Genomic DNA, 60,099 nt, shown 5'->3' with positions numbered 1-60,099 from the left:
CCCATTTTGTGGGGCCAGGCCGAGGGTGGGGAGGGCAGGGGCCTACTGCCCCCTGTCACGGGCATAAACTGATCTAGTTAATTCCATGACACTCATCAAACCAGATTGTCTCAGTCGAAGGATGGTATGCTATCGCTCTCCACTTGCTCGGGTTGCCCTTGCTGGACCCATCTGTATACCAGGCATCTTCAGGGATAGGATATTTCCTCTCCTGAACGGGACTCTTCTCTGGTGGAGCGACCAGTGTTTCTTTTGGTGCATCACAATGATAGGTCACTGGGCCTAGGATCTTCTGAAGCTCTTCTTTTAAGGATGATGAAGACAGACTGCTCCTTTGGCTGAGGTAAGTGACCCATCATGCCACTGTTTGTGCTTGGGCCACCCCTGTCTTAGGAAGGTGGGTCAGATCTTTCACCCACCCCTGAATCTGCAGAGTGGTCTTCACTATAACTTCAGCCGTCTGGGTTATTGGCTCTACTGCCTGTAATGCTGAATAGGCAGCCAATAACTGTTTTTCAATCATATTATATCTTTCTTTTGCTCCATGCCAGACCTGAAACCAAAAACCAATGGGGGTCCGAACAGAACTCTGACGTTGCCACAGGCCCCAACCAAAGCCATCTTGAGTAACGTGGACATCCAACTCAGCTGGGAGGGTAGGATCGAATATACCCAATGCCTGGGCTTGTTGTAAAATTAGGTCTCCCATCCCTGCTGAGAATTTGACCAGATCCGGGCCATCAAAGGCATCTTCATAAATCGCTTCCCTTACACCTAATTCACAGATGTAATTTTGAAGGTTTTCCATGGAGGACCACATCCCTGTATGTAAAGGAATATCAGATTGATTGGGCCATACCATACAGCAGGCCGCCATTAACCATTCTATTATAGAATGGTTTTCATCATTGTATTGATTACCTGCATATAATCTCTGTCTAAGAGCAGGATGGACGGTCATTGTGGCCAATTTGGCTATTTCCGGGCCATTCATCAGAACACTTTCTGCCCCAGAATCCCATAGTCCAAGCTGGCACACTTTCTCTAGCTTTCTGCTTGAATCGTTGGACTAAGTCCATCAGTTCTGTTGCTGTGTACGGTCGGGCTGTTACATGCAAGTGGGTTTGAACGGGGGGCCACTGATCAGGCGGCACCCCCGCCGATCTGTCCTGTACCTTTTTTGTTTTTTGAGTTATAACAGGACGGACTTCTAGTGCATCCGTCAAAATTGGAGATTCAAGATCAGATTTAGATTGTTTATTTTCCTGATCAACACAGTCCGTTGATTCAGGAGCCTGGTCATTGTTTATTGAAATATTACAGACTTGACCTATTGGAAGATGTAGAATTGGGTTTTTTCCTGTTAATATGCCAAGTTCCTGTTCTGACTTTTCAATATGATCTTTTAAAAGTTCATTTTCGTTCACTAAAGTATTATTCCTTATTTCAGCATTATTTAAAGCATTTAACAGTGGCCATGCCACTGTAGAAGCAGCTAATTGTCTTTCTCTTGTGACTAATGTACCATTGCCTAGTCCCTGAAAGTAATCTGCTAGGCGATATGGGGAAACATTTCCCACAACACATAGAGGACCCCATTTTTCAATGATAGTTGACAATTCATAATAAGGGGATCCCGCAAATCCTGGCATCTGCCCTGGAATTATTTTATCTAGGGGGGTAGCGTTCTCCCCCTTGAACATTTACAGAAATTCCAAAGAAAGGACATAGTGTAAGTTTTAGTATATTCGGCTTGCCAGCCTGGCTCACCAAGTGTATAATCAATGAAAATTATATAAAGGAATTTTATATAATCAAACAATATTAAGATGTTATAATAATGAAATAAGCAAGAGAGTTAGGCACACCAAGACAAAGAGAATACATAGGATGCTTACACATGTCGTGGGCTCGCTCAGGAAAGACCAGTGGAGAGAATCTTCCAAAGAGAGAGAGAGATCCTACCCACTGGTAGTCAGCTCTTAAATGGGTCTAGGAGAGGTGGAGCCATGCTCCACCCCTTCGTGCAGCAAAGGTGAATTCCTTTCACCTGTGCTCCCAGGGCTGACTCATTGCTCGCCTCAGGTGATAAATCAGAGGTTCAGGCCGTGACTCAGCAGTTCCCATACAGACTCCTTTCACAGGACTCAGTCAAAGAGGATGTCACACTTGTTCCACACACTCAAACTGACTGAACAGTGGTATCACAGTCACTTAAAACACACAGAAGCATCCAAACCCAAGCATGCACATTCCCTCTTGTGTTACTGGTGCCCACAGCTCACCTTCACACCTCTGGGGATTTCTGGCGTTTTCCACTGATGCAGCCTCACTATAGCTCCATGGGTGTCACACAAGGCCTGCAGGACCTCTTTCTCCACAAACCCCATCTGCAGGCACTGGTTCATAAGACTCACCACCCACCCTCCTGATGCAGCCTCACTATAGCTCCATGGGTGTCACACAAGGCCTGCAGGACCTCTTTCTCCACAAACCCCATCTGCAGGCACTGGTTCATAAGGCTCACCACCCACCCTCCTGAGCAAAAGCAAGCACTAAGAATGAGAGCAAATTGCACTGGATTTGACCTGGCCTGGTCCCCAAGCCTCAGTCCTGCCAGACATACCCCGGTGCGTAGACTCATCCCCAACATCTGACTGGACATTGTCATTCTGCAAACGCCCCATCCCAGCAGCAAGGGATCAAAGCATTGGGACAGCTGAAACAAAAATGTCATGAAAGTTTCCTATTAGCACTGATCAAGAACACATCTACCCCTGAGCAACAGGATGGGAAACAAACAGCAGAAGACAACCAACCTGCAGAACCCGCTCCGTTGGGGTTGGTCCAGATGTTTGTATGCTCCCTTCCATGGCCCGGGCCAAGCTTGCTGAGCTGCTCCTCCTTTGTGCAGGGGGAGAGCGGTGCAGATGCTACGTGGTGGCTATGCACAGCATGCCTTTGACTTGATTCTCCTCTCTCCATCTTCCAGTAGCAAGCAGCATTTCAAATCTCTCCTTGCAAAAAATCACCTAGGTAAAAAAGAACTGGCAATCTTGCTTTTAAAGTTTCCTTATTTATACAACTTGATGCTTTAAAGCACAAGCTCACCTAGCAATCACCTACCTTAGACAAGCCCAACCTGCAAGGAAAAGTTATTCTTCTGTGTCTGCAGACTTTGCACACATTTCCAGGTGCAGTAGTCAGCCCAGTTCTCAGCACAGCTTTACCAACCACAGAAACCCAGTTTACGCCCGCCGTGCTTTTCTCTCATCTGAAACGCTGCATTGCTGCAAGAAGCAATGAATAAAATCACAGAATCACAAAACTGGGGTTGCAAGGGAGCTCCAGAGATCACTGAGCCCAAGCCCCCTGCAAAACGGGCTCCCTAGAGTAGGCAGCACAGGAAGGGCGCCCAGGAGGGCCTGGAATATCTCCAGAGAAGGAGAATCCACAGCCTCCCTGGGCAGCCCGTTCCAGCGCTCCGTCATCCTCGCCGTGAAGAAGTTCCTTTGCATTTTGGTGCAGAACTTCCTGTGCTCCAGTTTATGGCCATTTCCCCTTCTTCTGTCACCACAGATCGCTGAAAAGATTGCAGCCGTGTCCTTTTGACTCCCACATCTAAGATATTTATAAGCGTTGTTGGAAATAGCCAAATAGTTTTCCAGGACGGTTCTCTGATCTTTGTATCTATCTTTATTCCCAATTGCAATGGCGGGCCTCCTGCAAGCAGGAGAGCGCAGAGAAAACAGTGTTACATCTTTTATCCCCTACTGCCCGACCCTTATCTCTTTCTCCCCGGCTCCTCACTGGCTGAGTACTGCAGGTTCACACTCTTTCGCAATGCTTCACTAATCGTACCAATACCAAGTAAACACAAATCCTTACCACCCAACCACAAATATCTTAATTGGTCGACTGCCTTCTAACAACTGCTTTCTTAACAAACATCTGGTCGTAACTTTTGGATGTCTGCTTTACAACATAGACATAACCTCTTAACTGCTTCATTACCCCCCAGCATTTGTGCCCTTTGCACTGGGTCATTGTTCAGGTCATCCGTCTGTCCTTGCTTAGAGATAAGCTTGGAAGGAGGACAGAGGGCAGTATCTTGGAGCCTGCCTACGGCATCCTAACGTTCCCACAGAGTGGGACAGTTCTGCTTTGTGTAAAGGCCCCGACTCCTTGAGAGTTTGTTCAGTGGACTTCACTTCTGCTGGCCTAATGAACAACCTTACAGTACGTTTCCCAGGTCAGAATACTATACCCACATTGTTTAGAACATTTAAAGTCTGTTGCAGCTTTGGGAGAAAGAATTGGTCACGTAATTCGGTAACTATGTCTCTAAAATATGTTACCTATATGCATATGGTAATCTTCCTGTCCACGTCAGCTATTTCTAAGGATATGTGACAGCTTCATTCTTTAGATCAATTGCCCTTTTTCAACGTTCAGTGCAGAAACAACACTTTCACTTTCCACAGAATACGGTATTCTTACTTTGCACATCAGCTATTTCTAAGGACGTGCTACAGCTCACTTCTTTAGATCAACTGCCCCTTTCAATATCCAATGCAGAAACACCACTTTCACTTTCCACAGCATTTACCAGAACCACAGAACGGCAGGGGGGCTGAAAAGGACCACAACGATCATCCAGCTCCCCAGAACCCCCACACCCCCTCGCAGCCGCCTACAGCCTCAGATCTCGCTAGATCCCCCCCCGTCGCCTCCCTGCAGCTTCCTGGAGCCCCGCACGGCCCCCCTCCCCGTCCCGGGACCGTTCTCCCGCACACCTCCGGCACAGCTGTCCTCAGCACTCGCTCCCGTCGCGCCGCGGCTTCCCTCTCGGTGCTGCCCGGACAGCTCCGGCTGCCGCCGCGCTGTCCTGCGCGGCGGCCCAGGCGGCAGGAGCGGCGCTCTGCGAGGAGAGCCGCGCCTCCGACAGCCGGCTCCCAACGCTCGCTCCCGCGCACGGCGGCTCGGCCAACGGCAGCCGGCGGAGCTACCGCGGACCAAGGAGACCCCGGGGGCGGGGCGGCGCCGCCGCTGCCCAATCAGAGGCAGGGGGCGGGGCAAGGGAGATGCTGCTCAAGGTGAGCTCCTCCTGCCGCAGCGTGATGACGACAGGTCTGCACGGCCAGCTCCTAGGTCGGGAGCCAGGAATGGACACGGCAGGAGGAGAGAGGCGTTAGGGAGCAGCCGAGGCTTCGAAATGCATCAAAAAGCCCTGAAAAGCATCACAAAGCCACAGCCAGGAAGCTCGGGATTATCACGAGCAGCATCCAGGATGCTAAACATCATTTGCTACCATACCAGATGGTAGCTGAGCTCTCGCTGCAGACGTCCCAAAGCCAGACAGAACGGGAACAAACCCAGAGCTCTGCTGCGCGCACCCCACAGCCATCGCGTTGCAAGCTGGAGTGCCTTGCTCTTCGTTGCATTCGTCCCGGTCTCTGTGAATGAAGACTCGGAAGGCAGTCAAGGCGTTGATTGAGCACGAGCGTGCTTTTATTATTATGTAAAAGACAGGAGGGCGTGAGAGGTCCAGGGTAAAGATGGGACTCATCCTCTCTTGTCACGGAGAGAGTGGCTCAGAGCTCTCAGGGCTGCTGCCCGGTGCCTGGGGCTGGAGGCCTGATTCTAAGTCCCCCTCCAAGAGGCTCGGCTTCTCCTCAGCGACGCTGACCTGCTCCTGCGTGGAGGTGCTGCTGTCGGGGCACTCGGACTGTGCTTGGGCTGGGCTGCACTGCAAAGGCACTGGGTCACAGTCCAGGCTGGTGACTGTGGTGTCCAGCAGGCTCAGGTCAGCATCTTCAGCACAGCCGGGAGAAATGAGGGCGTGAACTTGGATGAGCTCCTTCTCTCCATCGCTGTTGTTATGTGGAAGGCTGTCATCTGAACCACAGTGACTCGTGCTTCCTAAGAGCCCTCCATCGATGGAAGCACACAGCGCACCATCGCTACTTGCCCCGGCTCTTCTGGGTAGACAAGGGCTCGATTCACCTAGGAAGGATACACAGGGGTTAGTGTCAAACTTTCACAAGCTGAATTATGAAAGTGGCTCTTGATCAGGGGTGATCTGAAGATGCTAGGTATAGGTTGGAACGCTAGGAGGAGATACAAGTCCACTTGTATTGCATGAATTCTATGTCGCTGAAAAGCAAGGCTTTGAAAGCTGGATTCGCACCCCTACCTGCCAGCACCACGACTTCTGTCTCTGAGGGCTCCCTGGGACTGCGCTGCAGTCGGCGTTTGGCCACAGAGGATGGTTTCCGCAGGCTGAAGCAGGAACGCCAACTGCCAGCTGGTGATTCCTTCGTCTTGCTGGGTGGATGTTGTCTGGAGAGAGAAAACAGTGACTGGTGTGAGTCGTGCGTGGTGCGGGGTGAGGGAAGAGCTGCACTGAGCTCTTGCCAACAGTTGCTTGTTCCTGGCACCGCCTGGTTTCCGCTGAAGCACAGCTTAGAAACTCGCTCTCTTTCAAGCAGTTGAGGACGGTTCCACTCCTATAGCTCAGCCCTGAAGTCTTGCTGGCTAAATTCCCCTAAACTGTGTCAAGCAAGATGCAGAGCACGTGAGCAAAGGCTCCGCGGCTGTACAGGACAGCATCTAAGGGATGGCTCTTCTGGAGCCAGCAGGCGTAACTGCTTTCTGAGGAACCGTGCAGCCATAAAGGAAATTCAAAAGCACCTCTGACTCTGACATCAACACCTCGTCGGCCCCATCTCACCGCCAAGTTTAGTTTCTAGTGCCAGCAGGTCTGACCAGCAGCTCTGCTTAGAGGAGAACCGGAACTGGTTTCAGGCATGTGGCCCCAACAGCTGGAAAACCCCAACGTTTCAAGGTAGAGCCAGCTCAGGCCAGGGTAGACGTCAGCATGGCTTTATACATCTCGTGACTGCGTGCCCAGCAAGGAAGGAATGGCAGCCTCGTGTGGCTAAACCGAATATGTTAGTTGAATCGCAGAGTCCAAAGGGAGCAGAGATTCACTGCAACAATTCACTTCAGGCACCGTTACTTTAATTTAGCTTCCACATGTTTTGGCGCAAGAAATAATGGGGGAAAAAAAAAACAACAACACAACCCACCCAAACAATGATGATGGTTGCTGGAAAACAAAGTCCTCTTTACCTTTCAGATGGAAAGTTGATGATTGTGTGGAATTTCCCCTGTACAGCTGTGGGGCCTTCTTCCACTTCTATGTCCCTGCTCTGTGTCACAACGGAAGAGCTGCTGTGGCCTCGCCTCTGAGCCTGTGCCTCCTCCAGGGTGAGCAGCTTTGTGGCAGGAGAAGACACCCACGCAGACTTGGGCCCTGAGAGAGAACCGTGCCCTGTAAGGGAAAGCCACAGGTAAGAGCGAGGATCACAAAGCAGCACCACAGCCATCACAGTTCTGGGGGAGATGCTATAGTTTTCTCAGACCTGCTTATCTGAGCCACTAGAAGAAGAGGAGTTCAGAATAAGCACGTGGTCAGATGTATGTTTAAGGCAAAGGACAAAGTCATAATTAATAAGAGCAGCTCACTGTATCTAAATGGGCAAAGAAAAACCCTAGAAAGCAGGGGCAGGGAACTCAGAAAGCTTCACTGCCACACTTTCATCAAGCTTCACCTGCATGCAAAACATCGTAACGACAGTGACGTTTTTTTTCTCATTGTAAAGTTTGGACTTGGACATTCTCAGCATCCAGCAACAGGATGCCAGATTCTAATCTAAGCCCAGAAGTCTGCTGTCCCCTCGATAGAAAAAGTGTATTTCAAAGATCTTGGAGAAGGCCTGGATTTGATCAAGGTGTCTGATCAAGATAAAGCTCATGGAGGAAGACACTCACCTGCTCCATCTGCCATGTCTGATCCGGATTTGGAGCAGAAGAGGACATCTGCGTGGTTGATGATGAATTCCACCACAGCCGACTGCGTCTGCAGTTCCATGCAGGCGGCTCTTCCGCTGGCGCAGGCAGACTCGTTCTGCTGTGATCTGTAGAAAAGGCAGATTTTAGCAGTCATTTATCCAAGATCCAAGTTTCCCCAAGTCTGGATTGTTGCAGCCAAAAGCTGTCAAATTGGGCTCCGGAGGCTTCCGCGGTGATGCCGCTGAAGAAATTCTCCTGGCTGATCAAGGACACACCAGTCCCATCTAAACAAGAGGGCAGAAATTGTCATCTAGAAATTGTGCCTGTGGGGTTGGAGAACAGTCCAGGCTCTTGCTCTGCCGTCAGCCACTTACTGCACATTGTACAGGAGAAGAGCACATTCGATGGAGAAAAAGGTAGATTGCATTTTTTGCCGGAGAACAGATCCAAGCAGTGTGTTGAAATGGAGAAAGAAGTTTACCTTAAGAGGTTTGGAGCCCACACAATCGCTAAGTTCTTAGCATGCATGTTTGTCACGGAACAGTTCCCGGCTAGACGAGCCAAGTGTCTCATCAGGTACTCCAGTGTCCTGTAAAATCAGAGAGGCAAACGTTCAGCACCAATGAGCACGCCGTGCTGCAGTTCACAAAGCAAGCCTCAATGCATGTTTTTGCTACTGTCACTGAAGATGAAGTAGATCCAACTTGACTAAGTGCCACGCTGCGGCACCAAGCCCCAGCACAGCACAGCCGCAGCCACCAGCTGCACCAACTGTGCCCCCGTGCCCAGGAACCAACCCAATAAATTAACCCCGTGTAGCCTTAAACTGCTTCAACATACGCAGGCATCATGTTGCCAGCATGAGACAAGCCTGGAATCACACCACTGCCCTCTGAAGTGCAGCACAGCTGAGCTCAACAGACCGAAGGCAGCACTGACCTGTAGTGAGGAGCGGGCAGCTGCTGGATGACGTCCTGCATTCTGACCAGCTGCTCCTCATCTGTAGCGGCACCAACAGCCTCCTGGAATAGTGCAGAAAGGGACTGAGACACAAATCAGGCTAGATACCTGCCACAGGGTCGGGAACTATGGGGACAGCGTGCTGTTGGTCTGCGCCGAGACAGATTTTACGCCTTCCAGGAGGCATCTGGGGAACATAGCGGCACGCAGCTGGTGCCATCAAGGCCAAGGAGTCCAAGCAGCGGGCCGGTTTACAGCCTGATTGCGCAGCTCAGCTCCTCAAGCTTCAAGTGCACTTTGCTATCAATCCCACTCCCATTCTATAAATACTTGGGGAATAGAAAAACAAAACAAAAGAAAAAACAAAAAACATGAATTCTCGCAAGCTTTGCGAATATGGAAATAACCGCCTCCTGGGACCACCGAAAATGGCATCCATATGATGCATGATGTGGCAAAGACATACGAGTAAACCCCACGGGGCTAACAGAAAAAGGGCCTCAGAGCTGGGGCACTGCTGCAGCCATCTCTCAAGAGGCCCAGGGAAGAGGTAAAGGAAAGACGTTGCCTTGTGCTTACCGAGAACTTGTCATACAGCTGGTCGGTCAGCAGAGGGTTCGGGAGCTCCCTGAAGTACATTTTGCAGACGGACCTCACACTGTGAGTGTCGCGGATGGTTAGCTCAGGAATCTGCTCAGACTCAAATTCTTGGCTGGAGAGAAGGACACAAAAACGGGCGGGGGGGTTGAGAAAGAGGAAAACAAGTCAAAAGCCACACCAAATATAATCAAGCATTGGAAGGGCTTCCCGATTAACAGGAGAAAATGAACACTCAGTCACCAGCACCACACGAGCCATGCTGGATGAGATGTTTCCAAAAGGAGACCTTTTCGTTTTGCTAAGGCATTTCCCGTGACTCTGACAACTGGCTGCCTAGTCTACAATCCTAAGCCAGGAGCCCGGAGCAGCAAGGAGGAGTGTGGGCTGCTCCAAAGGGCTCTGCAAACAGGAGGAAACAGGAATGAGAGCTGGCAGCGGTGACACCGCAGTCCCCCACAGCCTTCCAGTGCTCCGAAGGACAGAAGGAGAACTTCCTGCTCCAGCAAGTCTGCTGAATGGCCCGTGTTCCTATCAAACAGTGACAAGCCTGGCGCACCACTGCTGAGCGCACGCTGCCTGCACAGAGCTGCCCCACGGCGCAGGCCTCTGAGCACCCACAACAGGGCACGCGCCCCTACTGACTGCTGTGTCAGTCGCAGCACTCTTACCGCAGTCTCTGGATGTTGGACGCGACGCCGGACAGCCGGTATATCCCTTGCACTACGCTGTGCTGCTCAATGAACTCGGCGCAGCTCTGGAGGACCTGGGGGACTAAAGAACACGTGCCAGTGGTTACTTGAGCTCCTCATTCAAGTCCTCATTCAGGCTGTGCTCCTAGTCAAATCTCATCCACTAAGCCCAGCCAGGCTACTGCTTAGTTCTTCCTTACAGAAGAAAGCTGTCCAAGACGAGGAAACTGGACAGACATGTATTCCTTGCCTTCAAGAAATGTCAGGACCTAGGAATCAGCCTAGAGAAAGTAATTCTGGGGAAGCCGGAGACACTGCAAGTCCCACCACAGCTCCATGGGAATGAAAGGAGGTGGGAAATCTCATGTCCAGGAGAGCTGGGAAACTGATGCAGGACACTCTCCTTGGCCAAAAGGCTTCCTTTCTTTTCAGGCTAGTGTGGGATTGGCTTACAGGCTTTGGTTTAAGCAAATACAAACGTGCTTGTCTCTTAAGAGCATTAGCCTCAGTTTATCTTTCAGCCATCAACTTCCATTACACATTTCTCCACCGGTACCAACCTGCCCCTTTGCTAGATATGACCTCCCTTTCATCTTTAGATGCCCAACAGAGGAAGATCTCAGGAACGGGCTGTCCCTTACCATCGCGACCAGAGTGGAGAAGATGCTCTCCCAGGTCACAGCCAAACACCTTTTTCTTCTCCACCTCCCGCTCTTTCGGTTTCTTTGGGCGGGCCTTCACCAAGGAACGAAGGAAGGTGACGAGCTTGCCGCGTTTCTTTGGCACTGCACGACAACAGGAAGAAACCAGTTCATTTCAGGTTTGGCTCAGTTGGACAAGGCCAAGCATAACACATTCTACAGAGCACGTCAAAACGGGAAGAACGTTACCAAGTACATAGAAAAACGGATTTTCTCCCATCCCTGCAGGAGGAGCCAAAGGCCAGGTTGGATGGGGCCCTGGGCAGTGGGGTCTAGTCTCGCATTAGATGTGGAGGTTGGTTGGCAGCCCAGCCTGAGGCAGGGGGGTTGGAACTTGATGATCCTTGAGCTCCCTTCCATCCCAAGCCATACTAGGAGGATTCTATGATTTCCCCAAGTCCACTCATAAACACGGGAGGATCGGGCCAAATCTCTGCGCGTTCCGATGGAGTTTAATGCACTCCTCTTGCTTGGCTTGCTCAACTTGGGGATTAAGGATCCTCTTGAAAAGTCACGTTCTGATCAAGCGTATCACTAGCACAACCAGGCCTCTAGCTGTCCACCAGGGACACTGGCTGTTCTCAACCTCGTACTGACTCGCAGAAGAACTGCCTTTGCCCTCCTTCATTCTCATTGCCTACAAAACACCAGCCATATGCCCCATGATATGCCTGAAGGATCATCAGCACAGACTATAACACGGGATGGATAAAGGAGGTATTAAACACAGAACACACCCAAAAAGAGACGCCATTTTGCTTCCCTGCACCATCAAATGCAACATCCGTACCTGGCTTTGGCACTGAACTGAGGAGAGACTCCGGAATTTTTCCATTGATGAGCTCCACGCACTCACTTGGGAAAAATCCAACCTGTAACAAGAAAAAAAAGAGAGGTGCAATACTGAAGGCAGCATTTCTCAGGCCTGAACTGTTCAACCAAAAGCCACCTAACATTTTCCTCAGAACGTGCTTGCCTGACGCTCCGTAAGACTATCCAACAAAAAGTGGCCTGCATAAAAGTAATAATTATTCAACATTTGCAGCCAAAAGTCCTACAAAACAAATAATTGCTTCTGTAGAAGATGTAGAAGAAGAAAGTTCTTGCTGACTGAGATGCAGCTGCAATCCCCAGCTCCGAGCTACCCAGCGTTCTGCAGCCAGCAGCAGCAACAAGCACACGGAGGGTCTGTTACCCTACCTCGGCTGACAGGCAGTAACTTCCTAAAAGAGACTAACTTCACATTCTGCATGGGTGCAAGCAAAATACTCTGAGACACTGAAACACTGTCTTAGCTGCTGTATTTCCAAAGGTGGGGTTCAGTGGCCGTGACCTGATGCATACTGTGAAGGCTCTTGCTTCTAAGTGAATCGAGGAGACAGTTTCCTACAAAGACCACCTCTGACACCGACACAGGGAAAATGTTTACGTCCATGAGCCATCCTGTGCAGGCAGCACAGCTCTTAGCCGAGATTCCCGACCTGACCAAAGTTGCGCTCTCAAGTCTGAAGCTTGTGCCTACCTGAAAGCCATGCTTGCCTCTCCACCAGGGGGTCAGCTCCTTTGGTGGCATATCAGTAACGCACACGATGTCTCCCACCTGAAAAAGACTACAACATCAATCCCAGCCTCAGCACGGCTGGGAGGAAAGCACAGCTCAAATGACTGCATTCTTCTGCACCACAAAGCATTGTCAAGCTCGAGAGCAATTGCACCAGCGCAGCACTTAAGGCGTCTTCCATTGTAAAACTGAACCTAGAGGTAGAAGAGTCACTACAATACACAACTACAGAATACAGCTGCTCAGTAGGAAATGCTTCTCAAAAGCAGCAGGCTCTCTGCCAAAGGGAGAGCTCCAATTAAACCACAGGCATAAGTTAGCGGGGCTTCCTGAACAGATCTACACGCTTCATTCACTGGTCTGCTGTTGCTCAGAGACCAGGCTACAACATTGGGCAGTCTCTGTTTGATCATAAGATCCAAAAGCCAAATAAAGCCATATTTTAGAGATGGCCGAACTCCTCCCTGCATCCAACCCAGTGCAAGTCTGATCTGGAACTGCATCTTCTGGGCTTCACCTCACCAAACATTCTGAAGGTATCTGAGAATATTCCTGATGCGTTCCCGCCTTATACTCTCCTGTACATGACAACTAGGAACGCCCTTAACTGCTTACCTCAAAGGAGAGTTCATCCGGTGCCTGGGCAACGTATCTCTTAAGAACATGGGCAGCAGCAACAGCTGGAATATTTACAGGTGACTCCTCGTGGATCGGCAGGGGCTTCCCATTGTTCTCAGTCTGAAACAGAGAGCACAGGCCATGGTGAGGAGCTGAGGACAAACGAGGACAATTTCAGAGCAAGGAGCACATCTGCAGAGAAAGATCCTTATCATGAGTGCTTAACAAGAAACTGCAAGTCTAATAACAGCTGTTTCTCTTCCCGACGTGCAGCAGTGTCGCCAGGCAATGCAAAGATGCGTCTCTCTCTACCCAGACTAAGAGGACAAACACCCCAACCGAGAGGACTCCTGGAGTTTTATAAACTTGCCACGCTTGCAGTACTGTCTTGCCAAAGAGGAGCGTAAGAGTCTGCTTGCTTCCTGTAACCTATTGCTTGGAGACCTCAGCCATGGACTGGACACAGGAGCCGGTCCACTGACCCAATCCTTGGCTCACTACAAGTGCCTGCTTCCCTTAACTTGCTGAATATGAGAACTTGGTCTTTGGGTGACAAAATCCAGGCAGGATGGGGAAAATGCTTCTGCATGTTTATAACGCTCGATCTGATTCTGTCGGTACTATAACGTCCATGGCCATCTAGATGCTCGTAGCAAGGACATGAAGCTTTTCAGGCAGCTTTAAAGTGACACCGATAGAGCTGGAAGGATTCTCCCTCTCTTGAAAAGCAGGAGAGCTCATCTGCAGCTCACTCTGCCGGCTCAAGTCAGCAGAACAAAGACCAATCAGAGCTTCATACTCTACCTCCATTTGTGCCAGGTCAGGCCCACAGCTGATCTCGCTGCACGCGATGCCCATCACAGCAGGCACGACAAGCTGGAACTGAAAAGAAACACACTTCTATTTTCTCTGTTCACACACCACGGTATGGAGAGACTTCTTCAGAACTACCCTCAGTTACCCACTGGCATAGGCAGGTGTTCTAGAAACAACAACAAGGTAGACAAGTTCCTTGAAGCCGCAGCCGTTTCTTGTCACTTTGCTCTGTTCTTCCGCGAGCAAAAGCTGCATCAAAGGAGAAGGCAGAGGGCGGGGAGAGGAGAGAGAAAGAGCTGATCAGTGAGCTTGCACAATTTAACAAAGAAGACAAGGGAAAAGCCCTGAGACAAATGCCACCTCTATGCTTTGGAATGTAGCTACTGAGTGAAAATTATGTCTGATGGTCAAAGAGTAAGCAGCATGACACTACCAGCTCCACCAGCCAGCAGCTTTCAACACCTCACTGTCCACCTGTCTATCTCACACTGTCTCAGCTTACCTACAAGATGCTGCACAAGACAGTGTGAAAACAAAGGTACTCAGTTGATGCACAAGTGCAACAAGCTAGCTACTCAGTCAGAGCTCAAGCGCTCCAATGAAGGGACGCAGCAGGCACTGCTCCTCCCCTCATTCTAGCTGCTTATGACATCACTAAGGGCCACCAGGCTGCTCCACCATGACAGACAAGGTGGGGAAGCAAGACCACGTCACAAGACCAGAAGATTCCAACACTCCAACATTCTAGAATCAGAGGGCGGTTGGAATTCTACCTCAGCCAAATCCTGGAGAAGCTGGCACGGGGTCATCATGACCAAAGCGCAGGACCCGGCGCTTGCTCTTGTTGAGCCTCGTACAACCGACCTCAGGCCATCCTTCTGCAGGGCCTTCCTACCCTCGGGCAGATGGACACTTCCTCCCAGCAGCATACCTTGCAGTGCAGGGCCTACATAACATCACACTAGAGTCCTTTGTTTCATTCAAAAGTGTGTTACAGCACCGATCTATTTCACTGTAAGGAAATCAAGGAAGAGACTGGAGAAACACAGAACTGCTACGAGACTGCTATATACATTTCTTTCCCAAGTGGATTTTTGCCTTTTTGCTTCCAGGATGACCTCATTTTGTTCTCCCCTTCTTGTGAGGAAGCTGCCTCCAGTGCCTGAGGTTCAGGAGACAGCATGAAACACGACACTAAGACAAACGCTTGTCGTGGGCGAGGGGTGGCTGTGCTTTGCCAGGCATATGGCGGGGCAGTAAGTGCCACACGGCAGCCCCAAGCCAAGCCCTGCATTCAGTCACTGTGGCCACAGCTGGTGCATCGCTGCCAGAACGTATCCAAGGATACAGGTGGACGCAGGCACTCCTGCTCCTTCTGCAAAGCCATCCTCTGCAGAGCCCATTAGGTGCTGCTCAGTGCTATGCCAACCAGGCTCCCGTTTACTGCAGCCCTGGGATAAACACGCGTGTACTCTTCTGTGCAGCAGTGAGCTCCAGGGATGAAGGCTTACCAGAGGGTAAGCCAACAGAATCTACTGCTGACTCCATCAGCTCCTTCTTCTACCAACCATGGGCAAATACTGTGAGACAGAACACAAGGAGGGAAAAGCACTTCTGCTCACACGCCTGCAATCGAATTCAAAACAGCTACTGCAATAAGAGCTCGTAGAGTAAACCCAGCCTCAGAGACACAAACGCACATGGTTCCAGGAAATACCATGGCACACTGTTGATGAAATGCTGCTTCGTTGCTCGGAGAGCACGCAGCATGCCGCTTTGACAGGCACAGCAGTGCTGCGACGTCCAAGCTGGGCACCAAAACCTCCCCAGCATCCCTGGCCAACGCTGCCAGGGAAATGCAACACCTGCATCCCTATCTGGCTTACGGCACACACACTGGGGGGCTGCCTTAGTCTCAGGTGGGAGGGATTTTTCTTCAGAGTATCTGGTATGATGCTATGTTTGGGTTCTAGGAGAAAAATCACACTGAGAACACCCTGATCTTTATAGTTTCTGACAAGCAAACTTGCACAGAGCCAAGGCCATTCTCAGCAAAGCTCTCAACAAGGAGCTGGGAGGGAACCGAATTAAGACAGCTAACGTAAACTGGCCAAAGGGATATTCCATACTATATGCCATCAAGTGGAAGGAGTTTTGAAGGGGATGAGAGTACATCTCACTCTCTTTTATTGCTTGGCGGCTAACTGGACAGTGGTTGGCGGGTGGTGAGCCATTGCTTGTACATCACTTGCAATACATTCATATATATATTCAGAACTACTTTTATCTCAAAAACATGAGTTTTACTTCTCTTTTTCCACCCAACACTCTCCCCCATCCCACGGGGAACAGGGGAGTGTGTGGTGCTGAGCCACCCACCGGCTTCAACCACAACAGGGCCGCGGGGCAATGGGAGCAAGCACAGAAATAAAACACAGAAACTCGCTGTTCCTTGGGCTCGTGGCTGCCACAAAGCTCGTGTTTTAGTGACGCAGAGTACTGTATCTCCAACTATTGTGTGTCTCGTTAACCACAAGCTCAGCTATGAGCTGTCACCACAAGCAAAAGATAAACGTAAACAGAGGCCCTTATCCACACGTGCCAATCTCGGTGCGAGGAATAAAAGCCCATTGGGCCACGGGCAAAGCAGAGAGCACATAGGCAGGAAACAGGAAGGAGTTGAACTCCAGCTCTCCTACACAAAAGAAAGGGAGAGCTGAGCCAGCACCACGGGAGGAGTTACGACACAGCTTCAGAGCTTACAGAGCCCTGAGATTTCCAAAGGACGGTGCCAGGGTAACTCTCACCATTCCCATGCAGGGGTCTTCCCAGACACTTCAGCTGCTGACTTCCACTTCCTCTGTCATGTGTAGAAAGTCCAGGTGACAAATGCTCATTTCGTCTGGGTAACGCTTCCATGGTCATGACTGAAAAAAAAAAAAGAAAAAAATAGCATGCAACCCCTTAAAATTTACCTCTCTGCTCTTTCTGTCAGCACGACATCTAAGATGAGCATTACACGTCCCTGCTACTGACTGAAAATTCATCCAAGCCTATGTTCCACACAGCTTCATCTCAGTGCCAAAAAGAAACACGTAAACAGATGTTCAGAGGATTCTTTGTGCAGATAAAAGTGCAGGGTGCATATGTATTCTCTTCAGTAATAAATATTAGTTTAGAATCCAAAGGTAACTTTTCAAGAAGCAGTATGAAAGAAAGGTCAGTCAAAAGGAAATACGTGATTTTCATCTATTTTCATCTAAAAAATCCTTGCTAAACCTCTTCCCATCAAAAAGAAAGCATGCTGGGCATTCTTAGCAGCAGCTCAGAGGACATCTTGCACCACAAAATGCAGCACATGCTTTTTTGCTCACAGGCCCCTCATGTCTCTAATTTGTGTCAGATTCACTCAAAATGACCACGTGGACCAGAACAGCCATTTGGTTCTGCTGAGGTAGGAACCCACTGCTGGGATGTCCCACAGTCCCGTTTCCCCGCTACTTCCAGCCCTGGGGGGAAAAGGAAGAGCAACTGACTTCACCTACCCAGACTTCTGCATGGTCTCACATCACACAGAGAAGCATGGTGGAGAGCTCTGGCAGCTGAAGAAATCAAGGTTGCCTCTAAGATCTTGCTTTAAAACAACATGACTTACTGCCCATGAGACATGAAAGACGAGGTTAAGGTTAAAAAGCCTCCAATCCCCGTGGATGTGGCTGTCTGATAAAGACAACAGCTGTCCGCTTTCCAGCAGGGTGATGCTCACCCAGCAAAGCACTCACCAGCACATGTCTTTCATAGAAACATAGAATTAGCAAGCTTGGAAAAGATCTCCAAGATCATCCGGTCCAACCATCCACCTTCCACCAACATTTCCCACTACGCCACGTCCCTCACGACAACATCTAATGTTTCTTGAACACCTGCAGGGATGGTAACTCTATCACCTGTCTGGGCAGCCCGTTCCAGCGTCTGACCAGTCCTGTGGAGAAGTTTTTCTTAACATCCAACCTCAATCTCCCCTCATGCAACTTCAGGCCACTCCCTCCAGTCCTATTACCACTTACACAGGAGAGGAGGACAACGCCCACCTCAACATAACCTCTCTTCAGCTAGTTGTAGAGAGTGAGGAGGTCTTCCCTGCGCCTCCTCTTCTCCAGACTAAATAATCACAGTTCCCTCAGCCGCTCCCCATAAGACTTGTGCTCTAGATGCCCTGCAGCTTCACTGCTCTTCTCTGGACACATTTAAGGCTTTCACTGTCCTTCCTGTAGTGAGGCACCCAGAACTGAACACAGTACTCAAGGTGAGGACTCACCAGTGCTGAGCACAGGAGGATGATCGCTTCCCTGCTCCTGCTGGCTCCAGTTCTTTGCATTGCACTTCCAATCTAAACCGTTCCTTCTGCGGTAGCGCTTGCATCCTCAGTTAGGGCTGGAGCTCAAGAGGTCAACACAACAGAAAGAACACAACGTGCAACTGGAAGACATGACTCAAAGCTCACAAGAGTCAACTCTCTGACCTTGGGCACAACTCACAAACCATGAGCCAGGCCTTGCCAACTTGGCAGATCTGAGCATGCCAGAGGGGATCAGATCACAAAGTGTCCATTTCAATTGCAGCTTCATGTAGGAAAGAAAACCAGCTAGCAGGCGTGAATGAATTCACTCACAAGCTGCACAACGAGTCTGTTCTTCATTAAAAAAACCACATGGATTCCTAATCCAAAAAGAGAACGGCAAGAGTTAATACCGATGGAAGAGGTTCCTGGTCCGAAGCCTCATCCTCTTACCCAACTTTCCTTGCCTCGTACTCTTCCCCAACTCCTGGATGATGCCCACAGGCTTGAAGTCAGACCTCAAATTCATAGGACTCCTTTCACAGGACTCAGTCAAAGAGGATGTCACACTTGTTCCACACACTCAAACTGACTGAGCAGTGGTATCACAGTCACTTAAAACACACAGAAGCATCCAAACCCAAGCATGCACATTCCCTCCTGTGTTACTGGTGCCCACAGCTCACCTTCACACCTCTGGGGATTTCTGGTGTTTTACACTGATGCAGCCTCACTATAGCTCCATGGGTGTCACACAAGGCCTGCAGGACCTCTTTCTCCACAAACCCCATCTGCAGGCACTGGTTCGTAAGGCTCACCACCCACCCTCCTGAGCAAAAGCAAGCACTAAGAATGAGAGCAAAGTGCACTGGATTTGACCTGGCCTGGTCCCCAAGCCTCAGTCCTGCCAGACATACCCCGGTATCTACAGCCTCCCTGCGCAGCCTGCTCCAGTGCTCCATCATCCTTACTATGAAGAAGTTCCTTTGGTGTTGGTGCGGAACTTCTTGTGTTCCACTTCATGGCCATATCCCCTACTTCTGTCCCCAGAGACCTCTAAAAAGTGGTTGGCCACGTCCTTTTGACTCCCACACTTAATATAATAAGTATTAATCAGATCCCCTTTTAGTCTTCTTTTCTCAAGGCTGAACAGACCCAGGTCACCCAGCCTTTCCACACTGAGGAGGTGCTCCCGGCCCTTTATCACCTTCATGGACTACTGCTCGACTCTCTCCAGGAGAACCCTGTCATTTTTGTATCAGGGAACCCACAACTGGATGCAGTACTCCAGGTGAGGCCTGACCAGAGAGGAGCAAAAGGGGATGATCAGCTCCCTTGCTCTTTTTAATGCACCCCAGGATTCCATTGGCCTTCTTGGCTGCCAAGGCACACTGCTGACTCATGGCCAACCTGTCATCCACCAGGACACCCAGATTCTTCTCTGCAGAGCTCCTCTCCAGCATGTCACATCCCAGCCTGTACTGATACTTGTGGATATTACTTCCCAGGTGCAAGACTCACCACTTGCTTTCGTTACAGCTCACCTGGTTTGATACTACCCAGCTCTCCAGCCTGTCCAGGTCTAGCAGCACAGCCTTTTGGTGTGCCAACCACTTCACCCGCTTCGTCTCATCAGTGTACTTACAAAGGGTGGACACTAACCCCCTCATCAAGGGAGGTGACAAACATATTGAACAAGACCATGTGAGAAATACTCAAAAATTTCAGGTTAGGCAAGAAACTTAGTGATAGCAGCAAAGTTTATTTGTTATTGCAATACTGGGCTCACATCCCCCATTAGCAAGGGAGAAACTGTGCACCAGTCAGCGAAATTCATTCCGTTCTATACTCTAAACCGAACGCAGGTAATGCTCTCCTGGCACTCGCTCACTGGTTGAGAATCTCAGGCTTGCAATCTCCCCGATGCTGTTGCTATGATACATTTCCAATGAGGTCCATTACCAACCTGTTGTTTTTCGGTAAGTTTTGTACTTCTCCATGGAGATATGAGGGCCAGATTTCCAAGAGTTCTTAAGAAACTTATCCTTGGCTTCAAGAGAGGGCATCTCACCTCTCCCTCCCAAGTACATCAACCCAAACAGCACTTCGTACAGTGATACTCCCAAGTCTTTTCTGGGAGCGGTTCGTATTCTGAGAAAGGCTACAGGTAAACGCTTTGGCCATGGTCATTTGGTCTCTAAAATCCATTTTGACAAGCGCTTTGTCAGCATCTGATTGATTCATTCTACTCTCCCTGAAGAAGGAGGGTGCCGGCGAGTATGGAACTCCCACTTCATTTCTAAAGTTCTCATTAGCTCCTGTAGGACTTGTGAAGTAAAGTGGTTTCCCTTATCTGAGACTATATTCTACATAATCCCATATCTAGGGATCGTGTCCAGATGTAGAGTCCTTAGTGCAGAAAAGACAGGGACCTGTTGGAGCATCCAGAGGACCAAGGGTAAATCCTGCTTGACCAATCCATTGGCTGTCTGTGATGGTGTCACTGCATCAATAGCCAAGTGAAGAACCACTGATATCATCTACCTGGACTTCAGTAAGGCCTTTGACACAATACCCCGCAACATCCTTCTTTCCAAATTGGAAGGATACGGTGAGTGGACTGTTCAATGGACAAAGAACCGGCTGCAGGATCGAGTCCAGGAGCCAATGGCTCCGTGTCTGGATGGCGATCGGTGATGAATGGCATCTCAAAGGGGTCCGTGCTGGGGCTGAGACTCTTCAGTATCTTCATCAGTGGCATCACCAGCGGGATCGAGCGCACCCTCAGAAAATTTGCTGGAAACACCAAGCTGTGGGGAGCAGTGACACGCCAGAGGGACGGGACGCCAGACAGGGGGACCTAGACAGGCTTGAGCAGCGGGCACAGACAAACCTCATCAGCTTCAACAAATCCAGGTGCAGTGTCTTGCACCTGGGACAAGAGAACCCCCCACTACCAATACATGCTGGAGGATGAAAGGGCTGAGCCTAGGCCTGTCCCAAAAGACCTGGTGGATGCCAAGCTGTACATGAGCCAGCAAAGTGCCCTCCCAGCCCAGAAAACCAGCCACACCCTGGGCTGCACCAAAAGATGTGCGGTCAGCAGGTGAAAAGAAGTGATCCTGCCCCTCTGCTCTGTGCTGAAGAGGCCTCATCTGGAGTACTGTGTCCATATGAAGAGCCCTCAGCGCAGAAGAGACATGGACCCGTTGGAGCACATGCAGAGGATGGCCACAAGAAAAAAAAAAAAAAAAAGAACCGAAGGATCAAACGCCTCACCTGTGAGGACAGGCTGAGAGAGCTGGGGCTGTTCAGCCCGGAGAAGTGAAGGCTCCGAGGTGACCTGGTAACAGCCTTTCGATACCCAAAGGGGAGCTAAAGGAAAGAAGAAGGGAAAATTTAGGTTAGATATCAGGAAAATATCTTTCACAGCAAGGGACAAGGGGAAACATTTTAAGCTGGGGGAGGGAAGATTTAGGTTGGACGCCAAGGGGAAGTTCTTTACAGAGAGAGCGGTGAGGTGCTGGAACAGCTGCCCAGAGAGGCTGTGGATGCCCCGTCCATCCCTGGAGGTGTTCAAGGCCAGGTTGGATGGGGCCCTGGGCAGCCTGGTCTAGTATGAAATGGGGAGGTTGATGGCCCTGCATGTAGCAGGGGGGTTGGAGATTCACGATCCTCGAGGTCCCTTCCAACCCGAGACATTCTGTGACTCTGCACAGTGGAACAGGTTGCCCAGAGATGTGGTGGATGCCCTGTCCCTTCCAAGTTGACACGCAGGGCAACCTGATCTAGCTGTGAATGTCCCTGTTCATTGTGGGCGAGTTGGACTAGACCATCATAAATGGTCGCTTCCGACTCTAAGGAGTCTCCGGTATGATACCTGAAGCCATGTCCACAAAGAACATCGATGGCCTGGTGAGCAATCAGGGTAGGTGGGGAAGCCTGTGTGCTCAACAGCTCTGGGGAAACTCACCAAGTAGTCCAGTCAGGAAGATTCACATCAGCCATAGAGCCTCTCTGTGCCAGCGCCAGTATTCAGCACACCAGAGGTACTGCTTCATCACACTGGTGGGTCCCATAGCTGCAGAGCTAGCTATTGAATGGCAGTCAGGGGATGGAAGGAAGAGGGGTGGGGAGATTGGCTATCATACAGACTAGGAAACTAACAGCATCCCCTGACAATTGGGATGGAGATACCTGGGGCGATCCAGATGAAGTGGTCCAGTTGAAGACAATCCTTTGTTTCCTATGAATACGAAGCCAGGTCTGCCATAAAAACAGAAAGAACCCTAGGACCCTGGGGTGGACAGCCACAGCGTGCTCTGAGAACTGTGCCCTGACATCTGTTAGTACTGACAAATTTGTAAGGGAGGTCTAGGAGAGAACCAGACAAGACAGGAACAGAATACTCGTGTTCACTACGCTCAAGTAGTGGAGACTGTATTACACTACGTGCGGATGAAGAAAACGGCCACTGGGGCCGGGGGTTTTCTTAAGCTCAGGTCCCAGCCCGATACATGCACCTCACCCTACTACCAGCCACGAAGCTTATTGGGACGGAAGCTTATTGGGCCCAGGGAGCAAGGCGAGCCCCTTGTGACCCCCATTCCATCTTTAAGTGAGCGTCCTACAGCCATCGCAAAACCCACCTGCATACAAGCAATGCACGAACAAGGGATTCGCGGCATTTCATTATCCGCTGCACAGATTTCACAGTGCTTAAACCACTAGCCAGAGGAGCCCCGAGAACCCTTAAACCCCATTGTGCTGCAAAACAGAACGGGATCCAAAGAGACACGGAACATAGTTTAAATACGTGCCCTTAAACAATACTCAGCATGGGCGGAATTAGTACGTGGCACAGGAGACACAGAGGGGACGTGGGCAGAGGACACAGGGAGGACACAGACACAGGCGGGACACGAGGTCACAGAGGGAACATGGAGGGGGATGCAGAGGGTACGCGTCATGAAATGGATTGGGACCACGTGGTAGCAGACAAACCGAGTTTGGAGTCTCAGGTTGGAGATTAGGCAATGAGAATCATGAAAGAGGGAACAGAGACTTCACAAGAAGGTATTGAACTTAAGAAGAGTTACAGAGGAAACCTGGAGAACACAGGATCCCTTTACGGAAAAGCGCATTAGCTCCAGGCATTTCCAGAGTTGCAATGCTCAGTCAGCCAACCAGCATTACCTTGGGACTGACTGAAGCATTCCAGGAATGAGACAAGAGCAAAAGAAAGGAATGTATGTCAGCCCCTCCATTACCAGTTCGGAGAAAGGGAGATAACCCCTTCACTCCCTTAAGCAAAGAACTGAAAAGAAAAATAAGAACAAGCATAGCAGACATAGCTGCTCCAGTCCAGCTTTGGATCCCCTCAGATCAGAGGGCAAAGATCAAAGCCCTACAGCAGGGAACAAAAATCAGTTGCCTCTTTCCAGGAAAGAGCACTCACCCAACAGTCCACAGCAGGCAGTCTCCAGCAAAAGACGCTGCCTTGGGGGCTGCCAGCCCTTAAATGAGGTGAGGGAGGGGTGGAGCCAGGCTCAGCCCCACCTGGTCCCACAGCTGCATTGCTTCCACCTGTGCTTGCAGGGCTGCACCACCCCTCACCAGATGCTCCATCACTGCTTCAGGCTGTGATCTCAAAGTTCACATAACGTCATGAATAAAAAAAATAAAAAAAATAAAAAAAAAAAAAGTGAATTGGGTCTGCCTGTCTGGCAAGGGGAAGTTTATCACTGAATGAGCAAGGATGGCCCACATATTTTGATTCCAGTCAGATGTCCTCAAAGGCAACTGATAAAATTTCTCATAGGTAGGAGAGCACAGATTTTCATACTGATGCAGCAAGATGCTGAGAAGCCGCATGTGCAGCGAAAAGGCTGCGATTACGGTGTGAGTGGAGCGAGTGCTGTTTGCCAAACTGTCAGGGTCAGCTTATGGCTCCCCAGTGAGAAATGTGCATTACCTACTCACGCAGCGATTAAAGACCATCGTGAAAATATTTTACGATTTGGTGTCCTCAGTGGGTGAAGCTGGCACCTGCCTGTAAGGCACCGTGTAGCCATTGGGCTCCAACATCAATCCCAAACCCCAAAGAAGTAGGGAGGCTGCAGCGTGCGTACTTCGTGCAGCCCCTGCGCTCCTCGAGTCACAGATCGCTGACGTACCGCAGGACCCATTTCTGCTGCGGCACGACATGGGATTGCTGAAGTCACTGCAGATCTGGAGAACAGACAAAGCATCTCCAGAACGCACTCCCCGTACAACTTGCCCACATGCAGGGGGCACAAGCCCCATTTTGGGGGCAATGATCCCCACTTGTGGGGTGCTACCCTCACCCCACTGTCACAGCCATGCCCCGAGGACACCGTCACCCCACTGCGCATGGCCAGCAACGTCTCCCCGGACTCCACTCCCACAGGCATCCCCGTCCCTGTCCTCAAGACGGCAACATCGGCATGGAGCAAAGCGGGGCAGGGGGCGTGGGAGGACTTGAGGGGACATGAGAGGGCACATGGGGACACAGGGACATGGGGGGACACGGAGGGACATGGGGTTGACGCGTGGGGTCAGAACTACAGAGGCAAGAGGAGGTGGCACGTGGAGGTGACACAAGGAGGTGGCAGGCTGTGCCAGGAGTTTGAGCAGCAGTGCGGGGCAGATGAGCAGTGCCAGCCCAACGTGGGGGTGATGGTGACACTCCAGGATGAGGAGCTGCTACTGTTTTTCAAGCAGGTAGGAGTTTGTTATCCATACATAATACTGCACTTGTTGTTTTCTTTTTTAAATCAGTGACAGTACGCGATCTGATCCAATGTCTTTGAAAAGTGTGGTTTCAGGATTGTCAGCTGAAACAGCAGCAGAACACAGGCCGTTGCCTGTGGGGGAAGGGACGGGGAAGGAAGTGAGGAAAGAAAGGAGGAAGCCTGAAAAAGGAATGGGGATGGCACGGGGCGAAGGAAGGGGGCGAGACATAGGGGAATGAAGGGAAAAGGACAGAATAGCGGTGGAGCAGCCTAAAAAGCAGCAACAAGCTCTGGGAGGACTGCAGAGTGCCAGATTCTGTAGCGGGTGTGTATCTGTGTGTGTATGTTGTCATTACCTGCCTGGTTTGGGGTCGGGGCTGTTGTCGCTTCTGAGCTCCTGCAGTGGGAAGAGCTTGAGCAATCGGTGCCCATGCAGAACTGCAGCATGGGGGAGCGCTTGGTAAGGACAGCCCTGCAGCCCTCAGCTGGACGAACTTCTTCCGTGTGTCCAGACTGTGAGCTGTGCAGCCGTGCCTGGCTGCACCGCTCCAGCTCAGAGTCCGCTGCCTGAAGCTGCATCTTTGCTGCCTTCCCTCCTGCCCAGAGCCTCGAAGCTGCTCCCACAGTCCTCTGCCCACCCCCAACATGCCAGAGAAGACATCTGGCAGCGGGCTGGAGGAATCCCAGCACCCTGTTTTCCTTCTGCCCGCAGCTCTCTCCTCCTCTGCCACACAGGGCACCAGCCTGCAAAATGGGAATGGTCGGGAGGAAAGGGAGCACTGGCAGAAGCGACTGCTGCAGCTGGCCGGGGGGGTCTGCGTCCCCCGTGCCCTTGTGGGCTATCTGTCCAGCTGCAGGAGGACCAGAGAAGGGCAGACAAAAAGGTGCAGCTGAGCAAGCAGTGGACCTGCACAACTCTCTGGCCATCCTGCCGATGGCAGCTGTGACACATCGATTCTTTCCATGCAGCTGAATTCATGTTTTCCATCTGTATACTTAAGTGGAGAACTGCAGGTTTTGTTAATCTTTGTGGAAATGATGTAACGGTCCCCAAGAATCTCAGAACTGCAACTTTGTCTCTGCCTGCGTAGACCTGCTAGGGCCTAAAACTACCCGTTTTATGGCATTAAAAAGAATAAAAAGCCAAAAATGAAACCTGGAGTTGAAGAAAGACCTTGGAAAAAAACACATTAAAATGTGAACAAGACAGAGGCTGAGCAAACGTTAATATAGCCCTGTGCTTTCTGCCAAAGTGCTTTATTTCGTTATCGTTAAATTTGCCGGGCAGTTACATTTCGGTATGTGAATATTTAGAAACAGTGCAATGGATGCTGGCAAAAACGAGTCTGTTTTCTTTTTAAACAGATATTCATAAGCACTTAGCACAGCTTTCCGGGGTCTGGAGTAGTTTCCCTTTGTTTTCTTCGTCTTTTCCCCCCGCTTCTAACTTCGCGCTCTTCCCCCGTCATCACAACGCGGAACGGATCGCCACGGCCTGCGCCGCGGGTCCCCGGCAATGCCGCCGGAGTTCTTCCCGCGGTCTCTGCTGCCACCTCGTGGCCAATGCGCGGAACTGCCGCTGCCCGCTGCTCAGGCCGGCAAGCTGTACAACGCATGCGCGTAGAAACGCGGAAGTGGCGTTTTAGCCGCTCTGCGCCGCTAATCCGCCGCTCTCTATGGTGATCAGTCCTCCAGATAATAGCGAACACGCGCGCGTCAACTGAAAGATAGCAATTGTTTCGACAGACCACTGCGGGGACGGGCAAGCAGCCGATTCTCGGAGCGCCGGCTCAGCGATAATTTCCCCTTCTAATCCAGGATGCCCCTCGTCTATTTCCGCCGATTTATGCCCGAGCCCACCCGGGAACGGACCGGGTCGGCTCACGGCTGCCCCTCAGCGCCTCGTGGCACCCAACGTGCTTGCCGCCGCGGCGGAGGAGCAGACGTTTGGGGCTCCAGCCCCAGCCCTGCACCGCAGCGTTCCCGGAAAAGCAAGTCTCGCGAGAGCAACGCACACGGGCCAAGCTAGGCACCGCGCACGCGGCAGTCTCCGCACCGCACTACGCAGGCGCGGTTCTCGAGACAACAGCACGGAGTACGGACGCGCGATTCATGAGAAAGCACGACGCATGCGCCAGTGGTTTAAAAAAAAAAAAGAAGAAGAAAAAAAAAAAAGCGCTACGCACGCACTGGATTCTGTTCCGAACGGGGCAAGCGCCGCACTCTGCCCGCCAAGGCGCATGCGCCTGGCTGTGCCCCGCAATGCGCGTGTGCCACGTGCTCTGCGCGCGCGCCAGCCTCGACGCCGCAATACTCACGCTTTCCTCACGGCCGCAAAACGCACGCGCCGTCGTTTGCAGCGCGTTCAGTACGTTCTCGAAGCAGACCGGGGCATAAAACCGCCCGAGGAAACAGACGAGGAGCATTCTGGATCGGAAGAGAGAAAAGTGTCGCGGAGCCGGCGGTCCAAGCATTGACTGCTCACCTGCATCTCAGGGCTTCGAAGAAATGTGTGCGATTGGAAAGCTTGTGGCGCATGCGCACTACTTCGCGGGGGACCGAGCACCACTTCCGCGTGCCTGCGCGCACGCGCCCTGCTGCCTGCGGCGACGTAGCGACGCTGCCGCAATTCTGCCGATTGACCGCGTGGGGGCACCAGAGACAGCTGAAACAACCTCGATGCAGTTCCCCCAATTGGCCTCGAGGGGGCGCGAGAGATCGCGGACACAACTGCGACGCACTTTTGCCGATCGGCCACGCGGTGGCACCAGAGACCGCGGAAATCACTTCGCCGCTAGGACTGCTGTGGGTCTGCACCAAGCCATCGCCAGCCCGTTCTCTCTTTTGCTGGCAGAGGAAAAACACAGAAGGGAGAGGAGGGAAGGGAAGACGACAAAGACAACGAAGGAAATCTTCGACAAACCCACCAAACCTGCGCTCAGCGCGTAGGGGTACTTGTCAATAAACAAATAACCAGCAAATTGATGTTGTCAAGATTTTTATTACTCTATTTTTTGCAGCCAGCGTCCGAGGTAATGAAAAACCTCGTACGAAGCGGGCAGATGCGTGCAGCCAAGCCATGGCTTGAAACGATTAACCACATTTGGTTTTGACACCACGTCTGTGAGAAACACTCAAAGCCAAAAAATTCAGGTTAGGCCAGGATCTCAGTGATAGCAGCAAAGTTTATTCGTCATTGCAATAACAGGCTCATGTCCCCTATTAGCGAGGGAGGGATTGTGCAACAGTCAGCGAAATTCATTCCGTTCTATACTCCAAACCCAACGCAGGTAACGCTCTCCTGGCATTCATTGGTTGAGCGTCTCAGGCTTACACTCTCCCCGATGCTGTTGCTATGATACATTTCCATATAAGGTCCATTACCAACCCGTTGTTCTTTCGTATGTTTTGTACTTCTCCATGGAGATACGAGGGCCATATTTCCAAGAGTGAGCACATGCGTTCTGTCCTGTGCTGGGCTCTCTTTCTCCAGCCCGCATCTTTGCCTTGTTTTGCACCTGGCTCACTTCTACCCCAGTCAGAACGCCCCCAGTCTTTAACTTTCTACTCTGTTCAACAGCTTTCTTAGTGGAAGGAAAACAGCTATTTCACAAGAGGGTTATAAGTTCAGTGAAGGTCAATACTACGTACCGAAAACACTAAAAGCTTCTACTGCAAAAACACAACCTACCTTTCACAACCAGACCCAGAACCAACCCCCAAGGAGCACCGCCACTCACAGCTCTCCACCCGCACTCCGCACCGCCGATCACCGCCCCCTGAGCTCAGCCAGTAAGCCAGTTCTCAGCCCACCTCATTATCCACTCATCTATCCCACACTTTCTCAGCTTCATTAGCAGGATGTCGTGGGAGACTGTATCAAAAGCATTGCTGAAGTCAAGGCAGACGACATCCACAGCAGCAGCCCCTGAAATGGTCCATCCCACTCGGGCTGAAGCTTTGATTCCTTACACGTGCGTGTTAGGACCCAGCCGCCAGCACGGAATGAGGGCACTAGAAATTCCAGAGGTGGAGCTCGAGACAGCAGTCCATGTTCCTTGAGGGATAACAGAGAAGCAGACAACCCGAGTATATAGTTCTTCAGAAACTTATCCTTGGTTTCAAGAGAGGGCATCTCACCTCTCCCTCCCAAGTACAGCACCCCAAACAGCACTTCGTACAGTGATACTCCCAAGTCTTTTCTGGGAGCGGTTTGTATTTTGAGAAGGGCTAAAGGTAAACGCTTTGTCCGTGGTCATTTGGTCTCTAAAATCCATTTTGACAAGTGCTTTGTCAGCATCTGATTGATTCATTCTACTCTCCCTGAAGAAGGAGGGTGCCGGCGAGTATGGAACTCCCACTTCATTTCTAAAGTTCTCATTAGCTCCTGTAGGACTTGTGAAGTAAAGTGGTTTCCCTTATCTGAGACTATATTCTACATAATCCCATATCTAGGGATCGTGTCCAGATGTAGAGTCCTTAGTGCAGAAAAGACAGGGACCTGTTGGAGCATCCAGAGGACCAAGGGTAAATCCTGCTTGACCAATCCATTGGCTGTCTGTGATGGTGTCACTGCATCAATAGCCAAGTGAAGAACCACTGATATCATCTACCTGGACTTCAGTAAGGCCTTTGACACAATACCCCGCAACATCCTTCTTTCCAAATTGGAAGGATACGGTGAGTGGACTGTTCAATGGACAAAGAACCGGCTGCAGGATCGAGTCCAGGAGCCAATGGCTCCATGTCTGGATGGCGATCGGTGATGAATGGCATCTCAAAGGGGTCCGTGCTGGGGCTGAGACTCTTCAGTATCTTCATCAGTGGCATCACCAGCGGGATCGAGCGCACCCTCAGAAAATTTGCTGGAAACACCAAGCTGTGGGGAGCAGTGACACGCCAGAGGGACGGGACGCCAGACAGGGGGACCTAGACAGGCTTGAGCAGCGGGCACAGACAAACCTCATCAGCTTCAACAAATCCAGGTGCAGTGTCTTGCACCTGGGACAAGAGAACCCCCCACTACCAATACATGCTGGAGGATGAAAGGGCTGAGCCTAGGCCTGTCCCAAAAGACCTGGTGGATGCCAAGCTGTACATGAGCCAGCAAAGTGCCCTCCCAGCCCAGAAAACCAGCCACACCCTGGGCTGCACCAAAAGATGTGCGGTCAGCAGGTGAAAAGAAGTGATCCTGCCCCTCTGCTCTGTGCTGAAGAGGCCTCATCTGGAGTACTGTGTCCATATGAAGAGCCCTCAGCGCAGAAGAGACATGGACCCGTTGGAGCACATGCAGAGGATGGCCACAAGAAAAAAAAAAAAAAAAAAGAACCGAAGGATCAAACGCCTCACCTGTGAGGACAGGCTGAGAGAGCTGGGGCTGTTCAGCCCGGAGAAGTGAAGGCTCCGAGGTGACCTGGTAACAGCCTTTCGATACCCAAAGGGGAGCTAAAGGAAAGAAGAAGGGAAAATTTAGGTTAGATATCAGGAAAATATCTTTCACAGCAAGGGACAAGGGGAAACATTTTAAGCTGGGGGAGGGAAGATTTAGGTTGGACGCCAAGGGGAAGTTCTTTACAGAGAGAGCGGTGAGGTGCTGGAACAGCTGCCCAGAGAGGCTGTGGATGCCCCGTCCATCCCTGGAGGTGTTCAAGGCCAGGTTGGATGGGGCCCTGGGCAGCCTGGTCTAGTATGAAATGGGGAGGTTGATGGCCCTGCATGTAGCAGGGGGGTTGGAGATTCACGATCCTCGAGGTCCCTTCCAACCCGGGACATTCTGTGACTCTGCACAGTGGAACAGGTTGCCCAGAGATGTGGTGGATGCCCTGTCCCTTCCAAGGTGACACGCAGGGCAACCTGATCTAGCTGTGAATGTCCCTGTTCATTGTGGGCGAGTTGGACTAGACCATCATAAATGGTCGCTTCCGACTCTAAGGAGTCTCCGGTATGATACCTGAAGCCATGTCCACAAAGAACATCGATGGCCTGGTGAGCAATCAGGGTAGGTGGGGAAGCCTGTGTGCTCAACAGCTCTGGGGAAACTCACCAAGTAGTCCAGTCAGGAAGATTCACATCAGCCATAGAGCCTCTCTGTGCCAGCGCCAGTATTCAGCACACCAGAGGTACTGCTTCATCACACTGGTGGGTCCCATAGCTGCAGAGCTAGCTATTGAATGGCAGTCAGGGGATGGAAGGAAGAGGGGTGGGGAGATTGGCTATCATACAGACTAGGAAACTAACAGCATCCCCTGACAATTGGGATGGAGATACCTGGGGCGATCCAGATGAAGTGGTCCAGTTGAAGACAATCCTTTGTTTCCTATGAATACGAAGCCAGGTCTGCCATAAAAACAGAAAGAACCCTAGGACCCTGGGGTGGACAGCCACAGCGTGCTCTGAGAACTGTGCCCTGACATCTGTTAGTACTGACAAATTTGTAAGGGAGGTCTAGGAGAGAACCAGACAAGACAGGAACAGAATACTCGTGTTCACTACGCTCAAGTAGTGGAGACTGTATTACACTACGTGCGGATGAAGAAAACGGCCACTGGGGCCGGGGGTTTTCTTAAGCTCAGGTCCCAGCCCGATACATGCACCTCACCCTACTACCAGCCACGAAGCTTATTGGGACGGAAGCTTATTGGGCCCAGGGAGCAAGGCGAGCCCCTTGTGACCCCCATTCCATCTTTAAGTGAGCGTCCTACAGCCATCGCAAAACCCACCTGCATACAAGCAATGCACGAACAAGGGATTCGCGGCATTTCATTATCCGCTGCACAGATTTCACAGTGCTTAAACCACTAGCCAGAGGAGCCCCGAGAACCCTTAAACCCCATTGTGCTGCAAAACAGAACGGGATCCAAAGAGACACGGAACATAGTTTAAATACGTGCCCTTAAACAATACTCAGCATGGGCGGAATTAGTACGTGGCACAGGAGACACAGAGGGGACGTGGGCAGAGGACACAGGGAGGACACAGACACAGGCGGGACACGAGGTCACAGAGGGAACATGGAGGGGGATGCAGAGGGTACGCGTCATGAAATGGATTGGGACCACGTGGTAGCAGACAAACCGAGTTTGGAGTCTCAGGTTGGAGATTAGGCAATGAGAATCATGAAAGAGGGAACAGAGACTTCACAAGAAGGTATTGAACTTAAGAAGAGTTACAGAGGAAACCTGGAGAACACAGGATCCCTTTACGGAAAAGCGCATTAGCTCCAGGCATTTCCAGAGTTGCAATGCTCAGTCAGCCAACCAGCATTACCTTGGGACTGACTGAAGCATTCCAGGAATGAGACAAGAGCAAAAGAAAGGAATGTATGTCAGCCCCTCCATTACCAGTTCGGAGAAAGGGAGATAACCCCTTCACTCCCTTAAGCAAAGAACTGAAAAGAAAAATAAGAACAAGCATAGCAGACATAGCTGCTCCAGTCCAGCTTTGGATCCCCTCAGATCAGAGGGCAAAGATCAAAGCCCTACAGCAGGGAACAAAAATCAGTTGCCTCTTTCCAGGAAAGAGCACTCACCCAACAGTCCACAGCAGGCAGTCTCCAGCAAAAGACGCTGCCTTGGGGGCTGCCAGCCCTTAAATGAGGTGAGGGAGGGGTGGAGCCAGGCTCAGCCCCACCTGGTCCCACAGCTGCATTGCTTCCACCTGTGCTTGCAGGGCTGCACCACCCCTCACCAGATGCTCCATCACTGCTTCAGGCTGTGATCTCAAAGTTCCCATAACGTCATGAATAAAAAAAAAAAAAAAAAGTGAATTAGGTCTGCCTGTCTGGCAAGGGGAAGTTTATCACTGAATGAGCAAGGATGGCCCACATATTTTGATTCCAGTCAGATGTCCTCAAAGGCAACTGATAAAATTTCTCATAGGTAGGAGAGCACAGATTTTCATACTGATGCAGCAAGATGCTGAGAAGCCGCATGTGCAGCGAAAAGGCTGCGATTACGGTGTGAGTGGAGCGAGTGCTGTTTGCCAAACTGTCAGGGTCAGCTTATGGCTCCCCAGTGAGAAATGTGCATTACCTACTCACGCAGCGATTAAAGACCATCGTGAAAATATTTTACGATTTGGTGTCCTCAGTGGGTGAAGCTGGCACCTGCCTGTAAGGCACCGTGTAGCCATTGGGCTCCAACATCAATCCCAAACCCCAAAGAAGTAGGGAGGCTGCAGCGTGCGTACTTCGTGCAGCCCCTGCGCTCCTCGAGTCACAGATCGCTGACGTACCGCAGGACCCATTTCTGCTGCGGCACGACGTGGGATTGCTGAAGTCACTGCAGATCTGGAGAACAGACAAAGCATCTCCAGAACACACTCCCCGTACAACTTGCCCACATGCAGGGGGCACAAGCCCCATTTTGGGGGCAATGATCCCCACTTGTGGGGTGCTACCCTCACCCCACTGTCACAGCCATGCCCCGAGGACACCGTCACCCCACTGCGCATGGCCAGCAACGTCTCCCCGGACTCCACTCCCACAGGCATCCCCGTCCCTGTCCTCAAGACGGCAACATCGGCATGGAGCAAAGCGGGGCAGGGGGCGTGGGAGGACTTGAGGGGACATGAGAGGGCACATGGGGACACAGGGACATGGGGGGACACGGAGGGACATGGGGTTGACGCGTGGGGTCAGAACTACAGAGGCAAGAGGAGGTGGCACGTGGAGGTGACACAAGGAGGTGGCAGGCTGTGCCAGGAGTTTGAGCAGCAGTGCGGGGCAGATGAGCAGTGCCAGCCCAACGTGGGGGTGATGGTGACACTCCAGGATGAGGAGCTGCTACTGTTTTTCAAGCAGGTAGGAGTTTGTTATCCATACATAATACTGCACTTGTTGTTTTCTTTTTTAAATCAGTGACAGTACGCGATCTGATCCAATGTCTTTGAAAAGTGTGGTTTCAGGATTGTCAGCTGAAACAGCAGCAGAACACAGGCCGTTGCCTGTGGGGGAAGGGACGGGGAAGGAAGTGAGGAAAGAAAGGAGGAAGCCTGAAAAAGGAATGGGGATGGCACGGGGCGAAGGAAGGGGGCGAGACATAGGGGAATGAAGGGAAAAGGACAGAATAGCGGTGGAGCAGCCTAAAAAGCAGCAACAAGCTCTGGGAGGACTGCAGAGTGCCAGATTCTGTAGCGGGTGTGTATCTGTGTGTGTATGTTGTCATTACCTGCCTGGTTTGGGGTCGGGGCTGTTGTCGCTTCTGAGCTCCTGCAGTGGGAAGAGCTTGAGCAATCGGTGCCCATGCAGAACTGCAGCATGGGGGAGCACTTGGTAAGGACAGCCCTGCAGCCCTCAGCTGGACGAACTTCTTCCGTGTGTCCAGACTGTGAGCTGTGCAGCCGTGCCTGGCTGCACCGCTCCAGCTCAGAGTCCGCTGCCTGAAGCTGCATCTTTGCTGCCTTCCCTCCTGCCCAGAGCCTCGAAGCTGCTCCCACAGTCCTCTGCCCACCCCCAACATGCCAGAGAAGACATCTGGCAGCGGGCTGGAGGAATCCCAGCACCCTGTTTTCCTTCTGCCCGCAGCTCTCTCCTCCTCTGCCACACAGGGCACCAGCCTGCAAAATGGGAATGGTCGGGAGGAAAGGGAGCACTGGCAGAAGCGACTGCTGCAGCTGGCCGGGGGGGTCTGCGTCCCCCGTGCCCTTGTGGGCTATCTGTCCAGCTGCAGGAGGACCAGAGAAGGGCAGACAAAAAGGTGCAGCTGAGCAAGCAGTGGACCTGCACAACTCTCTGGCCATCCTGCCGATGGCAGCTGTGACACATCGATTCTTTCCATGCAGCTGAATTCATGTTTTCCATCTGTATACTTAAGTGGAGAACTGCAGGTTTTGTTAATCTTTGTGGAAATGATGTAACGGTCCCCAAGAATCTCAGAACTGCAACTTTGTCTCTGCCTGCGTAGACCTGCTAGGGCCTAAAACTACCCGTTTTATGGCATTAAAAAGAATAAAAAGCCAAAAATGAAACCTGGAGTTGAAGAAAGACCTTGGAAAAAAACACATTAAAATGTGAACAAGACAGAGGCTGAGCAAACGTTAATATAGCCCTGTGCTTTCTGCCAAAGTGCTTTATTTCGTTATCGTTAAATTTGCCGGGCAGTTACATTTCGGTATGTGAATATTTAGAAACAGTGCAATGGATGCTGGCAAAAACGAGTCTGTTTTCTTTTTAAACAGATATTCATAAGCACTTAGCACAGCTTTCCGGGGTCTGGAGTAGTTTCCCTTTGTTTTCTTCGTCTTTTCCCCCCGCTTCTAACTTCGCGCTCTTCCCCCGTCATCACAACGCGGAACGGATCGCCACGGCCTGCGCCGCGGGTCCCCGGCAATGCCGCCGGAGTTCTTCCCGCGGTCTCTGCTGCCACCTCGTGGCCAATGCGCGGAACTGCCGCTGCCCGCTGCTCAGGCCGGCAAGCTGTACAACGCATGCGCGTAGAAACGCGGAAGTGGCGTTTTAGCCGCTCTGCGCCGCTAATCCGCCGCTCTCTATGGTGATCAGTCCTCCAGATAATAGCGAACACGCGCGCGTCAACTGAAAGATAGCAATTGTTTCGACAGACCACTGCGGGGACGGGCAAGCAGCCGATTCTCGGAGCGCCGGCTCAGCGATAATTTCCCCTTCTAATCCAGGATGCCCCTCGTCTATTTCCGCCGATTTATGCCCGAGCCCACCCGGGAACGGACCGGGTCGGCTCACGGCTGCCCCTCAGCGCCTCGTGGCACCCAACGTGCTTGCCGCCGCGGCGGAGGAGCAGACGTTTGGGGCTCCAGCCCCAGCCCTGCACCGCAGCGTTCCCGGAAAAGCAAGTCTCGCGAGAGCAACGCACACGGGCCAAGCTAGGCACCGCGCACGCGGCAGTCTCCGCACCGCACTACGCAGGCGCGGTTCTCGAGACAACAGCACGGAGTACGGACGCGCGATTCATGAGAAAGCACGACGCATGCGCCAGTGGTTTAAAAAAAAAAAAGAAGAAGAAGAAAAAAAAAAGCGCTACGCACGCACTGGATTCTGTTCCGAACGGGGCAAGCGCCGGACTCTGCCCGCCACGGCGCATGCGCCTGGCTGTGCCCCGCAATGCGCGTGTGCCACGTGCTCTGCGCGCGCGCCAGCCTCGACGCCGCAATACTCACGCTTTCCTCACGGCCGCAAAACGCACGCGCCGTCGTTTGCAGCGCGTTCAGTACGTTCTCGAAGCAGACCGGGGCATAAAACCGCCCGAGGAAACAGACGAGGAGCATTCTGGATCGGAAGAGAGAAAAGTGTCGCGGAGCCGGCGGTCCAAGTATTGACTGCTCACCTGCATCTCAGGGCTTCGAAGAAATGTGTGCGATTGGAAAGCTTGTGGCGCATGCGCACTACTTCGCGGGGGACCGAGCACCACTTCCGCGTGCCTGCGCGCACGCGCCCTGCTGCCTGCGGCGACGTAGCGACGCTGCCGCAATTCTGCCGATTGACCGCGTGGGGGCACCAGAGACAGCTGAAACAACCTCGATGCAGTTCCCCCGATTGGCCTCGAGGGGGCGCGAGAGATCGCGGAAACAACTGCGACGCACTTTTGCCGATCGGCCACGCGGTGGCACCAGAGACCGCGGAAATCACTTCGCCGCTAGGACTGCTGTGGGTCTGCACCAAGCCATCGCCAGCCCGTTCTCTCTTTTGCTGGCAGAGGAAAAACACAGAAGGGAGAGGAGGGAAGGGAAGACGACAAAGACAACGAAGGAAATCTTCGACAAACCCACCAAACCTGCGCTCAGCGCGTAGGGGTACTTGTCAATAAACAAATAACCAGCAAATTGATGTTGTCAAGATTTTTATTACTCTATTTTTTGCAGCCAGCGTCCGAGGTAATGAAAAACCTCGTACGAAGCGGGCAGATGCGTGCAGCCAAGCCATGGCTTGAAACGATTAACCACATTTGGTTTTGACACCACGTCTGTGAGAAACACTCAAAGCCAAAAAATTCAGGTTAGGCCAGGATCTCAGTGATAGCAGCAAAGTTTATTCGTCATTGCAATAACAGGCTCATGTCCCCTATTAGCGAGGGAGGGATTGTGCAACAGTCAGCGAAATTCATTCCGTTCTATACTCCAAACCCAACGCAGGTAACGCGCTCCTGGCATTCATTGGTTGAGCGTCTCAGGCTTACACTCTCCCCGATGCTGTTGCTATGATACATTTCCATATAAGGTCCATTACCAACCCGTTGTTCTTTCGTATGTTTTGTACTTCTCCATGGAGATACGAGGGCCATATTTCCAAGAGTGAGCACATGCGTTCTGTCCTGTGCTGGGCTCTCTTTCTCCAGCCCGCATCTTTGCCTTGTTTTGCACCTGGCTCACTTCTACCCCAGTCAGAACGCCCCCAGTCTTTAACTTTCTACTCTGTTCAACAGCTTTCTTAGTGGAAGGAAAACAGCTATTTCACAAGAGGGTTATAAGTTCAGTGAAGGTCAATACTACGTACCGAAAACACTAAAAGCTTCTACTGCAAAAACACAACCTACCTTTCACAACCAGACCCAGAACCAACCCCCAAGGAGCACCGCCACTCACAGCTCTCCACCCGCACTCCGCACCGCCGATCACCGCCCCCTGAGCTCAGCCAGTAAGCCAGTTCTCAGCCCACCTCATTATCCACTCATCTATCCCACACTTTCTCAGCTTCATTAGCAGGATGTCGTGGGAGACTGTATCAAAAGCATTGCTGAAGTCAAGGCAGACGACATCCACAGCAGCAGCCCCTGAAATGGTCCATCCCACTCGGGCTGAAGCTTTGATTCCTTACACGTGCGTGTTAGGACCCAGCCGCCAGCACGGAATGAGGGCACTAGAAATTCCAGAGGTGGAGCTCGAGACAGCAGTCCATGTTCCTTGAGGGATAACAGAGAAGCAGACAACCCGAGTATATAGTTCTTCAGAAACTTATCCTTGGTTTCAAGAGAGGGCATCTCACCTCTCCCTCCCAAGTACAGCACCCCAAACAGCACTTCGTACAGTGATACTCCCAAGTCTTTTCTGGGAGCGGTTTGTATTTTGAGAAGGGCTAAAGGTAAACGCTTTGTCCGTGGTCATTTGGTCTCTAAAATCCATTTTGACAAGTGCTTTGTCAGCATCTGATTGATTCATTCTACTCTCCCTGAAGAAGGAGGGTGCCGGCGAGTATGGAACTCCCACTTCATTTCTAAAGTTCTCATTAGCTCCTGTAGGACTTGTGAAGTAAAGTGGTTTCCCTTATCTGAGACTATATTCTACATAATCCCATATCTAGGGATCGTGTCCAGATGTAGAGTCCTTAGTGCAGAAAAGACAGGGACCTGTTGGAGCATCCAGAGGACCAAGGGTAAATCCTGCTTGACCAATCCATTGGCTGTCTGTGATGGTGTCACTGCATCAATAGCCAAGTGAAGAACCACTGATATCATCTACCTGGACTTCAGTAAGGCCTTTGACACAATACCCCGCAACATCCTTCTTTCCAAATTGGAAGGATACGGTGAGTGGACTGTTCAATGGACAAAGAACCGGCTGCAGGATCGAGTCCAGGAGCCAATGGCTCCGTGTCTGGATGGCGATCGGTGATGAATGGCATCTCAAAGGGGTCCGTGCTGGGGCTGAGACTCTTCAGTATCTTCATCAGTGGCATCACCAGCGGGATCGAGCGCACCCTCAGAAAATTTGCTGGAAACACCAAGCTGTGGGGAGCAGTGACACGCCAGAGGGACGGGACGCCAGACAGGGGGACCTAGACAGGCTTGAGCAGCGGGCACAGACAAACCTCATCAGCTTCAACAAATCCAGGTGCAGTGTCTTGCACCTGGGACAAGAGAACCCCCCACTACCAATACATGCTGGAGGATGAAAGGGCTGAGCCTAGGCCTGTCCCAAAAGACCTGGTGGATGCCAAGCTGTACATGAGCCAGCAAAGTGCCCTCCCAGCCCAGAAAACCAGCCACACCCTGGGCTGCACCAAAAGATGTGCGGTCAGCAGGTGAAAAGAAGTGATCCTGCCCCTCTGCTCTGTGCTGAAGAGGCCTCATCTGGAGTACTGTGTCCATATGAAGAGCCCTCAGCGCAGAAGAGACATGGACCCGTTGGAGCACATGCAGAGGATGGCCACAAGAAAAAAAAAAAAAAAAAGAACCGAAGGATCAAACGCCTCACCTGTGAGGACAGGCTGAGAGAGCTGGGGCTGTTCAGCCCGGAGAAGTGAAGGCTCCGAGGTGACCTGGTAACAGCCTTTCGATACCCAAAGGGGAGCTAAAGGAAAGAAGAAGGGAAAATTTAGGTTAGATATCAGGAAAATATCTTTCACAGCAAGGGACAAGGGGAAACATTTTAAGCTGGGGGAGGGAAGATTTAGGTTGGACGCCAAGGGGAAGTTCTTTACAGAGAGAGCGGTGAGGTGCTGGAACAGCTGCCCAGAGAGGCTGTGGATGCCCCGTCCATCCCTGGAGGTGTTCAAGGCCAGGTTGGATGGGGCCCTGGGCAGCCTGGTCTAGTATGAAATGGGGAGGTTGATGGCCCTGCATGTAGCAGGGGGGTTGGAGATTCACGATCCTCGAGGTCCCTTCCAACCCGGGACATTCTGTGACTCTGCACAGTGGAACAGGTTGCCCAGAGATGTGGTGGATGCCCTGTCCCTTCCAAGGTGACACGCAGGGCAACCTGATCTAGCTGTGAATGTCCCTGTTCATTGTGGGCGAGTTGGACTAGACCATCATAAATGGTCGCTTCCGACTCTAAGGAGTCTCCGGTATGATACCTGAAGCCATGTCCACAAAGAACATCGATGGCCTGGTGAGCAATCAGGGTAGGTGGGGAAGCCTGTGTGCTCAACAGCTCTGGGGAAACTCACCAAGTAGTCCAGTCAGGAAGATTCACATCAGCCATAGAGCCTCTCTGTGCCAGCGCCAGTATTCAGCACACCAGAGGTACTGCTTCATCACACTGGTGGGTCCCATAGCTGCAGAGCTAGCTATTGAATGGCAGTCAGGGGATGGAAGGAAGAGGGGTGGGGAGATTGGCTATCATACAGACTAGGAAACTAACAGCATCCCCTGACAATTGGGATGGAGATACCTGGGGCGATCCAGATGAAGTGGTCCAGTTGAAGACAATCCTTTGTTTCCTATGAATACGAAGCCAGGTCTGCCATAAAAACAGAAAGAACCCTAGGACCCTGGGGTGGACAGCCACAGCGTGCTCTGAGAACTGTGCCCTGACATCTGTTAGTACTGACAAATTTGTAAGGGAGGTCTAGGAGAGAACCAGACAAGACAGGAACAGAATACTCGTGTTCAGTATGCTCAAGTAGTGGAGACTGTATTACACTACGTGCGGATGAAGAAAACGGCCACTGGGGCCGGGGGTTTTCTTAAGCTCAGGTCCCAGCCCGATACATGCACCTCACCCTACTACCAGCCACGAAGCTTATTGGGACGGAAGCTTATTGGGCCCAGGGAGCAAGGCGAGCCCCTTGTGACCCCCATTCCATCTTTAAGTGAGCGTCCTACACCCATCGCAAAACCCACCTGCATACAAGCAATGCACGAACAAGGGATTCGCGGCATTTCATTATCCGCTGCACAGATTTCACAGTGCTTAAACCACTAGCCAGAGGAGCCCCGAGAACCCTTAAACCCCATTGTGCTGCAAAACAGAACGGGATCCAAAGAGACACGGAACATAGTTTAAATACGTGCCCTTAAACAATACTCAGCATGGGCGGAATTAGTACGTGGCACAGGAGACACAGAGGGGACGTGGGCAGAGGACACAGGGAGGACACAGACACAGGCGGGACACGAGGTCACAGAGGGAACATGGAGGGGGATGCAGAGGGTACGCGTCATGAAATGGATTGGGACCACGTGGTAGCAGACAAACCGAGTTTGGAGTCTCAGGTTGGAGATTAGGCAATGAGAATCATGAAAGAGGGAACAGAGACTTCACAAGAAGGTATTGAACTTAAGAAGAGTTACAGAGGAAACCTGGAGAACACAGGATCCCTTTACGGAAAAGCGCATTAGCTCCAGGCATTTCCAGAGTTGCAATGCTCAGTCAGCCAACCAGCATTACCTTGGGACTGACTGAAGCATTCCAGGAATGAGACAAGAGCAGAAGAAAGGAATGTATGTCAGCCCCTCCATTACCAGTTCGGAGAAAGGGAGATAACCCCTTCACTCCCTTAAGCAAAGAACTGAAAAGAAAAATAAGAACAAGCATAGCAGACATAGCTGCTCCAGTCCAGCTTTGGATCCCCTCAGATCAGAGGGCAAAGATCAAAGCCCTACAGCAGGGAACAAAAATCAGTTGCCTCTTTCCAGGAAAGAGCACTCACCCAACAGTCCACAGCAGGCAGTCTCCAGCAAAAGACGCTGCCTTGGGGGCTGCCAGCCCTTAAATGAGGTGAGGGAGGGGTGGAGCCAGGCTCAGCCCCACCTGGTCCCACAGCTGCATTGCTTCCACCTGTGCTTGCAGGGCTGCACCACCCCTCACCAGATGCTCCATCACTGCTTCAGGCTGTGATCTCAAAGTTCCCATAACGTCATGAATAAAAAAAAAAAAAAAAAAAGTGAATTAGGTCTGCCTGTCTGGCAAGGGGAAGTTTATCACTGAATGAGCAAGGATGGCCCACATATTTTGATTCCAGTCAGATGTCCTCAAAGGCAACTGATAAAATTTCTCATAGGTAGGAGAGCACAGATTTTCATACTGATGCAGCAAGATGCTGAGAAGCCGCATGTGCAGCGAAAAGGCTGCGATTACGGTGTGAGTGGAGCGAGTGCTGTTTGCCAAACTGTCAGGGTCAGCTTATGGCTCCCCAGTGAGAAATGTGCATTACCTACTCACGCAGCGATTAAAGACCATCGTGAAAATATTTTACGATTTGGTGTCCTCAGTGGGTGAAGCTGGCACCTGCCTGTAAGGCACCGTGTAGCCATTGGGCTCCAACATCAATCCCAAACCCCAAAGAAGTAGGGAGGCTGCAGCGTGCGTACTTCGTGCAGCCCCTGCGCTCCTCGAGTCACAGATCGCTGACGTACCGCAGGACCCATTTCTGCTGCGGCACGACGTGGGATTGCTGAAGTCACTGCAGATCTGGAGAACAGACAAAGCATCTCCAGAACACACTCCCCGTACAACTTGCCCACATGCAGGGGGCACAAGCCCCATTTTGGGGGCAATGATCCCCACTTGTGGGGTGCTACCCTCACCCCACTGTCACAGCCATGCCCCGAGGACACCGTCACCCCACTGCGCATGGCCAGCAACGTCTCCCCGGACTCCACTCCCACAGGCATCCCCGTCCCTGTCCTCAAGACGGCAACATCGGCATGGAGCAAAGCGGGGCAGGGGGCGTGGGAGGACTTGAGGGGACATGAGAGGGCACATGGGGACACAGGGACATGGGGGGACACGGAGGGACATGGGGTTGACGCGTGGGGTCAGAACTACAGAGGCAAGAGGAGGTGGCACGTGGAGGTGACACAAGGAGGTGGCAGGCTGTGCCAGGAGTTTGAGCAGCAGTGCGGGGCAGATGAGCAGTGCCAGCCCAACGTGGGGGTGATGGTGACACTCCAGGACGAGGAGCTGCTACTGTTTTTCAAGCAGGTAGGAGTTTGTTATCCATACATAATACTGCACTTGTTGTTTTCTTTTTTAAATCAGTGACAGTACGCGATCTGATCCAATGTCTTTGAAAAGTGTGGTTTCAGGATTGTCAGCTGAAACAGCAGCAGAACACAGGCCGTTGCCTGTGGGGGAAGGGACGGGGAAGGAAGTGAGGAAAGAGAGGAGGAAGCCTGAAAAAGGAATGGGGATGGCACGGGGCGAAGGAAGGGGGCGAGACATAGGGGAATGAAGGGAAAAGGACAGAATAGCGGTGGAGCAGCCTAAAAAGCAGCAACAAGCTCTGGGAGGACTGCAGAGTGCCAGATTCTGTAGCGGGTGTGTATCTGTGTGTGTATGTTGTCATTACCTGCCTGGTTTGGGGTCGGGGCTGTTGTCGCTTCTGAGCTCCTGCAGTGGGAAGAGCTTGAGCAATCGGTGCCCATGCAGAACTGCAGCATGGGGGAGCGCTTGGTAAGGACAGCCCTGCAGCCCTCAGCTGGACGAACTTCTTCCGTGTGTCCAGACTGTGAGCTGTGCAGCCGTGCCTGGCTGCACCGCTCCAGCTCAGAGTCCGCTGCCTGAAGCTGCATCTTTGCTGCCTTCCCTCCTGCCCAGAGCCTCGAAGCTGCTCCCACAGTCCTCTGCCCACCCCCAACATGCCAGAGAAGACATCTGGCAGCGGGCTGGAGGAATCCCAGCACCCTGTTTTCCTTCTGCCCGCAGCTCTCTCCTCCTCTGCCACACAGGGCACCAGCCTGCAAAATGGGAATGGTCGGGAGGAAAGGGAGCACTGGCAGGAGCGACTGCTGCAGCTGGCCGGGGGGGTCTGCGTCCCCCGTGCCCTTGTGGGCTATCTGTCCAGCTGCAGGAGGACCAGAGAAGGGCAGACAAAAAGGTGCAGCTGAGCAAGCAGTGGACCTGCACAACTCTCTGGCCATCCTGCCGATGGCAGCTGTGACACATCGATTCTTTCCATGCAGCTGAATTCATGTTTTCCATCTGTATACTTAAGTGGAGAACTGCAGGTTTTGTTAATCTTTGTGGAAATGATGTAACGGTCCCCAAGAATCTCAGAACTGCAACTTTGTCTCTGCCTGCGTAGACCTGCTAGGGCCTAAAACTACCCGTTTTATGGCATTAAAAAGAATAAAAAGCCAAAAATGAAACCTGGAGTTGAAGAAAGACCTTGGAAAAAAACACATTAAAATGTGAACAAGACAGAGGCTGAGCAAACGTTAATATAGCCCTGTGCTTTCTGCCAAAGTGCTTTATTTCGTTATCGTTAAATTTGCCGGGCAGTTACATTTCGGTATGTGAATATTTAGAAACAGTGCAATGGATGCTGGCAAAAACGAGTCTGTTTTCTTTTTAAACAGATATTCATAAGCACTTAGCACAGCTTTCCGGGGTCTGGAGTAGTTTCCCTTTGTTTTCTTCGTCTTTTCCCCCCGCTTCTAACTTCGCGCTCTTCCCCCGTCATCACAACGCGGAACGGATCGCCACGGCCTGCGCCGCGGGTCCCCGGCAATGCCGCCGGAGTTCTTCCCGCGGTCTCTGCTGCCACCTCGTGGCCAATGCGCGGAACTGCCGCTGCCCGCTGCTCAGGCCGGCAAGCTGTACAACGCATGCGCGTAGAAACGCGGAAGTGGCGTTTTAGCCGCTCTGCGCCGCTAATCCGCCGCTCTCTATGGTGATCAGTCCTCCAGATAATAGCGAACACGCGCGCGTCAACTGAAAGATAGCAATTGTTTCGACAGACCACTGCGGGGACGGGCAAGCAGCCGATTCTCGGAGCGCCGGCTCAGCGATAATTTCCCCTTCTAATCCAGGATGCCCCTCGTCTATTTCCGCCGATTTATGCCCGAGCCCACCCGGGAACGGACCGGGTCGGCTCACGGCTGCCCCTCAGCGCCTCGTGGCACCCAACGTGCTTGCCGCCGCGGCGGAGGAGCAGACGTTTGGGGCTCCAGCCCCAGCCCTGCACCGCAGCGTTCCCGGAAAAGCAAGTCTCGCGAGAGCAACGCACACGGGCCAAGCTAGGCACCGCGCACGCGGCAGTCTCCGCACCGCACTACGCAGGCGCGGTTCTCGAGACAACAGCACGGAGTACGGACGCGCGATTCATGAGAAAGCACGACGCATGCGCCAGTGGTTTAAAAAAAAAAAAGAAGAAGAAGAAAAAAAAAAGCGCTACGCACGCACTGGATTCTGTTCCGAACGGGGCAAGCGCCGGACTCTGCCCGCCACGGCGCATGCGCCTGGCTGTGCCCCGCAATGCGCGTGTGCCACGTGCTCTGCGCGCGCGCCAGCCTCGACGCCGCAATACTCACGCTTTCCTCACGGCCGCAAAACGCACGCGCCGTCGTTTGCAGCGCGTTCAGTACGTTCTCGAAGCAGACCGGGGCATAAAACCGCCCGAGGAAACAGACGAGGAGCATTCTGGATCGGAAGAGAGAAAAGTGTCGCGGAGCCGGCGGTCCAAGTATTGACTGCTCACCTGCATCTCAGGGCTTCGAAGAAATGTGTGCGATTGGAAAGCTTGTGGCGCATGCGCACTACTTCGCGGGGGACCGAGCACCACTTCCGCGTGCCTGCGCGCACGCGCCCTGCTGCCTGCGGCGACGTAGCGACGCTGCCGCAATTCTGCCGATTGACCGCGTGGGGGCACCAGAGACAGCTGAAACAACCTCGATGCAGTTCCCCCGATTGGCCTCGAGGGGGCGCGAGAGATCGCGGAAACAACTGCGACGCACTTTTGCCGATCGGCCACGCGGTGGCACCAGAGACCGCGGAAATCACTTCGCCGCTAGGACTGCTGTGGGTCTGCACCAAGCCATCGCCAGCCCGTTCTCTCTTTTGCTGGCAGAGGAAAAACACAGAAGGGAGAGGAGGGAAGGGAAGACGACAAAGACAACGAAGGAAATCTTCGACAAACCCACCAAACCTGCGCTCAGCGCGTAGGGGTACTTGTCAATAAACAAATAACCAGCAAATTGATGTTGTCAAGATTTTTATTACTCTATTTTTTGCAGCCAGCGTCCGAGGTAATGAAAAACCTCGTACGAAGCGGGCAGATGCGTGCAGCCAAGCCATGGCTTGAAACGATTAACCACATTTGGTTTTGACACCACGTCTGTGAGAAACACTCAAAGCCAAAAAATTCAGGTTAGGCCAGGATCTCAGTGATAGCAGCAAAGTTTATTCGTCATTGCAATAACAGGCTCATGTCCCCTATTAGCGAGGGAGGGATTGTGCAACAGTCAGCGAAATTCATTCCGTTCTATACTCCAAACCCAACGCAGGTAACGCGCTCCTGGCATTCATTGGTTGAGCGTCTCAGGCTTACACTCTCCCCGATGCTGTTGCTATGATACATTTCCATATAAGGTCCATTACCAACCCGTTGTTCTTTCGTATGTTTTGTACTTCTCCATGGAGATACGAGGGCCATATTTCCAAGAGTGAGCACATGCGTTCTGTCCTGTGCTGGGCTCTCTTTCTCCAGCCCGCATCTTTGCCTTGTTTTGCACCTGGCTCACTTCTACCCCAGTCAGAACGCCCCCAGTCTTTAACTTTCTACTCTGTTCAACAGCTTTCTTAGTGGAAGGAAAACAGCTATTTCACAAGAGGGTTATAAGTTCAGTGAAGGTCAATACTACGTACCGAAAACACTAAAAGCTTCTACTGCAAAAACACAACCTACCTTTCACAACCAGACCCAGAACCAACCCCCAAGGAGCACCGCCACTCACAGCTCTCCACCCGCACTCCGCACCGCCGATCACCGCCCCCTGAGCTCAGCCAGTAAGCCAGTTCTCAGCCCACCTCATTATCCACTCATCTATCCCACACTTTCTCAGCTTCATTAGCAGGATGTCGTGGGAGACTGTATCAAAAGCATTGCTGAAGTCAAGGCAGACGACATCCACAGCAGCAGCCCCTGAAATGGTCCATCCCACTCGGGCTGAAGCTTTGATTCCTTACACGTGCGTGTTAGGACCCAGCCGCCAGCACGGAATGAGGGCACTAGAAATTCCAGAGGTGGAGCTCGAGACAGCAGTCCATGTTCCTTGAGGGATAACAGAGAAGCAGACAACCCGAGTATATAGTTCTTCAGAAACTTATCCTTGGTTTCAAGAGAGGGCATCTCACCTCTCCCTCCCAAGTACAGCACCCCAAACAGCACTTCGTACAGTGATACTCCCAAGTCTTTTCTGGGAGCGGTTTGTATTTTGAGAAGGGCTAAAGGTAAACGCTTTGTCCGTGGTCATTTGGTCTCTAAAATCCATTTTGACAAGTGCTTTGTCAGCATCTGATTGATTCATTCTACTCTCCCTGAAGAAGGAGGGTGCCGGCGAGTATGGAACTCCCACTTCATTTCTAAAGTTCTCATTAGCTCCTGTAGGACTTGTGAAGTAAAGTGGTTTCCCTTATCTGAGACTATATTCTACATAATCCCATATCTAGGGATCGTGTCCAGATGTAGAGTCCTTAGTGCAGAAAAGACAGGGACCTGTTGGAGCATCCAGAGGACCAAGGGTAAATCCTGCTTGACCAATCCATTGGCTGTCTGTGATGGTGTCACTGCATCAATAGCCAAGTGAAGAACCACTGATATCATCTACCTGGACTTCAGTAAGGCCTTTGACACAATACCCCGCAACACCCTTCTTTCCAAATTGGAAGGATACGGTGAGTGGACTGTTCAATGGACAAAGAACCGGCTGCAGGATCGAGTCCAGGAGCCAATGGCTCCGTGTCTGGATGGCGATCGGTGATGAATGGCATCTCAAAGGGGTCCGTGCTGGGGCTGAGACTCTTCAGTATCTTCATCAGTGGCATCACCAGCGGGATCGAGCGCACCCTCAGAAAATTTGCTGGAAACACCAAGCTGTGGGGAGCAGTGACACGCCAGAGGGACGGGACGCCAGACAGGGGGACCTAGACAGGCTTGAGCAGCGGGCACAGACAAACCTCATCAGCTTCAACAAATCCAGGTGCAGTGTCTTGCACCTGGGACAAGAGAACCCCCCACTACCAATACATGCTGGAGGATGAAAGGGCTGAGCCTAGGCCTGTCCCAAAAGACCTGGTGGATGCCAAGCTGTACACGAGCCAGCAAAGTGCCCTCCCAGCCCAGAAAACCAGCCACACCCTGGGCTGCACCAAAAGATGTGCGGTCAGCAGGTGAAAAGAAGTGATCCTGCCCCTCTGCTCTGTGCTGAAGAGGCCTCATCTGGAGTACTGTGTCCATATGAAGAGCCCTCAGCGCAGAAGAGACATGGACCCGTTGGAGCACATGCAGAGGATGGCCACAAGAAAAAAAAAAAAAAAAGAACCGAAGGATCAAACGCCTCACCTGTGAGGACAGGCTGAGAGAGCTGGGGCTGTTCAGCCCGGAGAAGTGAAGGCTCCGAGGTGACCTGGTAACAGCCTTTCGATACCCAAAGGGGAGCTAAAGGAAAGAAGAAGGGAAAATTTAGGTTAGATATCAGGAAAATATCTTTCACAGCAAGGGACAAGGGGAAACATTTTAAGCTGGGGGAGGGAAGATTTAGGTTGGACGCCAAGGGGAAGTTCTTTACAGAGAGAGCGGTGAGGTGCTGGAACAGCTGCCCAGAGAGGCTGTGGATGCCCCGTCCATCCCTGGAGGTGTTCAAGGCCAGGTTGGATGGGGCCCTGGGCAGCCTGGTCTAGTATGAAATGGGGAGGTTGATGGCCCTGCATGTAGCAGGGGGGTTGGAGATTCACGATCCTCGAGGTCCCTTCCAACCCGGGACATTCTGTGACTCTGCACAGTGGAACAGGTTGCCCAGAGATGTGGTGGATGCCCTGTCCCTTCCAAGGTGACACGCAGGGCAACCTGATCTAGCTGTGAATGTCCCTGTTCATTGTGGGCGAGTTGGACTAGACCATCATAAATGGTCGCTTCCGACTCTAAGGAGTCTCCGGTATGATACCTGAAGCCATGTCCACAAAGAACATCGATGGCCTGGTGAGCAATCAGGGTAGGTGGGGAAGCCTGTGTGCTCAACAGCTCTGGGGAAACTCACCAAGTAGTCCAGTCAGGAAGATTCACATCAGCCATAGAGCCTCTCTGTGCCAGCGCCAGTATTCAGCACACCAGAGGTACTGCTTCATCACACTGGTGGGTCCCATAGCTGCAGAGCTAGCTATTGAATGGCAGTCAGGGGATGGAAGGAAGAGGGGTGGGGAGATTGGCTATCATACAGACTAGGAAACTAACAGCATCCCCTGACAATTGGGATGGAGATACCTGGGGCGATCCAGATGAAGTGGTCCAGTTGAAGACAATCCTTTGTTTCCTATGAATACGAAGCCAGGTCTGCCATAAAAACAGAAAGAACCCTAGGACCCTGGGGTGGACAGCCACAGCGTGCTCTGAGAACTGTGCCCTGACATCTGTTAGTACTGACAAATTTGTAAGGGAGGTCTAGGAGAGAACCAGACAAGACAGGAACAGAATACTCGTGTTCACTACGCTCAAGTAGTGGAGACTGTATTACACTACGTGCGGATGAAGAAAACGGCCACTGGGGCCGGGGGTTTTCTTAAGCTCAGGTCCCAGCCCGATACATGCACCTCACCCTACTACCAGCCACGAAGCTTATTGGGACGGAAGCTTATTGGGCCCAGGGAGCAAGGCGAGCCCCTTGTGACCCCCATTCCATCTTTAAGTGAGCGTCCTACACCCATCGCAAAACCCACCTGCATACAAGCAATGCACGAACAAGGGATTCGCGGCATTTCATTATCCGCTGCACAGATTTCACAGTGCTTAAACCACTAGCCAGAGGAGCCCCGAGAACCCTTAAACCCCATTGTGCTGCAAAACAGAACGGGATCCAAAGAGACACGGAACATAGTTTAAATACGTGCCCTTAAACAATACTCAGCATGGGCGGAATTAGTACGTGGCACAGGAGACACAGAGGGGACGTGGGCAGAGGACACAGGGAGGACACAGACACAGGCGGGACACGAGGTCACAGAGGGAACATGGAGGGGGATGCAGAGGGTACGCGTCATGAAATGGATTGGGACCACGTGGTAGCAGACAAACCGAGTTTGGAGTCTCAGGTTGGAGATTAGGCAATGAGAATCATGAAAGAGGGAACAGAGACTTCACAAGAAGGTATTGAACTTAAGAAGAGTTACAGAGGAAACCTGGAGAACACAGGATCCCTTTACGGAAAAGCGCATTAGCTCCAGGCATTTCCAGAGTTGCAATGCTCAGTCAGCCAACCAGCATTACCTTGGGACTGACTGAAGCATTCCAGGAATGAGACAAGAGCAAAAGAAAGGAATGTATGTCAGCCCCTCCATTACCAGTTCGGAGAAAGGGAGATAACCCCTTCACTCCCTTAAGCAAAGAACTGAAAAGAAAAATAAGAACAAGCATAGCAGACATAGCTGCTCCAGTCCAGCTTTGGATCCCCTCAGATCAGAGGGCAAAGATCAAAGCCCTACAGCAGGGAACAAAAATCAGTTGCCTCTTTCCAGGAAAGAGCACTCACCCAACAGTCCACAGCAGGCAGTCTCCAGCAAAAGACGCTGCCTTGGGGGCTGCCAGCCCTAAAATGAGGTGAGGGAGGGGTGGAGCCAGGCTCAGCCCCACCTGGTCCCACAGCTGCATTGCTTCCACCTGTGCTTGCAGGGCTGCACCACCCCTCACCAGATGCTCCATCACTGCTTCAGGCTGTGATCTCAAAGTTCCCATAACGTCATGAATAAAAAAAAAAAAAAAAGTGAATTAGGTCTGCCTGTCTGGCAAGGGGAAGTTTATCACTGAATGAGCAAGGATGGCCCACATATTTTGATTCCAGTCAGATGTCCTCAAAGGCAACTGATAAAATTTCTCATAGGTAGGAGAGCACAGATTTTCATACTGATGCAGCAAGATGCTGAGAAGCCGCATGTGCAGCGAAAAGGCTGCGATTACGGTGTGAGTGGAGCGAGTGCTGTTTGCCAAACTGTCAGGGTCAGCTTATGGCTCCCCAGTGAGAAATGTGCATTACCTACTCACGCAGCGATTAAAGACCATCGTGAAAATATTTTACGATTTGGTGTCCTCAGTGGGTGAAGCTGGCACCTGCCTGTAAGGCACCGTGTAGCCATTGGGCTCCAACATCAATCCCAAACCCCAAAGAAGTAGGGAGGCTGCAGCGTGCGTACTTCGTGCAGCCCCTGCGCTCCTCGAGTCACAGATCGCTGACGTACCGCAGGACCCATTTCTGCTGCGGCACGACGTGGGATTGCTGAAGTCACTGCAGATCTGGAGAACAGACAAAGCATCTCCAGAACACACTCCCCGTACAACTTGCCCACATGCAGGGGGCACAAGCCCCATTTTGGGGGCAATGATCCCCACTTGTGGGGTGCTACCCTCACCCCACTGTCACAGCCATGCCCCGAGGACACCGTCACCCCACTGCGCATGGCCAGCAACGTCTCCCCGGACTCCACTCCCACAGGCATCCCCGTCCCTGTCCTCAAGACGGCAACATCGGCATGGAGCAAAGCGGGGCAGGGGGCGTGGGAGGACTTGAGGGGACATGAGAGGGCACATGGGGACACAGGGACATGGGGGGACACGGAGGGACATGGGGTTGACGCGTGGGGTCAGAACTACAGAGGCAAGAGGAGGTGGCACGTGGAGGTGACACAAGGAGGTGGCAGGCTGTGCCAGGAGTTTGAGCAGCAGTGCGGGGCAGATGAGCAGTGCCAGCCCAACGTGGGGGTGATGGTGACACTCCAGGATGAGGAGCTGCTACTGTTTTTCAAGCAGGTAGGAGTTTGTTATCCATACATAATACTGCACTTGTTGTTTTCTTTTTTAAATCAGTGACAGTACGCGATCTGATCCAATGTCTTTGAAAAGTGTGGTTTCAGGATTGTCAGCTGAAACAGCAGCAGAACACAGGCCGTTGCCTGTGGGGGAAGGGACGGGGAAGGAAGTGAGGAAAGAGAGGAGGAAGCCTGAAAAAGGAATGGGGATGGCACGGGGCGAAGGAAGGGGGCGAGACATAGGGGAATGAAGGGAAAAGGACAGAATAGCGGTGGAGCAGCCTAAAAAGCAGCAACAAGCTCTGGGAGGACTGCAGAGTGCCAGATTCTGTAGCGGGTGTGTATCTGTGTGTGTATGTTGTCATTACCTGCCTGGTTTGGGGTCGGGGCTGTTGTCGCTTCTGAGCTCCTGCAGTGGGAAGAGCTTGAGCAATCGGTGCCCATGCAGAACTGCAGCATGGGGGAGCGCTTGGTAAGGACAGCCCTGCAGCCCTCAGCTGGACGAACTTCTTCCGTGTGTCCAGACTGTGAGCTGTGCAGCCGTGCCTGGCTGCACCGCTCCAGCTCAGAGTCCGCTGCCTGAAGCTGCATCTTTGCTGCCTTCCCTCCTGCCCAGAGCCTCGAAGCTGCTCCCACAGTCCTCTGCCCACCCCCAACATGCCAGAGAAGACATCTGGCAGCGGGCTGGAGGAATCCCAGCACCCTGTTTTCCTTCTGCCCGCAGCTCTCTCCTCCTCTGCCACACAGGGCACCAGCCTGCAAAATGGGAATGGTCGGGAGGAAAGGGAGCACTGGCAGAAGCGACTGCTGCAGCTGGCCGGGGGGGTCTGCGTCCCCCGTGCCCTTGTGGGCTATCTGTCCAGCTGCAGGAGGACCAGAGAAGGGCAGACAAAAAGGTGCAGCTGAGCAAGCAGTGGACCTGCACAACTCTCTGGCCATCCTGCCGATGGCAGCTGTGACACATCGATTCTTTCCATGCAGCTGAATTCATGTTTTCCATCTGTATACTTAAGTGGAGAACTGCAGGTTTTGTTAATCTTTGTGGAAATGATGTAACGGTCCCCAAGAATCTCAGAACTGCAACTTTGTCTCTGCCTGCGTAGACCTGCTAGGGCCTAAAACTACCCGTTTTATGGCATTAAAAAGAATAAAAAGCCAAAAATGAAACCTGGAGTTGAAGAAAGACCTTGGAAAAAAACACATTAAAATGTGAACAAGACAGAGGCTGAGCAAACGTTAATATAGCCCTGTGCTTTCTGCCAAAGTGCTTTATTTCGTTATCGTTAAATTTGCCGGGCAGTTACATTTCGGTATGTGAATATTTAGAAACAGTGCAATGGATGCTGGCAAAAACGAGTCTGTTTTCTTTTTAAACAGATATTCATAAGCACTTAGCACAGCTTTCCGGGGTCTGGAGTAGTTTCCCTTTGTTTTCTTCGTCTTTTCCCCCCGCTTCTAACTTCGCGCTCTTCCCCCGTCATCACAACGCGGAACGGATCGCCACGGCCTGCGCCGCGGGTCCCCGGCAATGCCGCCGGAGTTCTTCCCGCGGTCTCTGCTGCCACCTCGTGGCCAATGCGCGGAACTGCCGCTGCCCGCTGCTCAGGCCGGCAAGCTGTACAACGCATGCGCGTAGAAACGCGGAAGTGGCGTTTTAGCCGCTCTGCGCCGCTAATCCGCCGCTCTCTATGGTGATCAGTCCTCCAGATAATAGCGAACACGCGCGCGTCAACTGAAAGATAGCAATTGTTTCGACAGACCACTGCGGGGACGGGCAAGCAGCCGATTCTCGGAGCGCCGGCTCAGCGATAATTTCCCCTTCTAATCCAGGATGCCCCTCGTCTATTTCCGCCGATTTATGCCCGAGCCCACCCGGGAACGGACCGGGTCGGCTCACGGCTGCCCCTCAGCGCCTCGTGGCACCCAACGTGCTTGCCGCCGCGGCGGAGGAGCAGACGTTTGGGGCTCCAGCCCCAGCCCTGCACCGCAGCGTTCCCGGAAAAGCAAGTCTCGCGAGAGCAACGCACACGGGCCAAGCTAGGCACCGCGCACGCGGCAGTCTCCGCACCGCACTACGCAGGCGCGGTTCTCGAGACAACAGCACGGAGTACGGACGCGCGATTCATGAGAAAGCACGACGCATGCGCCAGTGGTTTAAAAAAAAAAAAGAAGAAGAAGAAAAAAAAAAGCGCTACGCACGCACTGGATTCTGTTCCGAACGGGGCAAGCGCCGGACTCTGCCCGCCACGGCGCATGCGCCTGGCTGTGCCCCGCAATGCGCGTGTGCCACGTGCTCTGCGCGCGCGCCAGCCTCGACGCCGCAATACTCACGCTTTCCTCACGGCCGCAAAACGCACGCGCCGTCGTTTGCAGCGCGTTCAGTACGTTCTCGAAGCAGACCGGGGCATAAAACCGCCCGAGGAAACAGACGAGGAGCATTCTGGATCGGAAGAGAGAAAAGTGTCGCGGAGCCGGCGGTCCAAGTATTGACTGCTCACCTGCATCTCAGGGCTTCGAAGAAATGTGTGCGATTGGAAAGCTTGTGGCGCATGCGCACTACTTCGCGGGGGACCGAGCACCACTTCCGCGTGCCTGCGCGCACGCGCCCTGCTGCCTGCGGCGACGTAGCGACGCTGCCGCAATTCTGCCGATTGACCGCGTGGGGGCACCAGAGACAGCTGAAACAACCTCGATGCAGTTCCCCCGATTGGCCTCGAGGGGGCGCGAGAGATCGCGGAAACAACTGCGACGCACTTTTGCCGATCGGCCACGCGGTGGCACCAGAGACCGCGGAAATCACTTCGCCGCTAGGACTGCTGTGGGTCTGCACCAAGCCATCGCCAGCCCGTTCTCTCTTTTGCTGGCAGAGGAAAAACACAGAAGGGAGAGGAGGGAAGGGAAGACGACAAAGACAACGAAGGAAATCTTCGACAAACCCACCAAACCTGCGCTCAGCGCGTAGGGGTACTTGTCAATAAACAAATAACCAGCAAATTGATGTTGTCAAGATTTTTATTACTCTATTTTTTGCAGCCAGCGTCCGAGGTAATGAAAAACCTCGTACGAAGCGGGCAGATGCGTGCAGCCAAGCCATGGCTTGAAACGATTAACCACATTTGGTTTTGACACCACGTCTGTGAGAAACACTCAAAGCCAAAAAATTCAGGTTAGGCCAGGATCTCAGTGATAGCAGCAAAGTTTATTCGTCATTGCAATAACAGGCTCATGTCCCCTATTAGCGAGGGAGGGATTGTGCAACAGTCAGCGAAATTCATTCCGTTCTATACTCCAAACCCAACGCAGGTAACGCGCTCCTGGCATTCATTGGTTGAGCGTCTCAGGCTTACACTCTCCCCGATGCTGTTGCTATGATACATTTCCATATAAGGTCCATTACCAACCCGTTGTTCTTTCGTATGTTTTGTACTTCTCCATGGAGATACGAGGGCCATATTTCCAAGAGTGAGCACATGCGTTCTGTCCTGTGCTGGGCTCTCTTTCTCCAGCCCGCATCTTTGCCTTGTTTTGCACCTGGCTCACTTCTACCCCAGTCAGAACGCCCCCAGTCTTTAACTTTCTACTCTGTTCAACAGCTTTCTTAGTGGAAGGAAAACAGCTATTTCACAAGAGGGTTATAAGTTCAGTGAAGGTCAATACTACGTACCGAAAACACTAAAAGCTTCTACTGCAAAAACACAACCTACCTTTCACAACCAGACCCAGAACCAACCCCCAAGGAGCACCGCCACTCACAGCTCTCCACCCGCACTCCGCACCGCCGATCACCGCCCCCTGAGCTCAGCCAGTAAGCCAGTTCTCAGCCCACCTCATTATCCACTCATCTATCCCACACTTTCTCAGCTTCATTAGCAGGATGTCGTGGGAGACTGTATCAAAAGCATTGCTGAAGTCAAGGCAGACGACATCCACAGCAGCAGCCCCTGAAATGGTCCATCCCACTCGGGCTGAAGCTTTGATTCCTTACACGTGCGTGTTAGGACCCAGCCGCCAGCACGGAATGAGGGCACTAGAAATTCCAGAGGTGGAGCTCGAGACAGCAGTCCATGTTCCTTGAGGGATAACAGAGAAGCAGACAACCCGAGTATATAGTTCTTCAGAAACTTATCCTTGGTTTCAAGAGAGGGCATCTCACCTCTCCCTCCCAAGTACAGCACCCCAAACAGCACTTCGTACAGTGATACTCCCAAGTCTTTTCTGGGAGCGGTTTGTATTTTGAGAAGGGCTAAAGGTAAACGCTTTGTCCGTGGTCATTTGGTCTCTAAAATCCATTTTGACAAGTGCTTTGTCAGCATCTGATTGATTCATTCTACTCTCCCTGAAGAAGGAGGGTGCCGGCGAGTATGGAACTCCCACTTCATTTCTAAAGTTCTCATTAGCTCCTGTAGGACTTGTGAAGTAAAGTGGTTTCCCTTATCTGAGACTATATTCTACATAATCCCATATCTAGGGATCGTGTCCAGATGTAGAGTCCTTAGTGCAGAAAAGACAGGGACCTGTTGGAGCATCCAGAGGACCAAGGGTAAATCCTGCTTGACCAATCCATTGGCTGTCTGTGATGGTGTCACTGCATCAATAGCCAAGTGAAGAACCACTGATATCATCTACCTGGACTTCAGTAAGGCCTTTGACACAATACCCCGCAACACCCTTCTTTCCAAATTGGAAGGATACGGTGAGTGGACTGTTCAATGGACAAAGAACCGGCTGCAGGATCGAGTCCAGGAGCCAATGGCTCCGTGTCTGGATGGCGATCGGTGATGAATGGCATCTCAAAGGGGTCCGTGCTGGGGCTGAGACTCTTCAGTATCTTCATCAGTGGCATCACCAGCGGGATCGAGCGCACCCTCAGAAAATTTGCTGGAAACACCAAGCTGTGGGGAGCAGTGACACGCCAGAGGGACGGGACGCCAGACAGGGGGACCTAGACAGGCTTGAGCAGCGGGCACAGACAAACCTCATCAGCTTCAACAAATCCAGGTGCAGTGTCTTGCACCTGGGACAAGAGAACCCCCCACTACCAATACATGCTGGAGGATGAAAGGGCTGAGCCTAGGCCTGTCCCAAAAGACCTGGTGGATGCCAAGCTGTACACGAGCCAGCAAAGTGCCCTCCCAGCCCAGAAAACCAGCCACATCCTGGTCTGCACCAAAAGATGTGCGGTCAGCAGGTGAAAAGAAGTGATCCTGCCCCTCTGCTCTGTGCTGAAGAGGCCTCACCTGGAGTACTGTGTCCATATGAAGAGCCCTCAGCGCAGAAGAGACATGGACCCGTTGGAGCACATGCAGAGGATGGCCACAAGAAAAAAAAAAAAAAAAGAACCGAAGGATCAAACGCCTCACCTGTGAGGACAGGCTGAGAGAGCTGGGGCTGTTCAGCCCGGAGAAGTGAAGGCTCTGAGGTGACCTGGTAACAGCCTTTCGATACCCAAAGGGGAGCTAAAGGAAAGAAGAAGGGAAAATTTAGGTTAGATATCAGGAAAATATCTTTCACAGCAAGGGACAAGGGGAAACATTTTAAGCTGGGGGAGGGAAGATTTAGGTTGGACGCCAGGGGGAAGTTCTTTACAGAGAGAGCAGTGAGGTGCTGGAACAGCTGCCCAGAGAGGCTGTGGATGCCCCGTCCATCCCTGGAGGTGTTCAAGGCCAGGTTGGATGGGGCCCTGGGCAGCCTGGTCTAGTATGAAATGGGGAGGTTGATGGCCCTGCACGTAGCAGGGGGGTTGGAGATTCACGATCCTCGAGGTCCCTTCCAACCCGGGACATTCTGTGACTCTGCACAGTGGACCAGGTTGCCCAGAGATGTGGTGGATGCCCTGTCCCTTCCAAGGTGACACGCAGGGCAACCTGATCTAGCTGTGAATGTCCCTGTTCATTGTGGGCGAGTTGGACTAGACCATCATAAATGGTCGCTTCCGACTCTAAGGAGTCTCCGGTATGATACCTGAAGCCATGTCCACAAAGAACATCGATGGCCTGGTGAGCAATCAGGGTAGGTGGGGAAGCCTGTGTGCTCAACAGCTCTGGGGAAACTCACCAAGTAGTCCAGTCAGGAAGATTCACATCAGCCATAGAGCCTCTCTGTGCCAGCGCCAGTATTCAGCACACCAGAGGTACTGCTTCATCACACTGGTGGGTCCCATAGCTGCAGAGCTAGCTATTGAATGGCGGTCAGGGGATGGAAGGAAGAGGGGTGGGGAGATTGGCTATCATACAGACTAGGAAACTAACAGCATCCCCTGACAATTGGGATGGAGATACCTGGGGCGATCCAGATGAAGTGGTCCAGTTGAAGACAATCCTTTGTTTCCTATGAATACGAAGCCAGGTCTGCCATAAAAACAGAAAGAACCCTAGGACCCTGGGGTGGACAGCCACAGCGTGCTCTGAGAACTGCCCTGACATCTGTTACTACTGACAAATCTGTAAGGGAGGTCTAGGAGAGAACCAGACAAGACAGGAACAGAATACTCGTGTTCAGTACGCTCAAGTAGTGGAGACTGTATTACACTACGTGCGGATGAAGAAAACGGCCACTGGGGCCGGGGGTTTTCTTAAGCTCAGGTCCCAGCCCGATACATGCACCTCACCCTACTACCAGCCACGAAGCTTATTGGGACGGAAGCTTATTGGGCCCAGGGAGCAAGGCGAGCCCCTTGTGACCCCCATTCCATCTTTAAGTGAGCGTCCTACACCCATCGCAAAACCCACCTGCATACAAGCAATGCACGAACAAGGGATTCGCGGCATTTCATTATCCGCTGCACAGATTTCACAGTGCTTAAACCACTAGCCAGAGGAGCCCCGAGAACCCTTAAACCCCATTGTGCTGCAAAACAGAACGGGATCCAAAGAGACACGGAACATAGTTTAAATACGTGCCCTTAAACAATACTCAGCATGGGCGGAATTAGTACGTGGCACAGGAGACACAGAGGGGACGTGGGCAGAGGACACAGGGAGGACACAGACACAGGCGGGACACGAGGTCACAGAGGGAACATGGAGGGGGATGCAGAGGGTACGCGTCATGAAATGGATTGGGACCACGTGGTAGCAGACAAACCGAGTTTGGAGTCTCAGGTTGGAGATTAGGCAATGAGAATCATGAAAGAGGGAACAGAGACTTCACAAGAAGGTATTGAACTTAAGAAGAGTTACAGAGGAAACCTGGAGAACACAGGATCCCTTTACGGAAAAGCGCATTAGCTCCAGGCATTTCCAGAGTTGCAATGCTCAGTCAGCCAACCAGCATTACCTTGGGACTGACTGAAGCATTCCAGGAATGAGACAAGAGCAAAAGAAAGGAATGTATGTCAGCCCCTCCATTACCAGTTCGGAGAAAGGGAGATAACCCCTTCACTCCCTTAAGCAAAGAACTGAAAAGAAAAATAAGAACAAGCATAGCAGACATAGCTGCTCCAGTCCAGCTTTGGATCCCCTCAGATCAGAGGGCAAAGATCAAAGCCCTACAGCAGGGAACAAAAATCAGTTGCCTCTTTCCAGGAAAGAGCACTCACCCAACAGTCCACAGCAGGCAGTCTCCAGCAAAAGACGCTGCCTTGGGGGCTGCCAGCCCTTAAATGAGGTGAGGGAGGGGTGGAGCCAGGCTCAGCCCCACCTGGTCCCACAGCTGCATTGCTTCCACCTGTGCTTGCAGGGCTGCACCACCCCTCACCAGATGCTCCATCACTGCTTCAGGCTGTGATCTCAAAGTTCCCATAACGTCATGAATAAAAAAAAAAAAAAAAAGTGAATTAGGTCTGCCTGTCTGGCAAGGGGAAGTTTATCACTGAATGAGCAAGGATGGCCCACATATTTTGATTCCAGTCAGATGTCCTCAAAGGCAACTGATAAAATTTCTCATAGGTAGGAGAGCACAGATTTTCATACTGATGCAGCAAGATGCTGAGAAGCCGCATGTGCAGCGAAAAGGCTGCGATTACGGTGTGAGTGGAGCGAGTGCTGTTTGCCAAACTGTCAGGGTCAGCTTATGGCTCCCCAGTGAGAAATGTGCATTACCTACTCACGCAGCGATTAAAGACCATCGTGAAAATATTTTACGATTTGGTGTCCTCAGTGGGTGAAGCTGGCACCTGCCTGTAAGGCACCGTGTAGCCATTGGGCTCCAACATCAATCCCAAACCCCAAAGAAGTAGGGAGGCTGCAGCGTGCGTACTTCGTGCAGCCCCTGCGCTCCTCGAGTCACAGATCGCTGACGTACCGCAGGACCCATTTCTGCTGCGGCACGACGTGGGATTGCTGAAGTCACTGCAGATCTGGAGAACAGACAAAGCATCTCCAGAACACACTCCCCGTACAACTTGCCCACATGCAGGGGGCACAAGCCCCATTTTGGGGGCAATGATCCCCACTTGTGGGGTGCTACCCTCACCCCACTGTCACAGCCATGCCCCGAGGACACCGTCACCCCACTGCGCATGGCCAGCAACGTCTCCCCGGACTCCACTCCCACAGGCATCCCCGTCCCTGTCCTCAAGACGGCAACATCGGCATGGAGCAAAGCGGGGCAGGGGGCGTGGGAGGACTTGAGGGGACATGAGAGGGCACATGGGGACACAGGGACATGGGGGGACACGGAGGGACATGGGGTTGACGCGTGGGGTCAGAACTACAGAGGCAAGAGGAGGTGGCACGTGGAGGTGACACAAGGAGGTGGCAGGCTGTGCCAGGAGTTTGAGCAGCAGTGCGGGGCAGATGAGCAGTGCCAGCCCAACGTGGGGGTGATGGTGACACTCCAGGAC

The 60,099-nt window shown here is 52.1% G+C and overlaps 1 protein-coding gene and 6 long non-coding RNA genes across 7 annotated transcripts; all 7 read right to left on the bottom strand.

Moving 5' to 3' along the window:
• Window positions 1–2,569: 2,569 nt before the first annotated feature.
• On the bottom strand, window positions 2,570–5,432 carry LOC149915670 (uncharacterized). The gene is made up of 3 exons (XR_016471927.1): window positions 4,797–5,432; window positions 2,820–3,290; window positions 2,570–2,719 (listed from the first exon to the last, which is right to left on the bottom strand). It is a non-coding gene; the product is annotated as an uncharacterized LOC149915670 (long non-coding RNA).
• Window positions 5,433–5,481: 49 nt separating this feature from the next.
• Window positions 5,482–19,369, bottom strand: LOC149915669 (rho GTPase-activating protein 32-like). Its single transcript, XM_090152141.1, has 18 exons — window positions 17,585–19,369; window positions 17,348–17,456; window positions 16,610–16,729; window positions 14,305–16,497; window positions 13,952–14,051; window positions 13,791–13,868; window positions 12,984–13,106; window positions 12,330–12,407; window positions 11,598–11,679; window positions 10,748–10,891; window positions 10,086–10,188; window positions 9,397–9,529; window positions 8,797–8,879; window positions 8,339–8,446; window positions 7,837–7,982; window positions 7,135–7,336; window positions 6,197–6,342; window positions 5,482–6,006 (listed from the first exon to the last, which is right to left on the bottom strand). Exons 5-18 carry the CDS (start codon window positions 13,955–13,957, stop codon window positions 5,579–5,581), a joined length of 1,860 nt encoding a protein of 619 aa, XP_090008267.1. The 5' UTR covers window positions 13,958–14,051; window positions 14,305–16,497; window positions 16,610–16,729; window positions 17,348–17,456; window positions 17,585–19,369; the 3' UTR covers window positions 5,482–5,578.
• Window positions 19,370–19,883: 514 nt separating this feature from the next.
• LOC149915668 (uncharacterized) lies at window positions 19,884–23,592 on the bottom strand. Its single transcript, XR_016471985.1, has 3 exons — window positions 22,339–23,592; window positions 21,421–22,234; window positions 19,884–21,010 (listed from the first exon to the last, which is right to left on the bottom strand). It is a non-coding gene; the product is annotated as an uncharacterized LOC149915668 (long non-coding RNA).
• Window positions 23,593–27,665: 4,073 nt separating this feature from the next.
• On the bottom strand, window positions 27,666–32,417 carry LOC149915667 (uncharacterized). The gene is made up of 3 exons (XR_016471883.1): window positions 31,164–32,417; window positions 30,246–31,059; window positions 27,666–29,834 (listed from the first exon to the last, which is right to left on the bottom strand). It is a non-coding gene; the product is annotated as an uncharacterized LOC149915667 (long non-coding RNA).
• Window positions 32,418–36,507: 4,090 nt separating this feature from the next.
• On the bottom strand, window positions 36,508–41,022 carry LOC149915666 (uncharacterized). The gene is made up of 3 exons (XR_016471884.1): window positions 39,975–41,022; window positions 39,057–39,870; window positions 36,508–38,646 (listed from the first exon to the last, which is right to left on the bottom strand). It is a non-coding gene; the product is annotated as an uncharacterized LOC149915666 (long non-coding RNA).
• Window positions 41,023–45,320: 4,298 nt separating this feature from the next.
• LOC149915665 (uncharacterized) lies at window positions 45,321–50,034 on the bottom strand. Its single transcript, XR_016471943.1, has 3 exons — window positions 48,787–50,034; window positions 47,869–48,682; window positions 45,321–47,459 (listed from the first exon to the last, which is right to left on the bottom strand). It is a non-coding gene; the product is annotated as an uncharacterized LOC149915665 (long non-coding RNA).
• A 4,095-nt stretch (window positions 50,035–54,129) lies between these two features.
• On the bottom strand, window positions 54,130–59,079 carry LOC149915664 (uncharacterized). The gene is made up of 4 exons (XR_016471936.1): window positions 57,596–59,079; window positions 57,372–57,491; window positions 56,678–56,773; window positions 54,130–56,268 (listed from the first exon to the last, which is right to left on the bottom strand). It is a non-coding gene; the product is annotated as an uncharacterized LOC149915664 (long non-coding RNA).
• Window positions 59,080–60,099: the final 1,020 nt, after the last annotated feature.

Source organism: Phasianus colchicus, chromosome 17, assembly GCF_987193195.1.
Source record: "Phasianus colchicus chromosome 17, bPhaCol1.hap1.1, whole genome shotgun sequence".
NCBI lineage: Eukaryota > Metazoa > Chordata > Aves > Galliformes > Phasianidae > Phasianus > Phasianus colchicus.
This window is presented reverse-complemented; position numbering and strand designations above follow the sequence as displayed.

What these genes read in the sequence shown, in the direction of transcription:
- LOC149915669 (XM_090152141.1), bottom strand. An exon ending in GAGGCAAGCATGGCTTTCAG is followed by an intron (nt 11,680 to 12,329) that starts GTAGGCACAAGC and finishes TTCTTGTTACAG; the next exon opens with GTTGGATTTTTCCCAAGTGA. An exon ending in CAGTTCAGTGCCAAAGCCAG is followed by an intron (nt 10,892 to 11,597) that starts GTACGGATGTTG and finishes GTTGTCGTGCAG; the next exon opens with TGCCAAAGAAACGCGGCAAG.